Here is a 72,089-nt window from a genome sequence, read left to right as displayed (position 1 = left end):
TGTGCCAAACTCTCCTCTCTTCTCCCCGATCACCAGAGAAAATGGACCCTCAGTTTTTTAGTCTGGGGGGTCAAACACGCTTGTATCTGGTAATGGGAGTACTGGACCTCTTGGCGTCCTCAATACGGTCTCCAATCTGTAAAACTTAGGGCAACTGGGATGTACTGTTAAAATTGTTTATTTGCGCAAAGATAAAAATAGACTTACAGGATTCCAGACAAGACAAGCAGGCATGAAACAATCATAAGTCTTTTTTGGATTTACCACAAATCAGCGTGCGTTCCACAGATGGCGGAAGTGATGTCGTTGGTTACACAAACTGGAAGTTACATCAACGCCCTCCTCCAGGGCATCATCAAGGACAATTACAGTTTCTGAATGGTCTAATGGTCTAATTTATACATGAGAAGAGATTCCTCCCTCTCATGTTAGCCGATGAATTTACACCATTACAAATAGATATACTCGCTTGACCTAATCCTAAATGACATCACTTCCTAAAAGAATAACGCTTCTCCCATACAAAGTTACAATCAATATAAACTATAAAAAAAGGTTGAATTACCTATATTTACCAAATTTATGTTTGTAATGAAAAATAAAAACAAAATATACAAATGAAAATCAAGAAAGAAATATATAGAATGTTTTTTTAATATGATAAAATTTAAAATACAAATAAAATCAAAAAATTTAGATAAAAATAGAATTAAAAATAAAAATAAATATAAATATAAATACAAATAAAATGAAAACAAAATGAAAATGAAAATTGAAATCTCCTATGTAAATCTATACCAATGTATAAAAAAATATTAAAATTTGTTATTTAAACATATTCAATTGCTAGGTACCTATTTTACCAATTGGACAAAAAACAATTATCGAGTCCTACATTCAACCCTGACAGACTCATAGTCCCCAGCCGGTAAATCCATTGGGTTTCATTCTGGGATATAGTCTTTTTTAAATTGCTCCCTCTCCAATGTGCCTCCACTCTATCTTTACCGCAGAAAGTCAAACCACTAGGATCCTTATTGTGGAACAATCTAAAGTGGTTAGACAAACTGTGGTGCTTAAATCCTTTTTTGATGTTAGAAACATGTTCTCTTAACCTTACCCCTAGCTTCCGTCTGGTTCTGCCCACATATTGGAGCCCACAAGGACAGGCTAGGAGATAGATAACATGTGTGGTTTTACGAGTGATGAGCTTCGTGATTTCAAAGGATCTACCACAAGAGTGGGATTCAAAATGTGTTGTTTTCTTTTTCTATGTTTGGAGGTTCTACAGTTTACACATTTTCCAGAGCTGAAAAATCCCACCTGATCTAAAAAAGTAAATATTTTCTTTGTGAGGTTTATGGCATTGTGGGCTAACATATTCCACAACGTTGGAGATTTAATATAGGTGAATTGATGCTTTGTGGGCAATATCCTTTTTAGTTCTTCATCTTTTAATAATAAAGGCCAATGCTTTATAATTATTTTTTCAAACTGTTTATATTGACGAGTGAAACCTGTCATAAAGGCTACTCCATAAAGCATTTCCTTGGTTGCCTTCTTTTTAAATAAATGATCTCTAACCATATCTCGTGCCATATCTTTTGTTCTTTTAAAATTATAGCCCTTCTCTTGAAACATTTCCATAATAATTTTATGCCTGTGTATCATAATTCTCATTTTTCTTATATATGACCAGATCCAGGAAATTAACCGCTTCAAAACCATCAATTTTGAAAATAGTTTCACATATTGAACATAGCTTGAGTATTTATATGTTTTTTATTGTTTCTTTCTAATTAAAGTGCACTCTGCAGCTATGGAAGTATTCACTTTTGTTAATAATAGGAATCTTGATGCTTTAGATAAACAAATCAGAGCATGGTGGGATGTAGTCACACTCAGCAAATATGTGAAGGAGAGTATCATACCTAATAGGTTGAGATGGGATGTGGCCCCCAATGATGGTATGGTGGGTAACTGGAGGATGAATGGTTCTCGTTCTTTAACCACACTGAATTAAGATTGTTGGAATTGCTAATATCTAGGAAAGAGTTCTGAAACAGACCATCCACATACCATCACGCCAGAGGATTTGCATAGCCCTCCCCATTGGGAGCAGCACAGCTTCTCCTTTAGCAACTGATAAGAACAGATACTACACTTGATCTTAGCCAAAAGGCCGAGAAGCAATGGGTGCCACCGGGTTTTTTTTTTTTCCTTTTCTTTTTTTAGCCTGTGGCGTGTAAAACACACCCAAAATCTCCACCCGGTGCCAAAAAAAGTGCACACACACATAAAGAGTGAACACAAAAACATGCAACGGGTGCTACACGGTCCTCCCTAGGAAGGACCTTACCCTGATCCCCCGGGGCGTTATCCTCCAGATAACCTCCGGGGACAGAGGTACTTCATTTGGGTCCATCTGGCCAAAACCAGATGGACCCCCTTTGTCTGGAAGGTCTGCCGAAACAGACCCACCCAAGTACTCGGTGGGACTCCCCCGAAGGGAGACCCCATGAAAGAGGGTGAACCAAGCCAAAAGGCCTATGTCCACCCCCTCCCAAGACTTTCAGGGCAGGCCCGAGAACCCGCACCCTACTCATCACACATTGACAAAACGTGTACACACCAAACAAAAAAACACAAAAAAGTGACAAACACTGGGTTAAAATAAATAGGAAAGTGGGGAGAAGGAAGTGGGTGAAGTGAAAGAGTGACCATTGTGCAATACAATGGCAAGGCCCTTCGGACAGGAATAAAAATTTCCCCTGGTCCTAGCCAAAAGGCTCAGCCCTAGAGGTAGGTGTGAAAAAAGTGTGTTAGTGAAGTGACCATGGTGCCATAAATCAATGTGCCCCTCACTCACAGTGATTGTCTGGCACCCCTGAACTGCTACTTCAGGGACACATTCACCACAGGCTTTTCATCACAACCCTGACCAACAACCCAGATCAGCACAGCCCCCACTCCACACAGGAAGGCCTGAAGTTCTGGGAGCTTAGGCAGAGCCCTGGATGAAGACTCAACCGTCACTCCCATCCCTCCTACCTAATTACATTCAGGCGATACTAACCACTCCCCCCCTCTAAAGGAGGAGCTGGTGTTCTCTCCCGAATAACTGTCCGGAGCTAGGACTACACCAATCCAGGCCAGAAGGCCAGGGACCCGACCCTCTGGCCAGACCCAATGCAGCACACATCCTCACCAGGAGCACCCTTCCAGACGGCTCAGATGCAACCAGTGGTTGGCCCCCAGTAATCTGTCGGGCAGCTCGACATAATCCCTACTGAAACTGCCCTTCCAGGCACAATTGCGCCATTGGATTTGCCAGCCCTCCCCTATGGGAGCAGCACAGAGCCTCCTCTGGCAACTGATAAGAACACACTTGATCTTAGCCAAAAGGCAGAGAAGCGTAACATATCTAGCGGTAATGAAACTGAGGAGGCAGCAGAGGTAGTAAGGTGGGGGGAGAGAAAGTCAGCAAATTGCTTGTAGAATTCATTAGTATAACCATCTTCACCTGGAGACTTATTGTGGGGAAGGGTTTTAATCGCATTAAGAATTTGAGTGCCCATGAAGGGCTGGGATAACTGCTGTAATTGGGCAGAGGTGATAGATGGGAGGTCAACTGCAGACAGGAAATTTCGAATAAGTGGGTCTGTAGGTTGAGGGGTAGTGGGGTCGTTAGCTAAGTTGTATAAGGGTGAGTAGTAGTCGCTAAAGGCATTTGCGATATCTTATGGGTTGGTCAATAGTTGTTTGGAAGTGGGGTGGTGTAGGGAAAATATTTTACATTTAGCCCTTTAAGTTTTGCCTTGGAAGGCAAGCAAGGCATTGGCTTTATTACCCAAAGCATAAAAGTTGGCCTTGGTGAGTTTAAAGGTTGGTCTCAAATTTATAAAGCAGAAGAGATCGGAGTTTGTGTCTCCAGTCAAGAAGTTCATTAGCTAGCCTATAGGATGGGGATTGTTTATTTAGTTTTTCTAGTTGGTCAATTTGGGACATTACCTCTTCAATTTGCTGAGACCTCTGCTTTTTAGTTTTACTATGCAGTTTGATAAGGATCCCCCGCATATATGCTTTTTATGCAGACCAAAGAACAAACCGGTCTATTTCAGGTTGGTCATTGAGTTCAAAAAGTGAATGTTGTTCAGCAGTGATGTTTTGAATGTTACCAGGATCTGCTAGGATGGAAGCATTGAATCTCCAGAGGCGAGGCAGTCCCCTAGTGCGGTCTTCCATAGTAGTTGAAACAGGAGCGTGGTCGGACCACGTGATGATACCGATCGATTAGTCTGTCACATCTTGAAGTGTTTGTTTGTCCACAAGAAAGAAATCAATGGGAGAATAAGATAGTTGTGAGGTGGAAAAATAGGAGAAGTCTCTCTCCGATCCATGGTGGCATCTCCAGACCTCGAAAAGATCATTTGATTGAAGAAGTAGTGACCATGTCCGGGTTGCCAATTATGTTGAAGTCTCCTCCTATGATAACTCTTCCTTTTTTTGAGGCTGATACACAGACCAGGTTATACCACTCCACTGAGGGCAAAGTTTTTTCCTGTGGATCCATCCATCTGTACCACAGTCCCTGATGTCCCATTCCAGCTCCCATCTTGGCTTTATGGTGGTCCGGAGCAGCAGGATTTAACAGCCTACTCAGACCCTCTGTAACGGGGGGTCATGGGTTTCTGGTAAGCGGGCAGGCACTTTATTTATGGTGGTGGACCCAAGCACTTATGTTTCCATATAACAGGACCTTCACTGGATTTTTACATCATACTCTGGTGTTCTTATATGGACTATTACTCACAACCTTCTAAAATATTGTTGCACAACATATTGCAGCCTTTGTTCCTAGTATATTTTTTGCACATGCCCTTCTTTTTTGGATATATGATTATATACATATTTGAATTTTGTTTAAGGTGATGTCTGACCATCTTTAAATTTATATTCACTGTGTTTTGTCAAAAGCGCGAGTCACCAGTTTATTATTGTTCACGTTGTGTGTTTGTGTCACATATAGGATTTCGCAGCTTGTTTATTTTATAATTTACTTATAATTACCTTTTTGATGCGCAATTATTTTCACGTTTCTTTTTTCTTGTTAAGCCCGCACCACTCCACCACTCTGACTAAATGTGAGGCTTCCTGATATCTTATTGGGTCCGGAAACCTGATCCCTCCTTTTCCCTTAGAAAGTGATAGGATAGTTCTACATACTCTTGCTGGCTTCCCGGCCCAGATAAACGTCAAAAGCCTTCATCTAAGATCTCTTAGAAAACTTGGGGGAATCTTAATTGGCAGGGTCTGTATTAAATACAAAAGCCTTGGCATCACATTCATCTTTATAATATTTGTCCTCCCAAACCACGTAAAGATTTCTTTATCCCATCTCAGGAGATCAAGTTTAATCTGTCTCGCCATTGGTACATAGTTAAGCTCAAATAGTTTGTTGAAATTCTTTGATACTTTAGTCCCTAAGTAGCTTATATTGGATTTAGTCCATCTAAAATCGAATTGTGTAGTTATTTGATGTGATAGGGACGTACTTATTTCTATCCCCATCGCTTCCGATTTCCCATAGTTTACTTTGAAATTGGATATTTCCCCATATTCTCGTAGCTCCGACAATAGGAACGGAAGAGTTATAACTGGGGAGGATATAAAAAAATGAAATTGTCGGCATATGCCGCGAGTTTCTGTTCTTATCCCTTTATTGATATCCCCTTAATATTCAGATTCACCTGTGTTTTCCTTAAAAAAGGTTCTATTGTCAGAATAAAGATAATGGGCGAGAGTGGGCATCCCTGTCGTGTTCCGTTTTGAATGGAAAAAGGCTCTGAGACTCTATCTTCTATCTTTACCCTGGCACTTGGTGTTAAGTATAGATTGGAAAACCAGCTCAGCATCCCTTCTCCCAAACCTATGTGTTGTAAAGTAGCTTTTAAAAACATCCAGTCTACCCTATCAAAGGCTTTTTCTGCATCAGCGGAGACTAGCACCAGTGGTCTCCGCTGCTTTTGTGCAAGATAAATCGTGTTCATCACCCGGTTTGTGTTCTCTCTTCCCTCCCTCCCAGAGGTAAATCCTACCTGATCTGGATGTATTAAACCCGGAATATGGTCAACTAATCTCATAGCAAGGATCTTTGTGAACACTTTAAGATCTACATTCAGCAGGGAGATAGGGCGATAACTAGGGCATTGGGAGGGGTCCTTCCCTTCTTTTGGGATAACTGTTAAGTGTGCTAACAGCATTTCTGATGGTATTTCCTTCCCTTTGCGTAGTGAATTATAGGCTGATATGAATCTCGGAGGCAATTTCTCAACAAACAGTTTGTAATATGACAGGGTATACCCATATGGGCCTGGCGCCTTACCCAATTTCAAGAGATTTATTGCCCTCATGAATTCCTCTATTGTAATAGTTACATCTAGCTCTCTAGCTATCTCCTTGGTCTTCCTTGGCATTTCTGTTTCTTTAATATATTCCCTAGCCGCCTCCCATTTCTTTTAAACATAATACTCCTTGAAAGCCTGTGCGATTTTCTGTGGGGTGTTAACCATTTCATCTCTCTGCGTTTTAATTCGTGTATGTGATTTCGTGCCCTGGTTTCTCTAAGAGCATTTGCTAGCATTCTCCCTGGCTTATTCCCAAATTCGTAAAATGTCGAGTTAATTTGGCTTTTGCTTTGTCAATAAGCAAAAGATTAAGCTTTTCACGTAGGCCAGCTAATTCCTGTTCTATTTATTGTGCCTGGGATTTTTTGTGCGCCGTTTCCAATTCCCCAATATGTTTAAGCAGCGAGTCAATCGGTTCGCTAAGTTTCCGTTTCCTATGTGCCCCCATAGAGATGAAGATTCCTCTCATAATGCACTTATGTGTTTCCCATATACAGAAGGGCGTTGTTTCCCCTGTATCATTTATTGTAAAAAAAGAGTCCGGTTCCTGCCTGAATTTTCCTTCATATTCATTCTCTTTTAATAGAGTTCCATTAATCTTTCAGTGCCATTCTCTGGAGTCGGTCTCCCCTATTTCTACCGTGCTGCTTGTCGGAGCATGATCTGAAAGGGTAAATGATCCAATGGAGGCTTCTATGAGGAATGTAATTATATTTTGGGATACCAGAACATAGTCAATTCTGGTCTATGTCTTGTATTTTGCTGAGAAAAATGTGTAATCCCTCTCCTGTGCATGAACAGTCCTCCAACTATCTATCAATTGCAGATCCTGTAAGAGTTTCTTTGCTTTTCTTAATTTAACATATGACAGATGGGAGGAAACTTTTGAAGAGTCTCTTATCGGGTCTAAAGCCATGTTCAGATCGCCGCATTATCACCAGGACTTTCTCCCTATGTTGTTGCACAAATTGCAGATATAACTCCAAAAAGTTTACTTGATCTTCATTTCGTAAGTATATGTTCACCAGTGTAATTTTTTGATGGCCTAGGGTTCCTTTCACTATAAGGAGACGTCCTCCTTCATCAGTAATTACCCCAGATTCCTTCCAAGGCATCTATTTTGATACTATAATAGAGACCCCACAGGATTTAGAAGTCTGCGATGCACTGTGATACATTGTCCGGAATCCATGGTTTTTTAAAACTTGGAATTATGTCACTTTTAAAATGTGTCTCCTGTAAAAAAATAAGTTGAGATTTAAATCTTCCTAACTCAGCCATAAGTCTTATCCATTTCTTTGGGATATTAAGTCCCTTGACATTATATGATGTAAAAGTTATCCTAGTCATTTCTATGCTTGGCTAAGTTCAAAAGAGAAGGGAAGAAGAGAGAGGGAGAGGAAGGGAAAAAAAAATTCCCCCCAATAACAAAAACTCCTCGATTGGGTAGGTGACTGAGTACAACTCCGGACCAGTCCTCTATCCCCCTGAAAAACACCCCCCCAACAACGCCTCCGACTTTTCCTCTACCCGGTAGAGAGGAATTTATTATGGGGGGTGTTGTCAAGCAGGCAAGAGTCTATGCACTGGGTTCTTAAACAATGCCCTCCAAGTAACCCATTCTATGACCTATTACCAATTCTACACCTTTTCTTCCTTTTTCCTACACCATGGGAACATGGGAACCCATTCTCAGGCCCCCTTACTATGTCATATACATTGTACCCTCAGTCCAACTTTGTTAACATGTATCAACTATATGAAAAAAAAAAAGAAAAAGAAGGGAGGAAGAAAATTAAACCTAATCTCTTCCGGCCCATGCCCAATTGATATGGTTCACCTCTCTTCTCCCAGATTCTCACACCCAAAAATGTTTTATATAGTGCCCCCTTCCTCTCTTTATCCCAAACTTATTGAGGGCAGTCTCTGTTGATTTTCCTTCCCCCCTCTTTTCCTGCTCATTTTGGCTCTACTATTGTTGAGGTAAATAATACACACTTACACAGATCCTATTTAGAGAAAATATTAGAGAAAATATTTTTGTTCCCCCTCCCTTTTTCCCTCCCTCTCCCCTTCTCCATCTTCCGCTAAGAAGTAGTCTGAGTTCCCTCTCTCTTCCATTCTCTCCTCCCCTGCCTCCCCCTCTCTCATGGTTCTGGAAAGAGACGCAGCGAGAAGAGAATGGAGAGAAAAAAAAATAGTGAAAATTACACATATTATCTTATATATATCCTTTATGTGTCTCATGTGTCTTCTGTGTCATTCCCTGTCCCCCTCCCAAAAGAAGAAAAAGGGACACGTTAACACGTTAACACGTTACGTTAACACGTTACCATGACTCTCTTTACAGTGTCCCAAAAAAAGGGCAACAAGGATATATCAAACTTCCACCCTCCCCTCCCCCCCTACACCCACTACCTGAGTATACAATTTAGTAAAGTTAATATGATGTACATACCCCGCCCTCCCCTGCCCGTCCTTCTTAGAAGTGTATCAATAATATCACATCCTGTGTCCCATCCTGTGACTTGTCCCCCCCCCTCCCTGTTAACCTTCTCTTTTTGTTTTGCAATTTTACAATTATACATTGACATCCACTATTGTGTGCTATTGGTTTCAAATTAGTGCTATTGTTCACAAATATCCAAAAACTAACAAAAAAAAAAACAAAACAAAAAAAAGACAAAAAAAGAAAAACCACACATCAAATCACGCCGAAAAAAAAAATTTAAATAAGTGCAAAAAAAAAAAAAAAAAATTCACCCTATAACGAGGGGAGGTAAACCCATCTCTACTCCTATTGTTCCTTTTATCTAGGACCTCAAAACGTCCTGGGCAAAATAGAAAAGAAAGAAAAAAGGGAAGGTTGCCTCCAACTTTTGGGGGAATTCCATCCGTTTATTTGCCAGGTTGCTTAATTAGCTAATTCGCTCAGTCTGGGGTACCCCTCTACTCTGCTGTCTCCTTTGCTGAGAGGGCCTACTTTCCACTGCTGTTGGTAGGTCTACCCAGTTGGGCACTTCAAAAGCCTCTGATCCCTAAAACCGAAACAAGTCAGGCAGGCATATTTGTGATATATAAACACTAGGTACAACAATGTATCACAATTTTTTATTTATTTTTTCATTTATTTTTTCACAAAAATAGTGGTAAATCACGTGGATAAAGCTGTTGTATACATTGTATCACGATATATATTCATTGGTGGCGCGCTTGTAATTTTCCATTATTCTCTTGGGTTTTTTTTTTATTTTTGACTTACACGAGCAGCTGCACCTGTTTGGATCTTTATATGATTAGCGCAAAATATATTCTTTTGACACAGTTGTTCTGGAACATGTAAATTAAATGTATATTCCTCTTTTTTAATTATCAGAGAAATTGGGTATCCCTATCTGTACAACGCCCCTTTGGCCCGCGAATGGTCCAATAGTGGTCTCGACATCCTTCGCCTGTCTCTTGTCTGTCGGCATAAATCCGAGAAAACTTGTATTTCTTCCTTGTTAAATTCCACTGGCCCCTTTTGCCACACTGCTCTCATTATATCCTCTTTTGTTTTATAAAAATGCACTCTACATAGAACGTCTCTAGGAGTTGTCTGGGCAGGATTGCGAGCTATAGGGATCCTATGCACGCGGTCCAGTCCAATCTGAGTGTCAGGGGGATTATCCAGTATTTTATTAAAGATACCCAACACTATTTCTCTCAAATCTGAAGCTGCCACATTTTTTGATATCCCTTTCATGCTTATTGTTCCTTCTACTTCTATTTTCAGCCTCTTCCATGTGCAGTTGTAATTATACCATTCTCTGATGCTGCGCTTTAAATTTCTCCTCTAGCACCTCTATCTGTGTATTGGACTTGTCTTGGGATATCTCACAGATATGCAATTTATGCTCTATAGCCTCCATCTTTGACCTTACCTCCCCTATTTCTTCCTTCATAGGTCCCAGTAAGTTACCCATCAATACGTGTATGTCCTCCTTAGTGGGGAGTGCCCAGATCAGTTGTCTAATGTCCTGCTCTCCACCCGGTCCACCCGGTTTCCTCGTGTCTGTGCCCAATAAACTTGTAAGGCATACCTGAGGGTTAACAGCAGACATCTTCTGGGTCGGAGTGAATGGTGTAATAGATGGTAAGGCTGACGATCTGCTCTGAGCCACTAGGTTCCCTCCTGCAATTTCGATTGCTAGTATGGATAGCTCATTTGGATAGCTCAGTTTTCTGCCGAGTCTGCTCCAACCGTGCAGTGTGCGTCGGTATATAATGTGGGGCCGTAGCGGTATCCACCCCATTATCCATGCTAGAATCCGTGCACTGTCCGGTGTTCCTTTTCATCCGGTAGCGGGTAGTGTACGAGTGGGTAGGAGTATACAACACTCATAGCTTCTGCCCACGTCCCGACATGTGCTGCTTGGTATTCCCGGTCTGTCTGCTTCTGTGGAGAGCACTGTAAGATCACCAGGCACCGCTCACTGGCTTCTTACTCCGCCATGCTCCGACAACGCCCCCCCCCCCGGAAAACAGTGTCCACAGTCCCCTTTACATCAGAGTTCCCCCTTTAAAGCAGTCCCCATTACATTAAGGTAATGAGGGCTGCATTGTAAAGGGGCATGGTGATGTAACAGGGGGTTGCACTGTAAAGGGGCACTGTGATGTAACAGGGACTGCACAATATAAAGGGGACTGCACTGTAAAGGGGGTACTGTGATATAAAGGGCACTGCACTGTAAAGGGAATCTGTAATGATTGCCATGTCCCTTTACAGTGCAGTCCCCTTTATATCACAGTGTCCCTTGCAATCACAGCCCCCCTGTCACAGTGGCCCTTGCAGTCATGCCCCCCTCACCTCTTTCCTCTCTCACTGCCCCATCACAGTGCGCATTTCAATCTCTGCCTCCCCTGCATAGTCCCACCTGTGGCAGGGTAGAAGTATGTTTCAGCCATGTGTCTTCCCCTGGTCTCCCCCCTGCTGCCGATGTCAACTTGTCAGCAGATTAGGGGGCAGGAGGAGCTGCAGATCTGGACGGAGGGAGTGAGCTGCCAAAACTTATCATGGTAACAAGTGGGTGATTACCGACTTGTTAATATGAAAGACTCCCGCTTTCCAGAGCAGAACTCCAGACCCAGGAAAAGACACAGGGGCTCAATGACACAGTTGCACAGCAGGAGGTGAGTGGCAACTGTGGTCTGCGATAGTCCTGTCAGGATCGCGGTCACCACTCCCTACCCACTGCGTGGTCCAGCCATCAACAGGCCACGGATCGGTAGTGGTCCGCGGGCTGGGGTTTGGGGACCCCTGTATTAGAGAATACAATGCACTGTTTGGCTTGCAGAGGTATGAGGCAATGGGGTTGATTTATTAAAGGCAATTGGCTGTTTGTAGATACTTAAGGAGGACTAAAGGTCCACAAAGAAATCTTCAGAGGTGGATCAACCGGTCAATTATAAACAGCTTTAATAAAGTATATTGTGAAAAATAGAACATGAAAAACTGCAAAAACCTCCAACATAACAAAGAGTTAAAATGACAAAGTTGTCAAAAATAGGCAAAAAATCAGCTGCAGACACCCACACAAACCGTACATCCACCACACACTCATCCAATCCATTGGTTTAATCAAAGAGGCACTAGTGCAAGTGGCTGCAGATGGAGTATCATGTGGTTTTTGCCAGTGGCGGCTGGTGCTCCACCGGTTAGAGGGGCGGCAGATGGACCTGACCACCGATGCCCCCACGTCGCTCCAGCCTGCCACTGCGCACCATAACCCCCCGGTCACGGGCTCTCTTAGCCTGTGATGCTAACTCCGGATGGATGGTGCCTGCCGGCACTGGCTTCCCCCTCCGTGTCCTGGACTCCTTGTCTCCTCTCCACCTTGAAGCCTACCCTGGCAGGGGATAGGTACAGCGGCCACAGCACACAGGCATCCCTGGCTCCGTACTGAGCTCTGTCTGGAGGGAGATGACAGTCTATATAGTGCGGACCACCCCGTTCCTCTATGGCGACTGGTGGGTCAGTCAAGCGGGAAATGGGATTGGCCGGGAGAAGAATCAGTGTGACAATAGCGAATATTGTGTAGTGAAGTAGCGCTAATATAGCACGTCAACAATAAAAAAAAAGAATTACTCAGATGCTCATAGCAAATATAAACTCATATAAAAGTGTTTAAAGTCCTAAAAGGTGCATCCCATAATATATATCTGATCAATAATGCAATGAAATCCAGTAAAGTGTATCACATAAAACTAAACTAAAAGTTAATTTTTTTACCAGGAGTAATCAGCATCCAAAAAAATCAGGTGACTCAGAGAGATGATCAGTTCCAGAGTTAAAAATATAAATCAGAGTAGATAAGGGGGATAAGGACAGGTGAAGGAGTCCAAATTAAAGATGTAAGATAGTAAACATGTCTTTCTGCAATCCTCCCCCAGTAGTGCTAGCCTCTCACCTTATAGATAGACCCTAACGGGTCTAATGGGGCAACAGTGAACGAGCAGCCTGTTGAAGCTTTCCTCACAAGGTCCAAGGGATCGCTGTAACTTTTTCTCCGGTCTCTACGGTCACGGTCCTTTCCTTGAAAAAAGTTCTCTCAATCCGCAAGATAGAAGATAAATAAAAAGGCTCTCCATAGTGTAGTAGGTTTAAAGGTTCAAAAGTAATTTATTAAAAAAATCTAAAAAATCCTTAAAAATGGCAACAGCAGGCCAGGCAGCAAAAAAAAGTGTCAAACAAATGAAAAGACTTCTGGTCACGGCCGTAACCGGAAGTTATGTCACCAAGCTCCTCCCGACTAGTTGCGTCACAACACACGTGACTTCATCAAGGGTACAGGTGTTGGGTGATGGTGGTGATCTTAAATAGCAATACTAATCATGTAAATGGACAATATGTAGATGAGGCATAAGAGCAAAGGACTCTGAGTAAATCCGATTGGCAAAGCAAAAGACTCTCACTAATATAGTTACATACTCACAAGAAGTGGTATAAAAACAGATACTGGTAGAAGAAAAAAAAAGAGCGAAGAAGGAAGAGCGAAAGGGAAAAAAAAAAAAAAAAGGAAGAGCGAAAGAGGAAAAGCGAAAAAGGAAGAGTGAAAAAGGAAGAGCGAAAGGAATAAAAAAAGGAAGAGCGAAGAAGGAAGAGTGAGAAAGGAAGAGCGAAAAAGGATTGCATTTCAAATATCCATCGAGATTCACATTTTCTAAGAGAGGTAACTTTATTGCTTCCTCTCCAGTGGGGCTTAAATTTTTCAATACCCCAAGAAGAGAGGGAACTGGAATCCTTACCATGAACTTCTGAAAAATGTTGAGAAACACTATGTTTAGGGTAACCTGACTTAATATTTTGAACATGTTCCCTAAGTCTTTTCCAGGGGGGGTCTCTTGGTTCTGCCCACGTACTGGAGATTACATGAACATTCCAGTACATAGACTACACCCTCTGTTTTAAATGAGATGAAATATTTAATAGCATACTTCTTTCATGTTGTATTAGCACTGAACTCTTCCTTTTTCTTTGTCTAAGGGTCGTATGACGACAAGCATAGCAATTTTTACATGGGTAAAAACCCTTACCCTCAAAGAAGGTAAAGGTTTTGTTAGATGGGGGATCCAGAACATTTTTTTGCTAACAGGTCACGAAGTGTGGGAGCCCTTCTACAGACAAATCTGGGAAGTGTAGGTAATACTTGACTTAAATGGCGATCAGCTGTTAGAATCTTCCAGTGTTTTCTAATGATCGACTCAAATTTCTTCAATTGGCAATGTGTAATCGGGAATTAATGGGATTTCAGTATAGTTAGATTCTTCTTTTACTTTGTTTTTCAAAAGATTATGTCTTTCAATATTTTTCACTTCTTCAATTTTGTGTTGTAAAAAGGATTTTTCATACCCTTTATCTAAGAATCACTCTCCAATAAATTCTGCTTGTTGTTTATAATCAGATTCAGATGTACAATTCCTTTTTAGTCTGACCAGTTGTCCCTTTGGAATATTCAGCAACCAGGATGAATGATGACAACTGTCCATAGAGAGGTAGCTGTTCCGGTCGACTGTTTTGAAGAAAGTCTTGGTCTTAACACTTCTCTCTTCCTGCCAGATCTCTAGATCTAGGAAATTGATTCTTGATTCATTTATTTCCCAGGTAACTTGATGTTTTTCTCATTTCTTTCTAAACTTTGGCCAAATTGCATCAGACTCTCCCTATCTCCCTTCCAAATCATAAATATATCGTCGATATAACGTTGATATAAAATTAATTGATTGGGTCTGTTGTTATATATAAAATCATCTTCCCATTGTGCCATATGGAGATTAGCAACACTTGGGGCGTACTTAGCCCCCATTGCTACCCCTTGTATTTGTCTATAATAATTATGGTCATACCAAAAGTAATTGTGACTAAGGCTATATTCTAGACACTCCAACAGGTATTTTCTTTGTTTACACTTCAAATTGCTGTATTTCCTAAGGGCCCATCTAGCAGCTGATAATGCATCTTGATGGCTAATATTAGTGTACAGTGAAGTGACGTCAGCTGTAACTAAATAGATTGGCTCCCCATCAAGTGTAATTTCCTCAAGTATTTGGATCAGATGTTTCGTATATTTCAAATAGGCTTTTGTCTCCTTTACCACTGGTTGTAGAAAAAAATCTTGGTATTCTCCCAGTCCAGCTCCCACCGAATTAATCCCATTCACAATAGGTCTCCCTGGGGGATTCTCTTTATCTTTATGGACCTTTGGGAGTATTTATATGACTGGTATTCGATATGTATTATGTACTAGATATTGTGCTTCTTTTTCATTCAGAAATGTATTTTCTTTTCCCTTCTCTATTAGTTTGCATAAATCCTTTGATATGTGAGTATATCTTCAAGTTGTTTCTCCATTTCCTTCTTATATGATTCTTTAGAGAATATTACAATAACTCCCCCCTTATCCGCTGGTCTTATAACTATGTTCTTTTTCTCTTCAAGCCGCTTTATTCCTTGTCTTATTTCCATTGGGTCCCATGCTTTCTTTATCTGCATTCTATTTAAATCCTGTGTAACCATTTTTTAAAAAACATCAATATGTCCGTCACTTCCAGGTGGTGGACTGAAAAGTGATCTATTCCTTAAAGTGCTATGTGAATAGCAGTCAGGGTTGGTCATTCTTCCTGTTGTTTCTCCAGGTTTTGAGAGAATATACTTTTTGATATTGAGTTTCCTTGTAAACGTTTCAATGTCCACATATGTTGTAAATGTATTAAAATTCTTCTTTGGGGCAAATTTAAGTCCCCTATCTAAGGTATTAATTTCTTCTTGTGTTAACTCAGTACCACTAATATTGATGATTCCATTCCCTCTTACTCTCTTTTTCTTTTGCTTTTTGAGCCCTGCTCTGCATCCTCTCTTCTTTCTATATATCCCTTCCTTCTTGTTTCTGGCTGGGGGGATCTCCTAGTCTCCGGTCTTGGGGATCTCCTGCCTCCGTTTCCTCCATCTGGGTTTCTTGGGGGTCTCGGCTGACGTTCCTCTAAAAAATGTTCTGAGCTATAATCATGGTTATCTTGGCATCTCACATCCTGATCATGACGCATGTATAGAGCTCTATGGGGATCTATATCCCCTCTCAGAGCGTCATATCTGTTAGAGGTTGATATTGGACTTCTATTTTCATAGTCATGGGGGTTACCTCCCTCCCGCTTTTGGGGGTAACGTTGGGGATCCTGCAAATAAGGAGTTGGGCTTCTTCTCTCCCGATAGTGATTTCGGTCTGGAGTTCTTCTTTCCCGACATTGTTCATATTGAGATTGGTAAGGACCTTTATACAGTGTTTTTTTCCAGTTGTTTTTCCACTGAGGTTTTTTCCAGTGGTTATTTTGTCCTTGTCCATTCGGTGTTCTATAGGTCTGTGGGTTATTTCTAGGTGGATTCCGTGGGGTCCTTGGGTGATCTTCCCATTGATTGGGGTTCATAGTGTGTTCTACAGTAGTAATGAGAAGATCACCCAAGGACCCCACCTGGAAATAACCCACAGACATATAGAACACCGAATGGACAAGGACAACATTGAGTTTGATTTAAATTGCTTTATTTCTGATTATTGACAGCATGTATTATTATTTTTTTTCTCTCTCAATGGTCCTTTTTTGCTGTTCCTTTTTCGCTTTTTTTTTTTTTGCGCTCTTCCTTTTTCACTCTTCCTTTTTCGCTCTTCCTTTTTTTTTTCCTTTCGCTCTTCCTTTCTCACTCTTCCTTTTTCAATCTTCCTATTTCAGTTTTCCTTTTTTCTCTTTCGCTCTTCCTTTTTCACTCTTTTTTTTTCTTCTATCAGTATCTATTTTTATACCACTTCTTGTGAGTATGTAACTGTATTAGTGAGAGTCTTTTGCTTTGCCAATCGGATTTACCCAGAGTCCTTTGCTCTTATGCCTCATTTACATATTGTCCATTTACATGATTAGTATTACTATTTAAGATCCCCACCGTCACCCAGCACCTGTACCTTTGATGAAGTCACATGTGTTTTGACGCAACTAGTCGGGAGCAGCTTGGTGACATCACTTCCGGTTACGGCTGTGACCGGAAGTCTTTTCATTTGTTTGATACATTTTTTTTTTGCTGCCTGGCCTGCTGTTGCCATCTTTATTGTAAAGGATTTTTTAGATTTTTTTAATACATTACTTTTGAACCTTTAAACCTACTACACTATGGAGAGCTTTCTTTTTTACCTTCTATCTTGCGGATTGGGAGAAACTTTTTTCTAGGAAAGGACCGTGGAGACTGGAGAAAAAGTTACAGCGATCCCTTGGACCTTGTGAGGAAAGCTTCAACAACAGGCTGGTCGTTTACTGTTGCCCCACCTATGGGATTGGGAGAAAACTTTCTTCTAGGAAAAGACCGTGGAGACAGGACAAAGCTGCAGTGATCCTTTGAAAGCTGTGAGGAAAGCTTCAACAACAGGCTGGTCGTTCACTGTTGCCCTATTAGACCCGTTGGGGTCTATCTGTAAGGTGAGAGGCTAGCACTACTGGGAGAGGATTGCAGAAAGACATGTTTACCATCTTACATCTTTAATTTGGACTCTTTCACCTGTCCTTATCCCTCTTATCTACTCTGATTTATATTTTCAACTTTGGAACTGATCATATCTCTGAGTCACCTGATTTTTTTGGATGCTGATTACTCCTGGGAAACAATTTACTTTAAGTTTAGTTTTATGTGATACACTTTACTGGATTTCATTGCATTATTGCTCAGATATATATTATGGGATGCAACTTTTAGGACTTTGAACACTTTTATATGAGTTTATATTTGCCACGAGCATCTGACAAATTCTTTTTTTTTTTTTTTTTTTGACGTGCTATATTAGCGCTACTTCACTACATGATATACATCTTTAGAGTGTTGGTTACACTATAGAAGTGTAGCTGCTTTTTTCATTTAACACTTTATATGTATGCACTTTATTAATTAGCACCTTATTTGTATTGATACACTGTTGGTAGTGCATTAGTACTTTGCCATATCAATAGCGAATATTCATTCGCTATTGTCACACAACTGGGTGGGCTCATGGCCCAGTGCTCTGTGCCCCAAGCCCACCCTTTTTTGAAGCCTATTAGGTCAGTCTATGACTTCAAAGGTAGTACAGGGCCAGACGAGATATGGAGTATACAAGGCCTCCAGCCTCACACAGCCAGGCTAGCCTGTGGGCTACCATTCAGTACATCGGTGCACAGACCCTATTCAGCCCTTACCTGTACCTACAGCTGTACTATGCAAATGCATCACTGGCCAACTGGGGGTAAAAACCCAATCATCTGCAGCCACTTGCACTAGTGCTTCTTTGATTAAACCATCGGATTGGATGAGTGTGTGGGGATGTATGGTTTGTGTGCAGGCTGGTGCAAAGATTTTTGACACCCTAGGTGAAACCTCATTTTGCCACCCCCATTGGCTCTGCCCCTGACTCCACCCCCTTTGCCTTTGCAGTAGAGAGCAGAGACGATGCTTCTTGTATCCCTCCTGTCACAGGCGGAGTACATTTGTTATCACTCCGCCTATGACAGGAGTCAGCGCTATACAGGAAGCATTGGCTCTGCTTCCTCTAGCGCTGGCTCCGTTCTTTACACTGATACTCAGGGATGGCAAGTTGGGAACCCACAATCTGGGCTTGCCGACCCGCCATCCCAGAGCAGGAGGTGGCGGGCCACATCAAAGGGACCAGCGGTTGGGCACCCCTGCTGTAAGGGATGCATTGTGTGTTTCTGTGTGGAGAACTCCACTTCTCCACCAGGAAGGTCGTCCTGTGTGTGGAGGAGGAGAAGGAAGCCTTCATAGGAGAAAACTAGGCCCTGGCAGAATAACATCACCCATCCATATGGAGCAATGTATGGACAGACATCCTATACCGGTGCAGGAGGGGGAGAGGAGAGGAAATAAAAGAGGGGGGAGGAGGAGGAGGAGGATGAGAGGGAGAAGGGGGAGGAGGAGGAGGAGGGGGAGGGGGGAGAGGAGGAGGGGGAGGAGAGGAGGGGGAGGAGAGGAGGGGGAGAGGAGGGGGGAGAGGAGGGGGGAGGAGAGGAGGGGGGAGAGGAGAAGAGGGGGGAGGAGAGGAGAATGGGGGGAGAGGAGGAGGGAGGAGAGGAGAGGAGGGGGAGAGGAGAGGAGGGGGGAGGGGGAGAAGATTTCTTTGTGGAACTTTAGTCCTCCTTAAATATATGCTTATATATTGAGAGGATCACTCTACCATCCACTCTCTGTATTCATTGTATGGGGGTCTTCCTGCAAGGGTGGTGCTGTTCGGTGGCCGCTGTGCAGAGAGGATGGAGGACAAGATGGAACTTGGGAAAAAGTTCCCAACATACAGATAGGTGGATCCTATACAAGATATAGATTGATGCATTTATTGGCTATACATTCTATACCAGGATGACTTTCCGTCTGCAATGATTGACAGATTTGAGGAGGATCCAGCCTAGAAAGTGACACAGAGTGCAGAGGTTAGTAATAAGTAAAGTTGAGTTCAGGGGTCAGTAGTATGTGATGCAGAGTTCAGAAGTCAGTAGTAAGTAATGCTGAGTTCAGGGGTCAGTAGTAAGTGATGCAGCAATCAGTAGTAAGTGATGCTGAGTTCAGGGGTTAGTAGTAAGTGATGCTGAGTTTGGAGTTCAGTAATAACACAGAGGTCAGTAGTAAGTGACAATAAGTTCAGGGGGCAGTAGTAAGTGATACTGAGTTTGGAGGTCAGTAATGACACGGGTCAGTAGTAAGTGACACTGAGTTTACGGGTCAGTAGTAAGTGATGCTGAGTTCAGAGGTCAGTACTAAGTGATGCAGAGGTCAGGGTTCAGCAGTAAATGATGCATAGCTCAGAGGTCAGTAGTGCCTTAAAGGTCAATAGCAAGTGGTGCAGAATTCAGGGGTCAACAGTAAATCATAATAAGTGAAGGAGAGGTCAGACATCAGAAATAAACAAGTCACTTAGTACTGACCCCTGAACAGGTGCCCCAACATCTAATGTTTTTGGCTCTGGCCTGTGCAATGTACCTCTAGAAATACTATACTGTACATTCCCTATTCAACAGTGTCTCATTCTATACTATGTTAGTCCAGACTCTATTTAACCATACCTCTTTAAGCCACACCTAGTATTCAGAGCACCTAGAAATGGCCCACTTTTTGCTGCGGTGGGTGGCCCAACTTCTAATCTTGCACAGAGGCCCACTGCTTTCAGAAAATGCCCCTTACAATGGACAGGTAGTCCCCTATTGGTAATCTTGGGAAGACACGTGCCAATTTCTGGCTAGCCTTAAAGTAGCACTTCAGAAATGAATCATTTGTCAAAGCATTAGAACTTCTGCAAGCTTTTAACTACTGCCCCTTTTTTCCTACTGCTTCCTATCTGGAGAAACAAGAAGAGGTAAGGAAATCTCCCTAGCATAGGCAGCACCAATAACAAAGATCATGAAGGTCCATTCATATCTTCTCATTGTGGTAACGTGGTAATATGCACATTATATCACATTTTACTGCAATGCACAAGCAGTGCTGTGTTACAGGGCAATTCATTTTGAATGCCACCCCAATTCACTACTAAAGGATCAAGCAACGCACCTGCACTGTAGAGCGCAACACATGTGCCATGCACTGCATTTAATAAAACAGTCAGGTCCATTTTCACTGCAGCAAGGTGTGCTGCCAGCTTAGTCAAGTGGGTCTAAATGCATAATAACTTAAAGCGGGGTTCCACCCAAATTTTGAACATTATCTCTATGCATTCTCTTCCTTGCCTAGATGCTGACATGCTGTGTAAAAAAATTTAAATCGCCGTAATTACCTTTTTTTTTCTAATCTTCTTAGCACTTCCTGGTTTTCCTCCCATGGGAGTAGGCGTGTTTCTAGCCTCTCCCAGACCTCCCACAGTCCCTGGGAGCTAGTCTCAGGCTTCCCAGCTTGCATTGTGCAACAGCGTCATCACAACATCTCGGTGAATGCTGGGAGCACAGCATTCACCGCATCCAGGAAATACATGCTTGTGGGCTTCAAATGCCCACAATGAAGATGGAAACCGCCTTCAGTGAATTTTATAAGTTATTCTTTACAACAAAATCGGACACAGGCAGACTTATTACACAGAACATGTGAGTAGATAATCATGAGAAGAAAAGTTTGTGAATGAACTCCAAAAAAAAAAAACGATAGATAGGTGGACCCCCGCTTTAATGCGTTAACTTGCATGCATTATTCCAATGCATATGGCTTGATTCACCTCTATTACTAAGTCCAGTCTGGGTAAAATGCATCAGTGGGGCATGACCAATATTCGGGGATTGTAGCTGAAGCCTCTGTTAGCTTACCTGTGAATGTAGTTGATCTATGTGGTGTGCTCCCCCTAATTTTGCTATTGTGCTTGATTCACAATGCTTTAACATATGGATAAGAGTCTTTCCTTTAGCCATATAGCCGGAAGCAACAGCTTGGGCCAATAACCTCATACAACTTGGATGATTGTACCTTCTGCATTCTCTGTAGTTACATGCTTGAATGAATCTCCCAAGCAGCTGAATTTGCGCTATTTTACAAAGCATAATAAGCATTGTTTACAACAATATATAATAGGCAAATTGGATAAATATGAATACGTCTTTTCAGAAGCCTATGTACTTTACACCTGTGCTTTCATAAATGGGGTTTACCAGATTACAGTGTTAAATTAAGCTCTGTGAAGCAATTCACTTTCTACATAATACATTTCAATGGAGAAAAAAACATGACCCTTTTTTTTTGTAACTTACCAGAAACCAGTCTGTAGACTCCTATTTCACTCTATCTATAGGTATAGAAATTGATTGAATGATGAATTGAAAGGGTGTACCAGTTATGAGAACAAGCTATTTTGCCAGTAAAAAAAATGCCATGGCATTCTGAAAAGCTTTGATGCAAAGACAAATAGGTTTATTATTCCCTACATAACATTGTTGGACATATGCAATATATAAGCATTTTTTTTATAAAGACAGAGATGTGTAAATTGCAGCAACTCACAGCACTCAAGCAGATTTTTTTTCAGCATTTTGAATATGAACCTATTAAACTGATAACAGGTAAAATGGTATTGATTGATTGATTCAACTTACATACCCTGTCACTTTGTTTTTCACATTGCCTTGAGAAAGTGGACCTGGCATTGGATATATTTTGGCATGTTAGGTGCATGTTTGCTAAGTATTATATAAGGCTGGATTCACATTGCTGTGCGGAGCGGCTCCCAGTAGGGGTCCAGTGCGTCCCTGTTTTCCCTGATTCAGGGATGAATCAGGCCCAAATTTTTAGCTGGATTCGGACCTGAAATGGACCAGAAGACGCAAAGGACTCTTCTGCAAACCGCTCCGCAGCCGCCCCGGAGCTGTGTGAACCGGCTCCATTGAGAGCCGGTCACAGTCTTCTTACATGCAAATTGGATGCGGAAAAACCCACATCCAATTCACACTAATGTGAACCCAGCCTAAGTGTTTATATAACTATTCAGAGAGATTACATTACTTCCTTGTCTGTAGCTTTTGAACTGATTTTAATGTGAAAAGGTAGAGTTCTTCCAAAAAATGATACTCTTGCTGTATATTGTGACATGTCATGAATGTAATCCAGACCTGTAAAGTTACAAGAAAGTCCACCTTCAGTAAGATTTTAGTTTTAGTGTGGCTCTTTTGACCATTTTGCAGCCTTCTTCACTTGGTTCAGTGTGCAAGTTGCTAAAGTACAATGGTTTCCTTTTTGGCATCTACATACTACATTTGTAGCCAGGTGCTGGACTACAGAAACCTGACATTTCCCCCTTTCCAATCAGTTTACTTTCACTTTCTGCTGTTATGCTAAATGTTGTGTTGCAGTATCCCCTCCAGTCATCAGAGGGAGAACTATAGTCAGAAAAGCCTTTAGATTCCTATGCAGAATGCTGAGGATCATGGGATTTGAAGTCTAGGAAGTAAACTATATTGTGAAGCTTATGGACCTTTTGCACTATCATTCTAAAGAGACAGGGGGGAAGAAGGAGGTGTGGAGATGCTATTCTGAGACTGTTCAGCTAGACTCTCTCTTGGTGCTGAGGGTACTGATAATAGCACATCTGCTGGATACTAACCAGACTGCTGAGAAGCCAGACCAGCAGAGACACCTGAGGCAGCACAGCACATCCCACAGCAATTGCATCTGCACTGTTGTCACAGGTAGACCAAAGCATCCTCTCACACTCTACTTCCCACTGCTTAATCTTCAGAGGCATTCTGTGGAGAGCCTGAGGGGGACCCCTTTCTACAGGGAGAGTTCACAGCCGCACCATAGGGATTGGTGAGATGGCACTGCACATTGTTCACACTGTTAGCAGGGACTGAGTTACTGGAAGCAGGACATTAAGTATACAACACCTAAGCTGCACTTTTTCTGCACCTATACTGCATGCCGGTTTATTAAAGCTGTCATTACATGCACCAACACTTCTTACCATGCCCAACAACTGGTAGAAGTACAGCATGAAATGGACTGCCTCCCCCATAAGTCCCCTTTGTTCCAGAGGCATACCATTAGGGGTCACAGGGATCACAATTGTGACCCAGCTCCATGTTCCAAGAGCCCATGTGTGGCCTCCCTGTTTTACATCTGGACAGGAGGGCAGCATATACACAAACCAATCCCCTTCATTTTCTTCCTGCGGCCAGCTGAAAGGCTTAGTTCTCCTTCTCTCCCTCCCACCTGCATTCAGTGGCTGTAGAAGGAAAATTGAGGAAATTGATTCATGTAAATGCCGCCCCTCCTGTCTGGGTTACTCATCTCTGATGGCCAGGCTCCCTGTGTGCTCACCTGGTACCCCCCGTATCTCTGCTGGCTTCCCCCCTTTCCTCTCCTGCTGGCTGCTTTGTGGGATGTGTCAGAATGGATAGCAGGGGAATATGCCATTTACTGGCCCCTTCCTTTTCTGAAAGAACACAGTGAGTGATTGTACCATTCATAATTGAAACATAGTAAACTGTGGTGGAAACACCTTCAAATCACTTTACAGCCCATTGGATGGACGTAGAACATGGCTACAAGGTGGGGCAGCGGCAGGTAGCACTTCTTAAGGCGGACACTGGTACACTGAGTGGGTCCCCCTATGCCGGCTTGCCAGCTGCTTCTGCTTCATACAGCCCTGCTTGCCTGTGTGCACATCTTGGTCTCTTCCATCCATGCTGATATAGAGCTGCTTAATTGTAAGTGTACTATATATTTTGTACCAATAAATACTATCCATTTTTAATAGGATCCTGCCACCCTGTTTTTTTGTTTTAATAAATGGCCTGGAGTAAAGAGCCCCGGGATCAGTGGGAAGGGCTCCAAGATTAGAGGGAAGGGCCCCGGGACGGATGAACAAGGTCTCGGGAGGAGGTCAGTGGGGCCCTTCATGGTTTCTTGCACTGGGGTCCTGAAGATTCTAGGTACACCTCTGCTTTGTACCCTTTTCTGCTTTCTTTTCTTTTTCTATGGACAACGCACATCCAGTCCGTCTAGGCCGAGCATAGTTGCCATTAAGGCACTTGGGCAGTATAGGCACAATAAGACCAAAGATACATGATAAAAACAATAAATGAGAGTGTTAATATATAACCCATAGAATTTCATAGGTATACACATGCATGTATATTGTTGGCATATCGCAGCAATGACTACAATGATAGAAATTACCTTCAAACTACCTGGGTGTGGTAGGAAAAGACCCTGGGGTGGTGGCATCTCAATCCTATAACCACAAAACAAGATGTAACATAAATTGTAAAAAAAATTTAAGTACAAACACAGCTTAAAACTAGCTTGACGCGTTTCGTAGTTTGGTATTGCCACTCTTCAGGAGAAGACACATGTAAATCTAAAACAAGGTACAAAATTGTCCATAAGCAATTAGCATATAGCAGAGGGAACGATGCACATATTAGGATGGAACCAATCCCAAAGTAATACTTACAAACAGGTCTGCTGTGTATAGGAGGTACGGCGTGGCTATTTCAACCACCCACCGGCAGTGTCAGCGCAGAAACTGAGGGAGCATGTGCCATGACCACAACCCACCACAGAGCCCCCCCCACAGTGGATAGACATACATATTCGCTACATCCGAGGGGGTGGAGATACCTGTATATACATAATGACGTCTGTTGAGGGCTACTCTAAAAGATAACAATTATGGCAAATGTATAAAACTCCATGGTACACGGAGTATCTCATATTCACAATAAGAACACGGGATTTGAGATGTATTGATAAATATGACAGAACCCTTATAGCAGAGGAATGTGGAAACCCAAGATAGATCATTTTATCTCATAACAGAGCATAGGTACCAAGATCCGTTGGAGTACACTATATGTAAGAAAATGCGAACAAGACATGAGGCTGTTATGCTTTGTGTCTATCTATTAAAGTTCTTGCGGTAAAACCAGGGAAACAGACTTCTGTAGTGTATCAATGCTTTACTAAACAGGAAAAACTGCATATACAACTGTAGGATGCACAATACAACACAACTCATAGCTAACAAAAATATGCTTACAAATATAAGCATGTACACTATGTACACATTAAGTAAACTAAACAGTTACTCAACTTAGGGTTTAAGATGTAATGTCCTTCATGGTTTCTTGCTCAGTCCAACTTAAAATGTCTCCAAAGTTATATGGCTTCCGGCAGCCATGTGTTACTCCATCGTCCTTCCAAAATACATCTCTTGTCTGAACACATGCTTATTTCAAAAGCTCCCCAAGCCCCTCCCACCAACTTCCTGCATACACCAATTTCCTCTGCTCAGCTCCAAAACCTATCCAGCTGGTTTATTTACATATCAATGGAGGGGGAAGATCCTCTGTAAACATATGCTCCTACTAAACCTAACGCTATATTATTGTTATCAAGACAAAACAAAAGGCCATAGCAACACAGAGGCCAACAAGGGACAGTCCTATATGGGCACAGCCAAGGCACACCGCCCCAACGTCACGCTGCTTGCATGTGGGAAAGGAGGCACCACCACCTGAGCATCTGAGAAGCCCGGCAGTTGGTGCCAAAACCAACCCCTTGTGCTGCACGCAGATGGAAAGAGACCGCCCATGCAATGGCGCCCTGGATAGGACGTGGCACTTGTGGAGGAATGGGCATGACGTTAATGTGCAGAGCATGGCACCCACCCAGCCCACGTCTGAGAGGTAGGGTTAGACACTCTGCCATATTTGTTCATGTCTTTCTTTGTGTCAGTTAAGAGATTTTCCTTTACATCCTTTGCAGCAAGTTGTACAGGAAGGGAGGGGAAATCTGATCAGACAGCAATAAAAGCCTAACAGAGACTGTGCCCCTTCACCATTCTTTCATAAAGCTACCTAAAATGTATCCCCTTAAATGGGACATAATATCTTACAGTTATTCTAAAAAAAGGATTGCAATAAAAATGTAGTCTGCTAAGAGTAACACAACCATGCTAAATTATAAATTTAATCCTTACTAATTAGCGAGCAATGATCTTTTCAATGTCTGTGACTTATAGCAAATTACTTATTTAATTGTCAATGGAGGTACATCAGGAAAAAATTGATACATTGTTTAAAAACTCACTTTCTATACTGTTTAATGAAACCAATGCTAATATAGGGATGTAAAACTATTCTGAAGTCTTTTGTATATACTTAAGTTCATAGTACACATTTCCCTTTTGTATGAGTTAAATGAATGACATCCAAATAAGCAAACAGTGGGAAGGGCTGGCATGTGTATACATTACAGTGAAAAACAGGTACGTAGAGACAGGTGGGAATATTTGATTTAAAGGAAATAGTGCACAGCAACCTGTTTGTAACCAGATCTACAGTCCATGCTAGACTGTCAGTAGCTGCCAGAAATGTGGAATCTCTGTCAGTTTTTATTACTCTTTTTGGGGTGTATCATAATTATCAAATATCTAAAAGTCATATGGGCAGCAAGAAACCTTCCTCCTGGACCCATCCCTTTACCCTTTATTGGAAATTTGTGGGCACTGAATTTCCAGCTCCTACCAGAGACACTTAGACAGGTATGTGCCAGTATTGAATGAATCTATTAAGTAGTAAACAAAAGATTTCATCTTATACGTGAGTTTAAAGAAATAGTACAGATGCATGTGTTGGAGGTAAACGTTTTTTGAAAAAAGTTTTTTATTAAGAATAAATACCATTTTTTTTTCACATTGCACTATGCTTAATATATATAAATATGACATTTGGTTCTATCGGAAAGCAAGTGTAGATCCATTGGTAAGGTATGATATTCTTATTTAATCAAGTTCTCCATCTATATTTCTGTAAAAATAAATAGCATTTTTTGTTCATATTGCACTGTGTTTAATACATATAAATATGACATATGGTTTTATATCAAAGCAAGTGTAGATCCATTGGAAAGGTACACTATGATATTCCTAATTAATCAACTTCTCCATCTGTATTTCTATAAAAATAAATAAATTGCAATATGCAATAAATTGCATATTGCACTGTGTTTAATGCATATAAATATGAAATTTGTTTCTACCTGCAAGCAAGTGTAGATCAATTGGTAAAGTACACTATGATATTTTTAATTAATCAAGTTCTCCATCTGTATTTTTGTAAAAATAAATTGCATTTTTTTCATATTGCACTGTGTTTAAGCATACATATAAATATGACACGTGGTTCTATAAGAAAGCAAGTGTAGATCCATTGGAAAGGTACACTATGATATTTCTAATTATTCAACTTCTCCATTTGTATTTCTATCAAAATAAATAGCATTTTTTTTTCATATTGCACTGTGTTTAATGCATAAAAATATTATATTTGGTTCTATCTGAAAGCAAGTGTAGATCCATTGGTAAAGTACACTATGATATTCTTAATAAATCAAGTTCTCCGTTTGTATTTCTGTAACAGTCCATGTTTTAACTACTTTTGACTTTGAGACTTGGTTTTACTCAGCTGATTTCGCTTTGCTATAAAATGTAGGGATGGCACATGTTATGCACATGCGAAACACTCTATGAACATGTGGAACACTCTAAAGAACATCCTATGAAGTATGTTGCTTTTTTGGGGTGGTATGAAACACAATGTAGTCCTTCACCCCTGGTCTTATAGCAGCTCCAGATCCCTGCAGGACAATTCCTTATCCCATGTAGAGCTATGACTTGCACTAGCTTTTCACCTAAACAATCTGTTGTCTCTTCTGGTGCTTCTAGTGGATTGTCAATAGCAACATATAAAATATGTAGCTCAGTTGAAAGTTCAAGCTTTCAGCGTGTTTCAGCCATGCTTGAGATGCAATTCCTCAATGAGGTCCTGATAAATTACCTTAGATTGTAAGCTCCTTGAGGGTAGGGACTGATGTGAATGTAAAATGTATATGTAAAGCGCTGCGTAAATTGACGGCGCTATATAAGTACCTGAAATAAATAAAATAAAATAAATAAATTGTTAGTTCCAGGAAGATATAAAACCCCACTGCAGCCCAACCAAAATGGAGAGATCAATTTTCTATACAGGCATAGCAGTTAGAATGATTCACAAGATGAGGCTTACCTGAAGAGTGGCTTCAGGGTTGCCAACCTCCCACAGCATTTTTTATTGACAAAACATGGCAAATTTACTGGCGGAGCACATTTTTTACTGGCAACCTGAGAAATTACAGAACTCCTATTGAAACCTAACACAGTGAATATTTGAACAGTATAAACATGATATGGAAACACTGACATTACCTATAACAAAGTAATTTGCTTGATTTACATTTAAAAAGTCAACACACAGCATGAAATTATCAGCCCCTGATATTTACTGGCACTTGTAAAAAAATCACAGCTTTTTACAAGCTGTCAGTAAATTTACTGGCGGTTGGCAACCCCGAGTGGCTTTAAAATTTATCATTCATCTTTTTCACCAAGTTGTCTGGTTAGCTAAATCCATATATTTATCAGAATTGTTATCATTTGAAAAGCCTTAAATCTAAGCATGTTAAAATGGAGGCCATTGTGTTTTTGGGTTCATGTGCTTCCCTATTGTGAGAGTATTGTTAAATGGTTGCATTTCACTATAGTAGTATAGAACATTCGATTCTAACAAGGATGATTTTGACCAGTTCTTACTACACACGTTTTCAACAGAGATTAGACTAGACATAGATCATCAGTCCTTTAGGTACAAAAGTAGGAGTTTTGTACTCTGTAAAATCAGTTTTTGCAAGTTTATTAAGCAAAACCAGATTCAAAGGCAATTGGATTCTACTGCCATCTGCAGGGGGATTAGGAAACTGGCAAACTTCAAAAAAGCAGTTGCCAGCCTGGTGTAACCCCTCACACTCCTATCATTCTTCAGTTTGGTAGAAAAGATATACTAGGAGTAAGCTCACAAACACCAAGGGATGGGACCTGTGCCCCTTAAAAAACTCCAAAAAATGATTTTACAACAAATATAACAATCCTATTTTCCTTCTACTTCATTAAGGGACACAGGATTCAGCCATTTGGAACATCCAAAAGCAGTCCAGCTGACGGGTTGGCAACAGTAATAAGCTGGTGACTGCATGTAGCTCAAAAAGCTACTCGAAGGGCCTTACATATCTCCCAACTTTGGAACTTGAGAATGGGGGACACTTTAGTGAGGCGCCAAAAAATGAGCATGCTTGTAGTAAACTGAATATTAGGCATGGCTTGTCAACTGTAAAAACTGTCCCCTTTTCCAACTACATCCATCCCCCTATGTACACATTGTCCCCCTTTTCCACTTTCCTCCATATGCACACTCTCCTCCTTATCCCTTCCACAAACACTATTCTTCCCTACACACTGCTCCCCCTCTGTACACATTTCCCTCCTTTTCCTTTGCACACACTGTCTGCCTCTGTAAAAATTCCTGGACACATTGCCCCCTTGGTACACTTTGCCCCCTTTCTGAAAAAACTGCCCCCATATACATAGCCCCCATGCATACTTTGGGGCATGTCTCCTAAGTTTAGGCTTTCACAAAGAGGGACAGCCCTGAAAGTGGATAATGTGGCACACGCAGCTGCAAAAGTGGGCGTGGCTACATAGCACTAAATGTTGTCCGTGGTTTTAGGGGACATAAACATGGTATATATGCACACATGTGCTGCATTATTTGTACTCACAAAATACCATGTACTATGTCACAAGCTAGATTTTTACAGACACACGAAAACCTCAGGACAAAATATCAATATTTTAAAACTCTTCCATTACACATGCTTTCTATCTGAGCCTAACTTCAAGAACTTCATTCTATCACCTAAAGGTACTTAGCAACCAGCAACTGTTGAAACAACAAACACATTGGTCAGGAGTATGCAACATTCAGCACAGTTAACAGAGTACATCTGTTAGGATGTTAGCATCAGTGGTCTAAAAAAGGCCCCCCTTAACATATTCAGACCCAAGACTATCCCCCCTAACATATTCAGACCAGCCCTCCTAACATTCAGACTCCAGATCAGCCCCCCTCCCTAACATATTCAGACTGTAGATCAGCCCTTCCCCTAACATTCAGACCCCAGATCAGCCCCCCTCCCTAACATATTCAGACCCCAGATCAGTCCCCTTAAAATATTCAGACCCTAGATTAGCCCCCTTCACATATTCAACTTTAAATTTGTCTTAGTCACTGAAAAATGGTAAATCGAGAAACTGGCTCTTCTTTATGGGGAACATCAGGAATGACAAAAAGAGAGTCAGTCTTTCTAATACAAGCAAAAGCTAAGAAGTAAACCCAAATAGTACAAAATGCATCCAGACAGTAATGCCCCGTAAACACGATCGGACATTGATCGGACATTCCGACAACAAAATCCATGGATTTTTTTCCGACGGATGTTGGCTCGAACTTGTCTTGCATACACATGGTCACACAAAGTTGTCAGAAAATCCGATCGTTCTGAACGCGGTGACGTAAAACATGTAAGTCGGGACTATAAACGGGGCAGTGGCCAATAGCTTTCGTCTCTTAATTTATTCCGAGCATGCGTGGCACTTTGTGCGTCGGATTTGTGTACACGTGATCGGAATTTAACCGATCGGATTTTGTTGTCGGAAAATTTTATAGCCTGCTCTCAAACTTTGTTTGTCGGAAATTCCGACAGAAAAAGTCCGATGGAGCCCACACACGATCGGAATTTTCAACAACACAATCCGATCGCACCTTTTCCGTCTGAAAATCCGACCGTGTGTACAGGGCATAACATTTTCTTCTGATGTACTGGAGCTAATCAGAGAGATGAAAAGGTGAAAAGCCAAAACCACCTTTGGAAGGAAGGAGGCTGTAGGCCTCAAAACCACCTTGTCCTTGTGTAAGATCAGCAGCAGGTCTTTAAAGCACAAGCCTGACAACTATGACAAGCACCTTGGAGATGAGATGGCAGCAAGGAATGCAACCTTGTGATTGAGAGTGTGAAGGGGAATATACCTGATTAATTCAAAACTAGGTTTGTGAGGTGCCACTAAGGCCAAATTTAAATCCGCCAAAGTGACAGGTTGTTGCTCATGAGGAACTACACTAGTGACACCCTGGTCTTTGTACTAGAGGGGCTGGAGGTTATTTATTGTTTGACTACTTTGAGGATTGGTTTATGATTTAGTGATGGTATCTTTATAGCACTGAGGCAGCGCTACACTACTATTTCATTTGCAATTTGGTAGAGTGTGGGGTTGGTTTACTTAAACAGGAGAATGACAAATTTGGTGCAGCTCTGCATAGAAACCAATCAGCTTCCAGGTTGTTTTGCCAAAGCTTAATTGAACAAGCTGAAGTTAGAAGCTGATTGGTTAAATGCACAGCTGTACCAGATTTTGCACTCTGTAAACTGTAAATTAACCTCATTGAGGTGTTAGCAGCAGCCATTTTTTGGAATATCCAAACGTGGCAGCAGATGAGAATGTAGCTTTTATTAGTGGTCTTTGAAATAATTTTGAATAATAGAAAGTGACTTGTAAAAATAGATAATCTTTTCTCAGAAGAAAAAAATGTCCTTTCTAGAACACTAGCAAAAAACTGAGGCATGATGAGAGTGGGAGTGGTTTTGCCAACCTGACAACTGTCTTTTTGCTTGCCAATCTTCCTATGGACAGCAGTATAACCTAATTGTCCCTTAATGAACAGGAAAGAAATTTCCCATATCTCTGTATTCTTACCATGTCTCCATATTCTTACATTCAATCTCTGACTCAATCATTTTTGTAAATTTAATGTACAGAGATTTTCATAAATTTCTGCTCTACTGTGTGATATAATTATAATATACAACAGAATTTTGTAGCATGCAATTGTTCATGATAAAGATGTACTGAGATGAATATTGTAAGAGGATGAGAATGTATTTTAAATATGCAATTTGTGCTGAGAGGACACAGAAAACTTATTTCACTTCAACAAAATTATTGATCCACCTTTGTGCTGAATTTGATGTCCAGAAAATTCTTTGTGCCATTTAAAGTGTATGTAAACCCTAACAGTGAAGTCCTCTTGCTTGCTCATTTTGGTCTGTTTAATATACAATTGAAAGCATTTTATTAGTTCTGTTTGATAGATGTAAACAACAGGTAAGTGTTGGCGCAATGAACTGGAAAGAAAAGGAGCAATAAAAAATACTCTAACCCACAAACTGATGTATGGAAGAAAATGTCAAAACAAAATCAGTATACAAACGTCTAAACGTTAAAATGTCACGAGACATAAAATACCTATGAAAATAGGTGCATGAAAGAACCAAAGAAAGTGGGCAAATAATTTATATGTTTAAAATCAAGTGTATTGGAAATGTCCAAAAGTCCAACCCGGGACAATGGGTCCACATATAGGGCAGCCTTCAGTGGGAACTGAAACCGGGTTCCTAGGTCCTGAAGAGAAACACAAAGAAAGAAAGGCGCCTCTAGGTGTAGACGTAAGAAAACATTTTATTCAAAATCTTGTGTTAATAGCACTCACATTTGGGAGATTGTCAGAAGGCATGTAAAATATCCATCAGAAGAGTATCATCAGATCGTGTGGAAGGGCACCGCTAAGATGTTATGCCGGCCGCGGTAAAGACAGGGGACCAGAACGAGGCTTGAAGCGCAGATGAATAGCAGGCGAGGAGACGTCATTCCTCCTCGCCTGCTATTCATCTGCGCTCCAAGCCTCGTTCTGGTCCCCTGTCATCACTGCAGCCAGCTTAACATCTCAGCGGTGCCCTTCCACATGCAGGCAGAACACTCAGCAGACAGGCAGGAGTTCTTGTGACCGATCTGACGATACTCTTCTGATGGATATTTTACATGCCTTCTGACGATCTCCCAAATGTGAGTGCTATTGACACAAGATTTTGAATAAAATGTTTTCTTACGTCAACACCTAGAGGCGCCTTTTTTTCTTTGTGTTTCTCTTCAGGATAGATGTAAACAAAACTGTTGATCCTGTCAGAAATTCAGCTGCCCCTTCTAGTCTTATCTTGGACTCAGGGGCGGCCTGTCCAGTAAGGGCGCACGGGTGCCGCCTCCCCTTTCTATGCAGCCGCCCCTCCTATCCATGCATCCGGCCCCTTGCTGGACGCCAGGCACATGAATTACAGTGGTGGGGGTTTTTTTTGAAGCACTGATCAGAGCCAGATGCTTTAATAGGCTTCAAATTAGGGTGGACTCTGGGCGCAGAGAATGCGCTCACAGCCCACCCAGGTGTGTTAGAATAGCAAATGAATATTCAACGTAATCACGGCTCTGGCCACTTACACCCCCGGAGCCAGCGAACCCGGAAGAAATGACAAGGGAGAATGTCAGCTCCCTCAGCGGTGACCGGGCGCGCTGCAGGGGCCTTGTTCTAAGGTAAGTTTTTCATAATGTGCTAGTATGCAATGTAACATTAGGGTTTTTTTTTGCTTTGTTTTTTTCAGTGGTTTACTACCGCTTTAAGCTGGCCATATCGAAATTAAGCATATTCAGCAGGAACTGGGCAAATTTCAATCAATCTATGGCTGTTCCCATTAATGAGAAGTCAATTTATCAATCTGCATCTCAGGGAATAACTTGTTGGAAAATTTAGCTTCAATCAGCGCATGCAGTCAATCGGCTGCAGTGCTGATTAGTCTATTCTGAGGGCAGGGGAGTCCTGCTGTCGCAATACAATGACACAACGGGGAGCATTCCTTCATCCATCAAAAATCACAATATTTCTTCTGCACTAAGGTGGGGCACCAGTCCTTTTGGATAGATATTCTCTATACTCCAGGCATCCTCAGCAGTTAGCACATGAACCAAGTCTTGGTCCTCTGAAAACCACTTGGCCTTGCTGCCTTCTTCAGACCGGGAAATCTGTGAACTCTAAGCACAAAAGGACAATGAAAAATGCACCAGCCTTGTGTATTGACCGAGACAAAATCTAGTAGAAATGTAAAAGTAATATACTCACACAGTCTGCGGAATATAGAGCCTATAGCAAAACTCCAACCGAACAACCAGAATTGACGGCACCCCTCTGAAACACTGAAGAAGAGGGGACACTCTCGAAACATGTTAGCATCTGCAGAACTCTGGGATATCTGCTTGAGCTCTAAAGAAGAGGGGACACCCTTGAAATGCGTTAGTGTCTGCAGAGCTCTGAGATACCTACTTGGTTTTACAGGAGGGGTTCTGGTTGTTCTGTTGAAGATTTTCTATAGGCTCTATGTTCAGCTGAGTTTGTGATAATATTACTTTTACATTTATAATAAATGTGTCTTGGTTTTTACACAAGCCTGGTGTGTCTTCCCTTTTTGTTCTTAGGATTTTTGCATCCACCTTGAGTCAGGGGCGGATCCAGAGTCCAGTCTGGGGAGGGGCACTGGCAGAAAAAAAGGTGTTGCTTACAGGGCCAGATTAAGAGCAACATGGGCCTGGTGCTAAGTAAGGGTTTTGGTGGGCCTTTTTATGGAAATAAATAAAATGAAAACACAAACAATTTTTTGTTAAATTTAAATTAAAGAGAGGGGTGTGAGACAGTGGTTGAGAGAGGGCGAGATGGGGGGGGGGGTTGAAATAGAGGGGATGAGAGGGAGGGGGAAAGAGAGAAAGGGGGTGAATAAGAGAGAGAGAGAGGGGGTGAGAAAAAGGGGAATAGAGAGGGGGTGAAAGAGAGAGAGGGTGGTAGGGGGTGAAGGGGGTGAGAGAGAGAACAGGGCGAAAGAGAGGGGATGAGAGAGAGGGGGGTGAAAGAGAGAGGGGGGTGGGAGAGAGTGGGTGAGTCTGTGGGAGGCACAGCATAGTAAATAACACGGGGGGGGGGGGAATAGCACAGTACATTACATGGTTGGCACAACACATTACATGGTGGATACATGGATACAGCACATTTAATGGTGGGCAAAGCACAGTACATTACATGGTGGGCACAGCACATTACACGGTTGGCACTGCCCAATACAGCACATTACAAGGTAGGCAAAGTTCATTATATGGTGGGCACAGCACATGACATGGTTGGTACTACACAACACAGCACATGCATGGTGGGCACAACACAGCACATGCACACGGTGGGCACAGGACCTTATATGATGGGCACAGCACATGACATGGTGGGCACTGCACATTACAAGTGGGCACTGCACATTATATGGTGGGCACAGCATATTATATGGTGGGTATTGCACATAGCATGGTGGGCACTGCACAGCACATGAGAAGGTGGGCACTGCATGACACCACATGACATGGTGGGCACTGCACGACACAGCACATTACATTGTGAGCACAGCACATTAAATGGTGGACATCGCAAATGACATGGTGAGCCCTGCATAGTACATTCCATTGTGGGTACTGCGCGGCACATGCCATGGTGGACAATGTACAGCACATTACATGGTGAGTACAGAACATTAGATGGTAGGCACTGCATGGTGCAGCACATGACATGGTGGGCACAACACAGCACATGACATGGTGGGCACTGCACATGACATGGTGGGCACTGCATGGCACAGCACATTACATGGTGGGTACAGCGCATTACATGGTGGGCACTGCATGGCACAGCACATGACGTGGTGGGCACAGCGCATTACATGGTGGGCACTGAATGGCACAGCACATTACATGGTGGGCACAAAACATTACATGGTGGGCACTGCATGGCATAGCACATTTCATGGTGGGCAATGCAACTTCACATTACATGTTAGGAACCACACATGACATGGTGGGCACTGCTGAACAGCACAGCACATTACACAGTGGGCACAACACACTACATGCTGGGCACAACACATGGCAGGGTGGGCACAGCACATGACATGACATGGTGGGAACTGCACATGACATGGTGGGCACTGCATGGCACAGCGCATTACATGTTGGGCACTGCACATTACATGGTGGGATCACTGCATGGCACAGCACATGACATGGTGGACACTGCAAATTACATAGCGGGCATTGCAAGGCACAGCACATGACATGGTGGGCACTGCACATGACATGGCGGGCACTGAATGGCACATCACATGACATGGTGGGCACTGCACATTACATGGTGGACACTGCAAGGCACAGCACATGATATGGTGGGCACTTCACATTACATGGTGGGCACTGCAAGGCACAGCACGACATAGGGGGCACTGCACATCACATGAAGGGCAATGCAATGCACAGCACATGACATGGTCGGCACTGCACATTACATGGGGGCACTGTAATGCACATGACATGACAATGTGGGCACAGCACATTACATGGGGGGCACTGCAATGCACAGCACATGACATAGTGGGCACAGCACATTACATGGGGGCACTGCAATGAACATGGCATGACATGGTGGGCACAGCACATTACATGGGGGCACTGCAATGAACATGGCATGACATGGTGGGCACAGCACATTACATGGGGGCACTGCAATGCACAGCACAACATAGTGGGCACTGCAATGCACAGCACATGACATGGTGGGCACTGGGCACAAGAGAGCATATTACATGGGGGGAAGTTGGCAGTCTGTCCCCTAGCACAATAATTACACAACACCTCCCTAACAAATGTACTAACCTTATCATAACAGCATGTAAGATATCCTTCCTCCCGGGCTCCTGCTGGTTAGTAGGGATGAGCCGAACACCCCCCGGTTCGGTTCGCACCAGAACCCGCGAACGGACCGAAAGTTCGCACGAACGTTAGAACCCCATTGACGTCTATGGGACTCGAACGTTCGAAATCAAAAGTGCTCATTTTAAAGGCTAATTTGCATGGTATTGTCCTAAAAAGGGTTTGGGGACCCGGGTCCTACCCCAGGGGACATGTATCAATGCAAAAAAAACTTTTAAAAACGGCCGTTTTTTCGGGAGCAGTGATTTTAATGATGCTTAAAGTAAAAAAAAAAAAGTGAAATATTCCTTTAAATATCGTACCTGGGGGGTGTCTATAGTATGCCTGTAAAGTGACGCGTGTTTCCCATGTTTAGAACAGTCCCTGCACCAAATGTCATTTTTAAAGGAAAAAATCTCATTTAAAACTGCTTGCGGGTTTAATGTCATGTCGGGTCATGGCAATATGGATGAAAATCAGTGAGACAAACGGCATGGGTACCCCCCAGTCCATTACCAGGCCCTTTGGGTCTTGTATGGATATTAAGGGGAACCCCGCACCCAAATTAAAATAAGGAAAGGTGTGGGGCCACCAGGCCCTATATACTCTGAACAGCAGTATACAGGCGGTGCAAACAAGACAGGGACTGTAGGTTTGTTGTTAAGTAGAATCTGTTTGTAATTTTGAACATTTTTAACGTGTTTAGCTCCAGCCAAAAAATCTTTTCTAAGCTTTTTGGAAAACATAGGGAAGGGTTATCACCCCTGTGACATTTGTTTTGCTGTCTTTCCTCCTCTTCAGAAGATTTCACCTCACTTTTTTGTCCCAATGAAAAATGTTTTTTGAAAATTTGGGTTTTTTTGTGGAACAAGGATTGGAAAGCATCAGTGGAAAGGAGAAATTGTTTTCCCATATTAACTCTTACAGGAGAGAATTTCCCTTCCTAGGGGTAGATTTCATCTCACTTCCTGTTGTCTCCTTCCGTTTGCAAGTAGGAGTCGTTTGTAAGTTAGATGTTTGAAAGTAGGGTCCTGCCCTATATACTCAGCAGAAATTTGGGCCTTAGGTGTTGCTGTGGCCACAACACTGTAAGCCCTCACAGGGCCCTGCTGTGAAATATTAGATCAAGAATTGTAATTACATGCCCCTGTTGAACAGGAGCTGAAAAATTAGGCCTTAGGCACTGGTGCTGGTGCCACAACACTGCAACCCCTCACAGACACTCTAGTTGGAACGCAGGAACGAGCCCTGCTGCAAATTATTGCTTCAAAAATTGTAATTACACGCCCCTGTTAGACAGGGGCAGAAAAATTGGGCCTTAGGCACTGGTGCTGGTGCCACAACACTGCAACCCCTCACAGACACTCTAGTTGGAACGCAGGAACGAGCCCTGCTGCAAAGTATTGCATCAAAAATTGTAATTACACGCCCCTGTTAGACAGGGGCAGAAAAATTGGGCCCTAGGCACTGGTGCTGGTGCCACAACACTGCAACCCCTCACAGACACTCTAGTTGGAATGCAGGAACGAGCCCTGCTGCAAAGTATTACATCAAAAATTGTAATTACACGCCCCTGTTAAACAGGGGCTGAAAAATTGTGCCTTAGGCACTGGTGGTGGCGCCCAGAACCAAAAATGTTCTTACAAGCTATCAGCGTGATGATTGAGGAGGAAGAGGATAATTACTCAGGGATAGTCACTCAGCATCAGCATAGGCAGTCTTTGAAGGGATCTGAGATTTCAAAAAAAATTATTCGGTTACATCAGCATCAGGTGCTTGGTAGCTGGTGGTGATCCAAGACTCATTCATTTTTATGAAGGTCAGCCGATCGACCGAGTCGGTGGACAGACGCACCCTGTGATCGGTTACCACGCCTCCAGCAGCACTGAATGTGCGTTCCGAAAGAACGCTGGATGCAGGACAGGCCAGTAGCTCAATTGCATACTGTGCAAGCTCTGGCCAGTGATCCATCCTCAAGACCCAGTAACCCAGAGGATTTTCGGTGGGAAAGGTGTCCAAGTCTGATCTTGCCCCTAGGTATTCCTGCACCATGTAAAACAGACGCTGGCGATGGTTGCTGGAACCGATCATACCTTGGGGCTGCGGACCAAAAAATTGTCTGAACGCATCGGTCAGACGGCCACCTTCTCCACCGCTCCTTCTTTGACTGACCGAAGCCTCAGCAACACGTTGTCCAGAAACAGGAGTTTGTAACCTCCCAGTCTCTGGGAACGCGTTGCACAGACCTTTCTGCAAGGCCTCCCGAAGATGTTTCATCCTCTGCTCCCTCTGCGATGGCAAGATAAGGTCCGCAACCTTACCCTTGTAACGTGGATCAAGGAGGGTTGCCAGCCAGTATTGGTCCTTCTCCTTGATACCACGAATACGAGGATCCTTACGCAGGCTTTGCAGGATCAGGGAGGCCATGCAGCGTAGGTTTGCTGAGGCATTCGGTCCGGAGTCCTCTGGGTCACTAAGAACGACATGGTCCGCAGCCACCTCCTCCCAGCCACGTACAAGTCCATGTGTTTCTTGGGACTGATCCCTTAAAGACTGCTGCTGATGCTGAGTGCCAGGCTCCACCTCCATACTGACACAATCTTCCTCCTCCTCCTCTTCCTCCTCGTCCTCTTCCTGTGTGATCGGCGGGCACGCAGGAACACTGTCTGGATAAAGGGGGCCTTGAGAGCTAAGGAAGTCCTCCTCTTCCTGCCTCTGTTCTGCCTCAAGTGCCCTGTCCATTATTCCACGCAGCGTGTGCTCCAACAGGTGGACAAGGGGGACAGTGTCACTGATGCATGCACTGTCACTGCTCACCATCCTCGTGGCCTCCTCGCATGGTGACAGGACAGTGCATGCATCCCTGATCATGGCCCACTGGCGTGGGGAAAAAAAACCAAGCTCCCCTGACCCTGTCCTGGTGCCATAGTCGCACAGGTACTCATTGATGGCCCTCTGCTGCGTGTGCAGCCGCTGCAGCATGGCCAACGTTGAGTTCCACCTGGTGGGCATGTCACAGATTAGGCGGTTCTTGGGCAGGTTAAACTCCTTTTGGAGGTCCGTCAGCCGAGCACTGGCATTATATGACCGGCGGAAATGCACACAGACTTTCCTGGCCTGCCTCAGGACATCCTGTAAGCCCGGGTACCTGCCCAAGAACCGCTGCACCACCAAGTTAAGGACGTGAGCCAAACAGGGCACATGGGTCATTTGTCCCTGTCGGAGGGCAGAGAGGAGGTTGGTGCCATTGTCGCAAACCACCATTCCTGCCTTAAGTTGGCGTGGCGTCAACCACCTCTGAACCTGCCCCTGCAGAGCTGACAGAACCTCTGCCCCAGTGTGGCTCCTGTCCCCCAAGCACACCAGCTCAAGCACCGCATGGCATCTTTTGGCCTGCGTACTTGCGTAGCCCCTTGAACGCCTACGGAGCACCGCTGGTTCCGAGGAAGAGGCCATGGAGGAAGAAGAAGAGGAGGGGGTGGAGGAGAGAGGTGTGTCACAATCAGCATTTTGGAGGCGTGGTGGCGGAACAACCTCCAACACTACTGCACCTTGTCCTGCATCCTTCCCAGCTGCCAGCAGAGTCACCCAATGCGCCGTGAAACTTAGGTAACGTCCCTGTCCATGCCTGCTGGACCATGAGTCAGCGGTAATATGCACCTTACCGCTGACCGCCCTGTCCAGCGAGGCATGGACATTGCCTTCCACATGCCGGTAGAGAGCCGGAATCGCCTTCCGTGAGAAAAAGTGGCGTTTGGGTACCTGCCACTGAGGAACCGCACATTCCACAAACTCACGGAAGGGGGCAGAGTCTACCAACTGAAAAGGCAGCAGTTGAAGTGCTAGCAATTTTGCCAAGCTAGCATTCAACCGCTGGGCATGTGGATGGCTGGGAGCAAACTTCTTTCGGCGGTGCAGCAGCTGGGGCAGGGAAATTTGCCTGGTACAATCTGACGTCGGTGTACCAAAAGCAGATTGCCCACAAGTACTTGGCTGTGACACACCTAATTCTACACCTTCATTCCTCTCACTGCAGGTCTCAGAGAGGACTGAAGGTCTAGTGGGGTTGGAAATCTCAGCTGATGAGGAGCAAGGAGAGATCCTCTTTGTTCTTTGGTGTGGGTCTTTTAGATACGCTTGCCAACGAACTGCATGGCAGGTCAACATATGTCTGGTCAAGCATGTGGTACCCAAGCGGGAGATATTTTGGCCACGCGAGATACGCTTGAGACATATGTTGCAAATAGCAGCGGTGCGATCTGATGCACTCGTCTCAAAAAAGGCCCACACCAAAGAACTTTTTGAATAACGCGCAGAGACTGCAGCGCCCTGCACATGTGGAGCTTTGGGGTGTGATGCAGTCAATGTGCTGCCCTTAGGCTGGCCCCTGGAGGGCATCCTGCCTCGTTGGTGATGTGCTGCCGCCTCCTCCTCCTCCTCCTCCTCTCTCCTATCAGGCACCCACGTTGAGTCAGTGACCTCATCATCCCCTCCCTCCTCATCACTGGAGCAAACCTGGCAGTATGCTGCAGCAGGGGGAGCATGACTGCCAGATTGCTGTCCTTCTTGGGCACCCCCTCTGTCCGCGCTCATGTTACTGCCTTCATCGAGCTCAGTATCGTCATCAGAGCCTTCCAAACGCTGGGCATCCTCCTGGAGCATGTACCCAACACTGTGGTCAAACAGTTCGAGGGAATCCTCATGAGGACATGGTGGAGCTAGGGAAGGAGTCACTGATGACATTGAGCTGAGGGAAGAGGCCGCTGCTTTGCCAGACAAAGCACCCTGGGCATGGGTGAGAGAGGATGAGGAGGATGAGGACGGCTTGGTCATCCACTCGACCAAGTCTTCCGCATGTTGCGGCTCAACATGGCCAGCTGCCGAAAAAAAGGCCAAGCGTGTCCCATGGCCACGTGCTGATGAGGATGCACCGTCTCCACGACCAGCACTAGACACAGAGCCTGCTTGCCCTCTCTTATTGGCTTGTGACTGTCTGCCTCTCCTTCTTGGCCTTCCAGACATACTAATGGCCTGTAGCTGCACTAAGCTGGGATAGAACACCTGTAATTTTCTTCAAGTAGCTTTATATACTGTAACCAGACAAGCCTGCCTGTCAGTAGGAAGATAACAGGAACGGATCTAGCTGAACACTGTGAGCAGGACGCACTGTACTAAATGTAAATAGTCTAGCTGCCTGACCGTGGTACTAATAGGATCAAATAGAACACCTGTAATTTTCTTCAGGTAGCTTTATATACTGTAACCAGACAAGCCTGCCTGTCAGTAGGAAGATAACAGGAACGGATCTAGCTGTACACTGTGAGCAGGACGCACTGTACTAAATGTAAATAGTCTAGCTGCCTGACCGTGGTACTAATAGGATCAAATAGAACACCTGTAATTTTCTTCAGGTAGCTTTATATACTGTAACCAGACAAGCCTGCCTGTCAGTAGGAAGATAACAGGAACGGATCTAGCTGAACACTGTGAGCAGGACGCACTGTACTAAATGTAAATAGTCTAGCTGCCTGACCGTGGTACTAATAGGATCAAATAGAACACCTGTAATTTTCTTCAGGTAGCTTTATATACTGTAACCAGACAAGCCTGCCGGTCAGTAGGAATTTAACAGGAACGGATCTAGCTGAACACTGTGAGCAGGACGCACTGCACTAAATGTAAATAGCAGGAACGGATCTAGCTGAACACTGTGAGCAGGACGCACTGCACTAAATGTAAATAGCAGGAACGGATCTAGCTGAACACTGTGAGCAGGACGCACTGCACTAAATGTAAATAGCAGGAACGGATCTAGCTGAACACTGTGAGCAGGACGCACTGCACTAAATGTAAATTGCAGGAACGGATCTAGCTGAACACTGTGAGCAGGACGCACTGCACTAAATGTAAATAGTCTAGAAGATAACAGGAACGGATCTAGCTGAACACTGTGAGCAGGACGCACTGCACTAAATGTAAATAGCAGGAACGGATCTAGCTGAACACTGTGAGCAGGACGCACTGCACTAAATGTAAATAGCAGGAACGGATCTAGCTGAACACTGTGAGCAGGACGCACTGCACTAAATGTAAATAGCAGGAACGGATCTAGCTGAACACTGTGAGCAGGACGCACTGCACTAAATGTAAATTGCAGGAACGGATCTAGCTGAACACTGTGAGCAGGACGCACTGCACTAAATGTAAATAGTCTAGAAGATAACAGGAACGGATCTAGCTGAACACTGTGAGCAGGACGCACTGCACTAAATGTAAATAGCAGGAACGGATCTAGCTGAACACTGTGAGCAGGACGCACTGCATTAAATGTAAATAGTCTAGATAGAAGATAACAGGAACGGATCTAGCTAAACTGAATACAGTGTATATATATATATGCAACACCTGGGATGCATATATATACACAATACACTGTAAGTGCAGCTAACTGACTGACTGTTCTGCCTAATCTATCTAACTCAAATCAAATGACACTGTCTCTCTCTCTCTCTATCTCTCAGCACACCGGAACACACACTACACAGGGCCGCCGTGCAGGCGGCCTTATATAGTGTGGGGTGTGTACTAAATCCCCTGAGCCATAATTGGCCAAAGCCACCCTGGCTTTGGCCAATTACAGCTCTCTCTACTGACGGCGCTGTGATTGGCCAAGCATGCGGGTCATAGTGCATGCTTGGCCAATCATCAGCCAGCAATGCACTGCGATGCCGCAGTGAATTATGGGCCGTGACGCGCCACACGAATTTAGCGCGAACGGCCCATAACGTTCGCAATTCGGCGAACGATCGAACAGCCGATGTTCGAGTCGAACATGGGTTCGACTCGAACACGAAGCTCATCCCTACTGGTTAGGAGAACATCAGCACCCCTCCCCCAGACAGCTCCCAGACACAGAGGATCTGTATCAGTGTAACAGATGCTGTGATAGGAGTCAGGCATTGGTAGGCATGCTGTTTGCATATGTTAAGGGAAAAGTGACATGCATAGTGCATACAATCCTCTCACCTCTCTACAGCCAAGGAAGTTCCCCTCACTCACGCCATGCTGGAGCTGTCCCTGGAGAAGATAGAGGGAGGAGGTGGGTGGAGCCATCATTCACACACTAGGCGTGGAGGAGGAAGAAGTTAAATCCTCCTCCGCTCACTCCACTCTGAAAGCTGGGACCTCCCTCTCCTCCTCCTTGGCTCTGACATGACATCACTGGTTGCTACACGCCAGGCGGGCAGGCGTTAGCAACCAGTGAGAGTCCAGGCCAGAAGCGTGGCTGTTCAACAACACCGGCGCTGCTGCTGATTCTAAACAGTGAGAGAGACACTTGGCAGTCAGTAATATTTCTCGGGGGGAGCAATTGCCCCGTTGCCCCCCCCCTGGATCCGCCCCTGCCTTGAGTCTGTGGATGGGGAGTCAGTTCAGTTTTTTATTGTTCAGACCTCTGGCTGGACGAAAAAAGACTGAGCCATGCATGGCCAGCTTTAGTCCACCAAATTCTTAGGTGTCATTCTAAAACAGAGCTTAAAGACAAACTCCGGGAAGATTAAAAAATCCACCCTTGCAGTTTGCCCCAACACACACACAAACACACACACCACACTGCAAGGGTTTAATGAGGGGAGAGAGGAAGAAGCTCTATCGCTAACCTTACACACCTTGGCATGCTCCTGCTCTGTCCAAAGCATTGATCATTGTGTCATCATATATTATACTGCATTATTGTATACAACAAATATTATACAACAATATTGTACATTAGGGAGGCTGGAGTGCAACTTGAGCCAGGTTCAGCTTACAGAGCAGGCTGCAGGGGGTTGGTCACAGAGCTTGAAAGGTCCTGCTGGAGCAAGGAGTGGGGTAAGTATTTACTTCCTTTTCCTCTGCCCCTAGACTAAATGAGCATTTAACCCTTGCAGTTTGAAGGGACCTCACTGCAAGGGTAGATTTTACATTTTCTGGAGTTGGGCTTTAAGAGCTGAGTCCATTCCTGGCAGATCAACATTCTGTATTTGCAAGTTCCTAAAAGGGATATAACATGGGAAATGTGCATGCTCCAGGATATACTGCATACCTTTTTTTTTCCTTGTGATACGCTTTAATGTGTCCAGGTATTTCTTTGTAATCACAAATATTGCACAACCATCATCTGTTTATCATACTATTAGTTAAAGGTGCCCCTATAAACGGTCCCCGATCATTCCATTAGAACTGGTCACAACCTTAAAAGATCCTGTATTTGTTGCAGCTTTGCAGAGTTTAACATTTGATTCAGGATTATTTATGTTCTTTGAATAGAGGGGAGAAAAAGTTGAAATTTGTCCACAATTTTCCATCAAGTCTGGTCATAGCTCTGAAGGTCAAGTTATTAGTATGATGTGATGTTTTCATATCATAATACACATAAAGTCTTAAACACTACTGAAAGTCACATGTCATTTATTTATATTTAAGTTTAATTACATATGTATTACTATAATAGCACAACTATTACTATTACAACACTTCGTGTTGGCTGCAGCACGTCAAGCACTACCACACTGAGCACGGTTGCCCCACAGGGATGTGTGCTCAGCCCGCTACTCTTCACACTGCTGACCCACGACTGTACTGCCAAGTTCAGCTCCAACCGTATCATCAAGTTTGCGGAAGACACAACTGTGGTAGGTCTCATCAGCAACAATGATGAAACGCTCTACAGAGAGGAAGTGGAACAACTGGTTAAATGGTGTAGTACAAACAACCTGTTCCTTAATGTAAACAAAACAAAGGAGGTTGTGATGGATTTCAGGAGAAAATATTGTTGATCACCACCCACTGACCATCGACAGCTTGACTGTGGAGAGAATAAGCAGTATTAAATTCCTGGGAGAGCACATCTCAGAGGATCTTACCTGGACAACCAACATCACGTCACTAACCAAGAAGGCACAACAACGCCTATATTTTCTCCGCCACCTTAAAAAAGCCAGTCTCCTCCACCCATCCTTACTACATTCTATAGGGAACCATTAAAAGCATGCTGACCAGCTCCATCATTGTCTGGTATGGGAACTGCAGTTCTGCTGACCGCAAGACCCTGCAGAGGCTAGTGAAGACGGCTGAAAAGATTATTGGTGTCTCTCTCCCCTCCATCCTGGACATTTTCCATACACGGTGCTCCAGCAAAGCTACCAGTATCGTGAGGGATCCTACCCATCCCTCCCACAGTCTCTTTCAGCTCTTGCCATCAGGTAGAAGGTACCAGAGTATCATAACCAGGACTGTCAGACTGCTCAACAGTTTTTTCCCCCAGGCTGTGAGAGCCCTCAACTCCAATCCTCTTTGAAACCTTTTCTACAACCTATAAATTGTGACCAGGAACGTCTCATGTCCCCTCCTTTTTAATCTTAAATATGCACTAGACACTTTTATAAACACTTGCTGCTACAAAGACTTTTGGAAACATATAGTATATGTACAGTTACGTAGTTCCCAGATGTGTATAGGTTTTTTTATTGGTGTTTTTATTCATTGTATATTTATTTATAATTATGTTTAATTTGTATGTAGCACCGTGGTCCTGTGAGATACGACATTTCGTTCTACTGTATGTACTTACGTGTAGCAGAATGACAATAACGCTTGACTTGACTTGACTTGACTAATAGCTATGTCTTCTCCTGTGTCCTTATTTATACATGCCAACATATAGTCCTTGGTCAAAGTACTCTCCATGGGGTTCTCCATAGTACTCGCCATAGGGTACTCTATTATTTACCTGTTCAGCTTATATATGAAAATTTTAATAAATTGTAAATAGTTTTTTTATGTGTTTTTGGTGAGGGCAAGATGAAAGTTGTCATGAGATCATATGGGTTGTATAGGTTTCTGAAAAGTTAAATAATGAAACATGTTATTCTCATTCACAGCTTGCTAAACGCCATGGAAACATCTATACAGTGTGGCTTGGTGAAACTCCACTAGTTGTGCTGAGTGGCTGCAAAGCTGTAAAAGATGGCATTGTGTCCCATTCTGAGGAGCTGTCAGGACGCCCTGTGGCTGGATTTTTAGGGGCCCTTCTTGGGGGTAAAGGTAAAAAAAAATTTCCCAGTATACATACATAGTCTGCAGTATATTGAAGGTTTTAAACCATGGCAATGAGTGTTCTTTTTGATGAAAAAACATAAATACAATGAAGAGTATAAAAATATACTTTATTGAATGTAAATGGAAAGGCAAATGAAAGGAAGGAAAGAGGCCATCAGCGTATATTGATGCATACAGTTGCAAGGTATAATATTCATACATTAAACATTGTGGCGTGCTACTATACAGCCTTCACGAGATACAAGCAAGAAACTTGGAGGATCTGGTGCATCATGGGACATGTAACACTATTTATAATTACAGAACTACAGACCTAAAGTTCCTCAAGTACAGACTATCCTCTGTGCAAAACCTCTTGTCTACTTCTCATATTAAAAACTTTATTTTGCCTAAAGGATAAAGGGTTGCACGTATTATCAATGGAAATGAAGCTTGCTAAAATCCTGCAACTATCCTGTCTATGAAGCTCTCTTCATATATAACTAGAGTATCACTTTTCACCTCAGGTTATCAATTAATTCCCCCTTTCTTAATAGGTATAGTCACCTCTAATGGACACACATGGAAACAACATAGACGTTTTGGGCTAATGACCCTGAGAAACTTAGGACTTGGAAAATGTGGCCTGGAGTCACGTATACAAGAAGAAGCTTTCTGTCTGATGGAGTCATTTAAAGCCAAGAATGGTTAGTCCAATAGGGTTGGTCTAGAATAGCCTATAGTTTTTACTGTTCATATATTACCTGTAGGTAATACTGTACGCTAATGCTATAATACATGCATGACATTATTTTAAAAAGACTGCTATTGGTTATTGCATTTTAGTGCTGAGAAGTAACTGTAAAAATTTTCATCTGATTTAGGAGAACCATTTGATCCTTCAATGATGATCATTTATTCTGTGGCAAATGTTATTTCTGCTGTGGTGTTTGGACACCGTTTTTCTATTGATGATGTAATTTTCCAGAAATTGGTGAAATGCAGTCATGATCTTCTTGAAAGCATTGGTTCAGCATGGGCAAGGGTAAGTATAGATAAAGTTGGGTCTTGATTTTATTCTGGGTATGAATTAGTTGATTGATGTGCATATTCTAATAATAATAATAATAATAATAATAATAATACTTACTTTTTACCCAGCTATATGATTCTTTTCCATGGCTGATGAAACATCTACCTGGCCCTCATCAGAAAGCCTTTGCAATTATGGAATACTTACATCAGTTTACCAACAATGAAATCAGAATGCATAAAGAAAACGGATCATTAGAGGAACCTCAAGATGTCATCGACTATTACCTGGCCCATATTTTAAAAGTAGAAAATTAGCCACTGTTATTTATTTATTTACTTAGACAGTGAAAGATATTTATTTAGATGTGCAAAATATTATCACAATGCATGCTTGAAATATTTCAGTAAGATGCCCAATAAATATACTAATGATTACTTGGGTAGGGAATTATTTGAAGGGAAATTTAGGCATGTTGCAGCTGTCAGGACCACAACATGACCCAGAGGAGGGCAGTATGTACATGACTACTTCAGTTATGTAAGGATTTACTGTACAATATATGCTTTATAAAGTACATCTTGTCGTGTTGTGAGAATGTATGTGTCTTGAAGAATTGTGGTGTTTTCACACTGGTACCTGTAAATTACTCTTGCGGTGTCCATGAAAAGAAACCTATACTACTAGTAAAATGGAAGCTGCCATTGCTGACCTCCTTCCAGGAACACTAATTGCCTGGCTGTCTGTAGCTTTGGTACTTTCAGAGTTAATGACCTGCAACAAACATGGAGATTAGACAGCCATAGTGAAGTCAGAACTCTTGACCTGAATACTTATTCCAGGTCATTGCCTCAGAATGTACTGAAGTACTGATATTGTGGATGACTTACTAAAGACATAGAGAATGTGCACTTAGCAATGTAAATGTTCACTTTGCAGAGTGAATGTTAACTAACACTAGGAAATAGGTTGAGGATGTGTTCACTTCAATCAACTAAAAATATGTTAGGAAAAAACCCTGTTTGTTATTTCCCTTGCACATATAACTTTCAAAGTGAACATTGACTTTGCTAAGTGAACATCCTCACAGTAGTGACCAGGACGGGAAGGCATAGACAGCAATACAAACTTTTTAACTGTAGTTGAACTTTAAATTGCATGTTTGCCTTACATGTCTATTTTTATAAAACATGTATTGCTTTGATCTATAAAACAATTTAAGGTCAAGTTCATGACTGTTTAGCACAATATATTTTCTGTGATGTTCTTTCTGAGTGCCTTTATATACATTTTAAAGGGTAAGATTTTTTTTTATGAAATCTCACCTGTATCTTCCTAGACAGCAGGGGAAAAAAAATCCACCTTTGATGAGAACAGTCTGATTATACTGGCCACTGATCTCTTTATGGCGGGGATTGAAACCACAGCCACCACCTTGCAGTGGGCTTTATTATACATGGTGGCTTATCCTGATGTACAAAGTGAGTAAAAAAAAAAAGAATACAGTTTTGCAAAAGTCACATATTTTGCTTAATAAAAAAAAAAAATACAATTTCAGGATGCTTGACTACCAGACATGTTTTTTGCAGTCAAACACATTCAAGTGTCTCTGTTTATGTTCACTTTTTAGTTTTTGCCTCATCAAAGGCAATGTATCTTGTTTGGTATACATCTTTTTTATCATGATCAGAGTTAAAAAATACTTTATTCATAAATAGCAAATGTATTTATTTATTTTAGTAAATGTATTTATATAGCGCCAACAATTTATGCAGTTCTTTATATATGCTATATTGTAAATTCACATCAGTCCCTGCCCCCCCCCAAAGAGCTTACAGATTTAATGGGGCTGTACAGACTTTCAATCAGACAGAGGGAATATGAAGGTAAATAGTCTCCGCTGTGTTCGGTCTTTGGACAACCCATAATGCTCTGTGATACCATTGTGTTATTATTGTTTATTACATTTTTTTCAATATTGTCCTTAATATGCATACTCAATAATCTAATAACATTGCTGGTTCATCCAGATGCAGTGCATACCCATAATAAACATGACAGATATTTGGTAAAGCCTCTGTAGCCTGCCCTTTTCTGTAGCCATCTAGGACAGGCATAGAGGAACAGGAACATTTCCAGGGACATTGGGAGCTGAGGATGGGGGCTAGAAATATTTGCATGGGAACTGCTAAGTCTATTTGTGGGAAACATGTAAATCTCAACTAAAAATTAAAAGACAAAAAAGTATACCTGCACCTCAATTTATAGTCCCCAGCCGTGAACCTATAGACTGTTCCAGTTTACCATTACCTATTCTCAAACCTACTTCATGGTCCCCAGCCGTGAACCCATAGACTGTTTCAGTCTAGATACACTTATTCTACAAAACTCATGGCTCCCAGCAGTGAGTGAAAGACTGTGTTGCTGCTGTTTAGAGAGAGAGAGAGAACTGTCCTCTGCAGAAGTGTTCTCAAGCGCTTTCGGAGTATCTCACACCACCCCTAATCCCCTCCCAAGTTTCTACAAGCAATAAAATAGAAAAAGACAAACTCCTAGACTGTTCAATGAGCCACAGTGAATGAACTGTTGCTATGTGCCTGACTGCATTAGCACTGGCTTGGGAAAGACCCTGCCAAGTCTACACCTAATAGGCACCACTTTGGGTTACATCTATTGAGACCAAAATGGTAAGGATACTCTTTTCTAACCAAAAGCTTGATTCTGTTTGATGGGCTGTGGACACAAAAAAATCCCCTTATGTAAAATATTTTTACAATTGAGGTGAACTACATTATGTTTAATATGCCTACTGTATGCTGATTATATTATTGTGTAAGTAAAACAATTCTTGTCACAGAGATGGTGCACAAGGAGCTGGATGCTGTTCTTAATGGATCTGTAATTTACTATGAAGACAGAAAGCGGCTTCATTACACCAATGCGGTCATTCATGAGATTCAACGTTATGGGAATATAATAGCCGTGGGAATTGCAAGAACCTGCATAAGAAATGTGAATGTCTGTGGTTACTCTTTGCCCAAGGTGAGAGCTTGGTAAATTTGAATTAGTATTCTGTGTTATCTCATCACATTACTAAGGCAGTTTTTTAGTATACAAATCTTTTATACCATAATACATTTTGGAGCAATGATTGTATTTTTTTATTTTTTATAATTTCATCCTTCAAGAATACAATGGTTCTGCCCAACCTGGATACTGTGCTGTATGATTCTGAATACTGGGATACTCCTCATCGTTTCAACCCTCATCACTTTCTGGACAAAGATGGGAAGTTTTCAATAAATGAGGCATTTTTGCCCTTTTCTGCAGGTAGGAGCCCACACATTTTTAAGCAGAAGTGTAGTGTCCTATATTCTTTTTTCAGGCTAAATACATTTTATGCACAAGTAGGGAAAACACCTTTTGACCATGCCAGAATTCCAATGTCCTTGTAACTCTCTGTGCACAGAACTGATTTCTCAAACAATGGTATTGACATTCCCAGATATCTTCTGTAAACTACGGAACACTTCCCAACAGTGTATTGGAGAAGTAGACAGGAAGTGTGCTATGGTTAGAATTATCTAGTGAACATAAAGGAGAAAAGGCCTTAAAAAAAACAAATGCAGTCATAATGTCTAAAGAAAGCTGCTTTATAATAAAAAAAAATTCTGGGTGTTTACATACACTTTAAGCCCCAACTAACTGATCAGAAGGCATGCTTTACCATTGCAGGTTAGCAAATAAAGGCACTTGATTGATTGCGTTGGGCAAGCATTTTATTTCATTTAATCTTGCTGTTACAAAATAGCCCTTCTTTTAAGTGTTACAGATTGTGAATTGCTAGTTTATGTTCTGTAATCCCATATAGTGTCCAAATGCCAAAGTGTGCAATACTCTCATTCCATCAGTTTTCCACTGCTTTTTAAGGGGCAGATCGCTAAAAAATGTTAAGTCTTTTATTCTACACTTTTTCTAGAAAGGGTCTCCTCTGATATACGGACATGTATAAGGTGTCTTTATATTATTTTGCTACAGCACCAAAGTCTTGTAGTAGAAAAGCTGCCCTTCTTGCCATAATTCAAATAATGGGTGACATTTAAAGTATATCTAAAGCCAAAAGCTTTTTTTTTTTTAGATAAAGTTGGGATGGTCAAAACCTCAGGTTTATTTTTCTTTTTTCTTTTGCCATCTATGTCAAATTGAGGATACTTTTCTACACTATCTGTCCTGTAGATACAACAGGAAGAAGAGGATACCTCTTTAAAGTTAGAGAAATGCCCTATTAGATTCACATTAGACATAACAATCTGACCATATAATCTTTGTCAAACAATTTACCCAATGCTATGTAATATGAGGACCTACCTAATCTATACAATTGTTCTACATTGAATCAGGCAAGCTCTCACACTACAAAGTTTTTGTAGATCTTAAACAGATTGTACAATCAGACAGAAACATGTGTAGTGAATTTTAGTTGTAACTCGAAAAAGTATCCTAACTGGAAGATTTCCACTCTACAGTATATGTGAATTTAAAGAGTGATAAGTCTGAATTGACCAAATGCTTCCAATAATCTAGGGTGGGGGCCATACGTGACTACTATTTCAGTACAATGGCTTTGCTGGCATAAAATAATAGGAATCCCAATGGCAGGGTTTTTTTTTCTCAGAGAATGGGTGCAGGAACTCCTCCCTTCTGAGTCATCCTTTGTCTCTGCCCCCTACCCACCTCTGAGCACCGTCCCATGGTTCCACCCCCTACCCACCTCCCTGTACCGCCCCTTTTAGAGAATACAGAACCAAGTATAATTTTCTGCTACTAAGTAATTTGTATGGAATTTGATAGACCCCACCCCAGCAACAATAGACGCCACCCCAGCAACAATAGACCCTACCCCAGCAACAATGGATCCCTCACACAAAAAAAGATCCCCCAGCAACGATGGACCCCCTAGCAACAATGGATCCCCCATGAAACAATAGATCCCCAGCAACAAAGTACCACCCCAGCAACTGTAGATACCCAGCAGCAACAACAGATCTCCCAGCAGCCAGCATCAATAGACCCTCCAGCAGCCAGCAGTAATAGACCTCTCCCTCAATGGTACATCCCTCCTAGCAACAATTGACCCCCTGACAACATAAGACAATAGACCCCACAGCAACAATAGACCCCACACAAAAATAGATCCCTACCAGTGACAATAGATCCCCCAGCAGACAGCATCACTAGACCCTCTAGCACACCCCAGCACTACTTGCCATAAAATACATCCAGTGCTGGAGGTGCCGGCACTGCGTTCCCCCCACGTTCCCGCTGAAAAAAAGCCCTGCCCAATGGTACTGTAAGGGCCCTAGTTGGGGCTTGAGGATTAACTAGGCCCAACAGGCATATGTCAGTGCTCAGTGAGACTGAAATGGTAGTAAACTGGAAAAAATAAATGTGAGAGTTCAATCCAAAACTTTTGAATCGAGGGACAGTTCCAAAATACCTGGATAAAATCAGCTGGGTCAACTGTGCATCTCCAACATTCTGCTGAAACAGAGGGATGAATCCTAAGTAACCGTTGGGGAGTAGGATATATTCTGTGTAGAATTTTAAATTGGATCAGTCGATCTCTATTGTAAACTAACTGCAACATGGGGTGGTCCCAGGTATCCTTTCTGTCCAGCCCTGGGGCCTCTGCTCTTCAGACAGTGCAGAGAGTCTCAAGACCTTTATGTACAAAGGACAACACGGCCTTATAGATCATAGATAGAGGTTTAGTTAGATTGTTGTCTCACAATAGAGTTTCCAACTCGGAGGAGGTGAGTGACAAGGTCACTCACCGCCAAACTGAGTTTGATACACATGATGAAGCTGAAGGTACCAGAACCGAGTGAGAGAGGGCATATTGTTGTTTTAGAGCGTCAAAAGTTAGCAGACCACCGCTGTCACAGATCTGGCCAAGGTACTTGATCCCCTTTGATACCCAGATAACTGAGTCGGGTATAATTAAGCAAATAGTTTTAATCCAGCCAAAACCCAACTCCAACAATGAGAAAAAAAAAATCACCCTTGCAGTGGAGCCCCGTCACACTGCAAGGGTTACATGCTCATTTTTTCTAGGAGCAGAGGATTAAAGTGAGAATAAAGCCTCCAGTTTTTTAAAATTACCTGCTCTGTGCAATGGTTTTGCACAGAGCAGCCCAGTTCCTCCTCTTCTCTGGTCCTCCACTGGCACTCCTGGCTCTGCCCCCGTCCACCCATAGAATGCTTTAAAGTAAAAAAACGTTAGGTTCTAGAACCACTTTAAAGAGTAAATACTTACTTTACTCCTCACTCCAGCAGGTTCCCTCTAGTTCTGTGACCATCCCCCAGTAGCATGCTCTGTAAGCTGCGACTGGCCACTTCAGCTTCTTCATACATGCCAAAGCAGGGCAGTTTCTTTAATGTTGACAGCCTAAGACCCCATGCACACTAGGCATTTAGCCTCGATGAATGTGGATCTGGTGTTTAGCCACTGGCAGAGGGCACAGGTGTGCCATCCAACTCCACTGTCAACAGCCTGTCAGACTCTATGAGAGGATGACAGCTGCTCCAGCTGGACATGGCTGGGTGGCACACTCAGTGGTACTTCCATTTAGTGTAGTATTTTCCAAGAGATGAATCCCCAGAACACACACTACTTGCATTTTGGGCACTCATCCTTGGCCACATACTGCACTAAACGTAAGTACAGCTACGAGCACCTGCCAGCCCTTTCCAGCCGCAGCAGCTATCATCCTCTCATAGAGTTCGACAGGCTATTGCCATCGGGGCTGGATGGCACACCTTCATCCTTCACCAGCGGCTAAAGACCAGAGCCACATGCACCGGGGCTAAATGCCCAGTGTGCATGGTGTCTTAGGCTGTCAACAATAGAGAAATTGCCCTGCTTTAGGCTTGTGTTGATGGCATTGGTTAAACATTAGTTTAAGTCACTTCTGATATCATTTAGAATTTATGGACAGGTGCATTTGACCTGCAGTAGACCTTCTTCTGATCTGCATTTGACCTGCTTCAAGCAGGCTTTGCATCCCCTTAGACTTGTATAGCAATGCACAACCCGTGACACACACAGACAGGCCCCTACCCTGTCCATCACTCTGCTCTTGTACAGCTCTGCAAGAGACATGAGTATATTAGGAAAAAAAATTCACATCAGGCTTCCCTGCACAGCCTTGCATTACCTAACTCCTCTCTGACACAAGACATACCACAGGAATGTTCTAATATCTCAAACCTGCCAGAACCTAAAATTCTAGGTATCCAACAGATTTAGACTGATACTTGCACCAGTGCAGAATTGAAGTGTAAATTAGCTAGTAATCTACACTACTAAACTGTAGAATTCTGGTAAGTCCTTTTTTCCTCATTTACAGGTGCCCGGGTATGTCTCGGGGAGCAGCTTGCCCGGTATGAGCTCTTTATCATTTTTACCACTCTTATGCGATCTTTCAGCTTTCATCTTCCAAAAGGAGTAACAGAGGTGAACACCAATTATGTCTTTAAGTTGACCCTACAGCCTCATCCATACAAGATTTGTGCTATACCTCGATAGGTTTTGGAAATATAGGTGCAATGTTAGCCATAGAAGACTATGTGATTGCTAAAGGGCCCAGCAGACCAGGAGATTGCTAGCATCAGGTCTGCATATTAATCTACCAAGGCAGCAAAAATGTCTGTAAAATAAAACTGTATAACAATACTGCAATTTATATAGGTTAGGTGTCTTTTTCAGTTTACAGTGACAGCAATGGTATGCTGCAATGTTAGTTAGTTAGTTAGTTAGTTAGTTAGTTAGAATAGTAAGAATTTCAGTAGTGGAGTTGCATCAGAGAAAGTTAAGTTTTTAATTTCCTATAGAGTGAGGTTGATTTACTAAAGACAAATCAACTGCTCGCTTTGCAAGGGAAGTAATCAGAGTTTAGTGAATGAGGTGAAGATCTACTGACTTCCATTATCCAATCAGGTGCAAGCAAAAATGCTTCAAGACATGCTCAAAAGCTATTGTGTGTATCCCACGCTGGTCTTCAATGACTGCTGCCAGGTTTCAGCTCCCAAGTTGAGTGCATCTAGCTCAGTGATTGATCATACAGTATAGAAGCAGGAATGCACACTGTCTATGTCAGCAATGTAATGCTAGTCCAAAGATTGACTTCAGCTCAATCTCCTCCCATATGCCATGCCCCTCTGATGCATTTCACCCTAATCCTAATAGGGCTTAATTATAGACAATTTAGCTCTATTAGGGTGAAACGCATCAGGTGGTGCTTGGCATTTGGGGGGAGATTGAGCTGAAGCCAAACTTTGGACTAGCGTTACATGGTTAACTTACACAGTGTGCAATCTGGCTTCTATACTGGACAAGAAAATAGGCTGTTTTATTTTTCTTGCATGTGATTGGGTTTTCTTTGCAATGTAAAATTTCACCACATTCAGTTAACTCCCTTGCAAAGTGAACAATCTATTTGCCCTTAGTAAATCAATCCCACTGCTGCAGGTGATAAGTAGAGTTTAGTAAACAGCCCATCTGCTTTGCTCAGTCCTTAGTAAACCTTTCTTCCAACTATTGTTATATGGCGGCAGGTCGGCACGTTCTTGCAAATCGCCATAGGTGTACATCGGCTCTTTTAAGAGCCGTAGCAGGCACACGCTGTACACCCGCTGTACAATGTAGGACCCGATGCGCGTGGCCGACGGCCGAGATGTCCGCTGGCCACCTGCGATCGTGGGAACGAGAGCCAGAATGGTGATCTGTCAATGTAAACAGACAGATCCCCGTTCTGAAAGGGGAGGAGAGACAGATCTGCTGTTCCTAGTAATTAGGAACAACAATCTCTCTCCTCCTCCAGTTAGCCCAGCCCCCATACAGTTAGAAACACCTCCCAGGGAACACACTTAACCCCTTGATCGCTACCTAGTATTAACCCCTTCCCTGCCAGTGACATTTACACAGTAATCAGCGGCTATTTTTGCTCTGTTCACGGATCTGTCTGCGGCAATGTTGCAGTCCCGCTAAAAATCACAGATCACTGCCATTACTAGTAAAAAAAGAATAATAATAATAAAAATTCCATAAATCTATCCCTTATTTTGTAGATACTATAACTGTTGCGCAAACCAATCAATATATGCTTATTGCGATTTTTTTTTTACCAAAAATATGTAGAATATATATATTGGCCTAAACTGATGAAGAAATATGTCTTTTTTTATTTTTTGGGGATATTTATTATAGCAAAAAGTAAACAATATTGTTTTTTTCTCAATATTGTTGCTTTTTTTTTTTTTTAGCTCAGAAAATAAAAACCACAGAGGTGATCAAATACCACCAAAAGAAAGCTCTATTTGTGGGGAAAAAAGGAAGTCAATTTTGTTTGGGTACAGTGTCGCACAACTGCGCAATTGTCAGTTAAAGCGACACAGTGCCGTATCGCAAAAAATGGCTTAGTCATTAAGGGGGGAAATCTTCTGGTCTGTAAGTAGTTAATACATGTATTACATTATTGTTGTAAAGAGCTACAATTGACCTGTGATGATTGTTTGTCAGTCCAATCAAGTTACTGAAATAACTTTCTAGTACTCACCACACCTACTGTATATTCAAATTTGATAAAGATTTCAAGTAAACAAAAAGCAACTACATGAAATTGTCCAAAAGTTTCTAAACAGGCTGTCATATTAGTAACAAGCATTCATCGCAATTTTACAATAATTTGCTGCAATGGACATCATTTTATTCCAATGTTTGAACACGGTCAGCTTTATATTCTAATCCTTTATGATTTCATTATTAAACATTGACATTTTTACTGAAAATGCTTGAAATTGTCATGTGTTTGCCTTATAGACAAATGTGTTTCATTCAAAACTGCTATGTGTAATAACAGCCATGTTTCCAATGCTATTCTTAGTAAGAATCAAAAGGAAAGTGTGTATTGTCATTGAGCACATCTTTTGTGTTATTATTGCAGTGTAAAGTATGTTTATGTGACTTTTTGGATGCAGTCTTCACATTTCTGTTATCAATTTAAAGTGGATGTGAACTCTAACAAAGAACTTCACTTATTTGCTCCTTTTCAGTCTGTTAAATATACTTATTGAGTGCAGAATGATTAGCCGTAGGGGTTAATTGACTAAAGGCAAATCCACTCTGCACTAGACGTGCACTGCAAGTGCACTCGCTGTAAATCTGAGGTGAAGATCTGAAATCAGGGGAAGCTCTGCTGATTTTATTATGCAATCATGTACAAGCAAAAATGCTGTTTTTTTTATTTTCCTTGCATGTCCCCCTCAGATCTACAGTGACTGCACTTCCAAGTGCACTTGCAGTGCACTTGTAGTGCAAAGTGGATCTGCCTTTAGTAAATAAACCCCTTTGTGTTGTAGAGATCTGAGAGTGGTAGTGATTGAGTAGTTTAGAAAAAAAACATTGGGCAGGGCTGACACCACTCAGTCTGCAAAAATGCTGTGTGCTTTAAGCCCACAACAGGATTTGCGAACTGAGTGCATTTCTAGCTATTTTTCTGTACTTTCAGGGTTTTTAAAGTAATAAACATGGGTAAATGTGCATGTATTACAGAGATATACTGCATGTTTTTTTTTTTTTGCCTTTTTATAAGTTAGCCACTAGAGGAAATGCTATATTTCATATCACCTCCCTGCTTATCAACATACAATATCAGCCTCCCTAATTAATCCCTTACACCACTAGGGCTGTCTTTAACGTGGGGCAAAAGCGGTAGCTGCCCAGGGCCCAGTCATTGTTGAGGGGCCCAAAGCAGCTGCCCCTTAAGCCCCTTGTCATGGGGAACCCCCGGGCCGGTGGCAGCGTGAACAGGGAGAAGCGAGAGCCTGGGAGGGAGAAGAGCTCCCTGACCACTGGAGAGGTGAGGAGCAGTAGGTACAGCATACCCGACATGGCTGCACCACCCAGAGCCTGGATTCCTCCAACCTTCTCTCCACTCCCAGCTCCGACAGTGGCCCGGAGGGCAGGCTGATCTGGGGGCCCACAAGGATCGGCGGGAGGCGCAGGCATACAGGGACTGCTACTCGGGACAGCCCGCGGTCTATCGAATTTAAATGGATCCGCTGGAAGAAGCAGAGCACCTCACTCAGAAGGAGAATGGGCCCTGCCCACTGCTGGCCAGCATGAACGTCCTATGGAAGGTACTGGGCAATGGGCATCACATACCTACCCACAGACAGGGACTGGGACAGGGGGTGCACAGAAGGGACTGCAGACAGGGCTAGGCGTCTCCCTCTCATCCTTCCCTCTCACCACCTCTCTCTTACCCCCCTTTCTCTCTCACCCCCATTCTCTCTCTTAACCCCTTCTCTCACCCCTCTTGTTCTCTTACCCCCTCTCTCTTACCCCTTCTCTCTCTCACCCCTCTCTCTCACCCCCCATTCTCTCTCTTAATCCCCTTCTCACCCATCTGCCCTCTATCTCTGACCCTCTCTCTCTTTCTTTCACTCACCCACCCTCTCTCTTTCACCCACCCACCCTCTCACCCCCTTGCTCTCTCCCCCTCTCTTTCTCTTACACCCACTCTCTCTCTTTAACCCCCCTCTCTCTTTCTCACCCCCTTTCACTCTTTCTCCCACCCTCTCTCTCACTCACCTCTCTCTCTTTTCCCCCTCACATGCAGACAGGGGGAACTGAGTGGACACTGACTGACAGATGCCAGCAAGTGCGTGTCACTGATCCCATCTCCATCCAGCACTGCTACTAATCCCACTACCCCCAAGCACTGCCACTGATCCCATCCCTCCCCTCCCCCCCAAACCCTGCTACTGATCCCAATCCCCCCCCTTGTCACTGCCACTAATCCCATCTCTTCACCAGAACTGCCACTCATCCCATCCCATCCCATCCCCATCAGCACTATCTTCACTCATCCCACCCCCCAGCACTGCCATTGATCCCATCTCCCAGCACTGCCACTGATCCCACCCCCCCAAGCACTGCCACTGATCCCCCCCCTCAAGCACTGCTACTGATCCCGACCCCCCAAGCACTGCCACTGATCCCATCTCTCCACCAGCACTGCCACTCATCCCATCCCACCAGCACTGTCTTCACTTATTCCCCCTCCCCCAGCACTGCCATTATTCCCATCCCCCCAGTACTGCCACTCATCCCATCAACCCCCCCCCCGCACTGCCAATTATCATACCCCCCCAGCATTGCCACTTATCCCATCCCCCCAGCACTGCCATTAATACCATTACACCCACCCAACCCCAAAACCACTGCCACTGATCACACCTCCCTAGCCCCAGCAACTAATGGTTGAGTGGTAATGATGTGCAGTAACCTCTAGCAACCAATTAGCAAGCAGAAATTATGTGCTGCAACCTCTAGCAACTAATCAGTGAGTGGTAATGTTATGCTTTAACCTCTGGCTCAGAAATTAATATTAAAGGCAGCCCTGCACCACTGCCCATCCTAGCCAAAGATTCATGGCTAGAGATATACACTTTCTTTCACCCTCTTAAAAATACTTTAAGCGTTACTAAACCCACTGCATTCACTATATCTGGTCTCCCACAGTACACTGAAAATGGAAATGCAATTATTTTAGTAAATATAAACTGTTAAATACCCTTTCTCATCAGCAGTATATAGCAGTCTTGTGACTTCTGTCAGTGTCTGGTTAAAGCTTGTAGGAGTTTTCATTCTACTGTGGCTGTCCTATGAGGCTGCAGGACCCCTTACCCTCTGGGCAGTGCTGATTGGCCCTGTGCCGATCACATACGACCTCCCCAACCTCTCCAGCAATACACACCAAACAAGCATGTGCAGAGTGACTCCAAAGGCTCCGTACTATCAGTAGATGGATTGGGGACTGTGGAAGAAGGGGAGGATCAGAGAAGATAGGATCAAACTGCCTTTTTACACAATGAGAAGGATTAACCCCTCAGGTACCACAGTGAGTATAACAAGCATGCTTTACTGCATATACAGACTGATTTTTCTGTTGTAGGGTTTAATAACACTTTAAGTTCGCTAGTACAAAATGCACTCCTCTAAAAAACACTTATATTGCATCAATCAACTGTAACTATAGTTATGTCTATATGTACCTGTTATTAAGAATACTAAGATACCTTCTACTCTTCCATGGTTCAATTCTCAGCAGAAGATTTTACAAAAGACAAAAGTCACAAATGGTGCTAGTTGACAGAACCCTGAAACCAGAAGTGACATTGAGCTTTGATAAAAGTGTAAAGCTTGGACCTTGACAACACATATTGCTGGTCTGAGGATCAAGTGCTATTACTATTGCTTTCTGGAAACAGTTTCTTACAGGTATTTATCTCTTGTCATGATGGTACACAGTGTATTGCTGGCATTCAAATTTTTAAATAGAACATGCTCTGTTCTGGGGCAACAGGGTACTATACTGGGGTTGGGAGAGTACAGTACGGGGGGGTGGGGTCAGGAGGGCACAATGCTTGGGTCAGGAGAGCACAGTACAGGGAGGGTCAGGGGGGGCAATACTGGGGGGAGGCAGGAGGGCACAATACAGGGGGGCAGGGGTGCATAGTACATTGGGGAAGCAAGAGAGCAAAGTAAAGAGGGTCAGAAGACCCCAGTACAGGAGAGCAGGAGGGCACAGTACACGAGGGAGGCAAGAGAGTACAATACAGGGGGACATGAGAGCCCAGTACAGGGATGCAAGAGGGCACAGTACAGGAGGGCAGAATGGCACACAACAAATGGGACAGGAAGGCACAGTACAGAGGGGAGGCAGGAGGGCACAGAACAGGGGGGAGGCAGGAGGGCACAGTACAGTGGTGTTTATATGGGTGTTTATTTGGTATGATCTATATATGTTTGATGGTCTACATGTGAGAATTGTGCAATAAGGTTGTACTGAATGTTATATTTAAATTAATTTGGTATTGGGGGAGTTTGGGCTTCTGTGTGTAACCCGACTTCATTTGACATTACTTCTACGTCATTATGTAGACATTGCGTCTACATGGCGGCAGCAAACTCAGCCGAAAGTTCGCCCCCCTCCTCCTTCCCCATTCACAAATTCACAAAGAACAGCGCGCTTCGCCCATGTGCGATAGGGAACCGGCTGTGACTTCATTGCTAGTTTTCCTTACCCCAGATAGCGGCGGCAGCACCCAAAAACCAATTGAAAAATCGGCTTGGGTGAGGACACTGCAGGATTTGTGAATAGGTAAGTGTGCTCATTTTAAAGTCAGCAGCTACACTTTTTCTGAAGGAGCCTGAAGCTCCCCTTTAAAGTTTTTAGTATACAGAGAGTACTATCTGTCCTCCTCTTTATACTTTACATATGCCATTATTCACCGTGAGGAAAGAGCCAAGTGTGAGTGGGGAAGAGTTGTATTATATACCATAAGTTTACCTGAGACACCAGCTTTACCTCAGTCTAGGGATGGACTGAACACCCCCTGGTTTGGTTCGCACTAGAACACGCAAACATGCAAAATGTTCTGACGAACATGCGAACCCTATTAAAGTGCTCATTTTAAAGGCTTATATGCAAGTTATTGACATAAAAAGTTTATGGGGATTGCCCTAGGGGACATGTATCAATGCAAAAAAAAGTTTTTATAAAACTACCGTATTTTCAGGAGCATTGATTTTAATAATGCTTAAAGTGAAACAATAAAAATGAAAGATTCCTTTAAATATCATGCCTGAGGGTCCCCTTAGTCTGCCTGTAAAGTGGCGCATCTGTGAGATGTATGGAACAGTGCTGCAGCAAAATTAAATTTCTAAAGGAAAAAATGTCTCTTAAACTTGCTTGCGGCTGTAATATATTGCCGACTGCCAGCAACATAGATAGAAAATCAAGGGAAAAAACAATGTGTGCCCCTCCCCCAGTCCATACCAGAACCTTCAGGTCTAGTATAGATATTAAGGGGAACTCAAAATGTAAAAGAAAAATTGGCGTGGTGGTCCCCCCCAAAATCCATACCAGACCCTTATCTGAGCATGCAGCCTGGAGGTCCCTCCCTCCTGAACCATACCAGGTTACATGCCCTCAACATGGGGAGGGAGCTTTGGGGCCCCCCCAATGCACATGGGGACAAGAGCCTCTTCCCGACAACCCTGGTCATTGGTTGTTTGGGGTCTGCAGGCAGGGGGCTTATCGGAATTTGGAACCCCCCTTTAACAAGGGGACCCCCAGATCCTGCCCCCCCCATGTGAATGGGTATTGGGTACATTGTAACCCTACCAATTCAACAAAAAAAGTGTCAAAAAGTAAAAACCACAATGGACAGTTTTTGACAATTCCTTTATTTTAAAAGAGAAAAAAAAAAGTGTCCCACAATGTACATTGATCGTCAATGATGCTGCCCAACAGACCCGAAAAATAGAAAAAAGAAACAGAAAAAACTCTGCCTCATGGGAGGCCACTGCTGTCTTTAGCAAAATGATACTAAGAAAACCACCCCCAAAGATTGAATCAACTCATGTAAATCAGGGAATTGTATATGATCCATACGGTTCGTCAATCTGACGGGCTCCTTCCCAAGTAGCAGTAACAGTATACCTAAGAAGAAATGAGAGCGGCCAGATGGGTCCCTGGAATGCCAACAGAAGGAGAAGCTACCACGTATTTGGATCAAAATAGTACAAAAAAACTTTATTGAAATTCCGTATAAAAACAATTGTAAGGGATCCCACGTCTGCGGGTCTGATCCACACAGGTGGGATCCGTTCCTCCACAATATCAAGAGACCATGAAAAATAAAAAAACAAAAAACAACGTTGTATTAAAAGTAGACAGTGATGGGTCAACCCACCTTACCCCAAATACCCCCTCCAACCCCCAAATACCCCAGGGAAGCCAAGCAGTGATATGCTGGTAAGTGGACTGGTTAATGTAAACTGCTGACTCAGATCCCACCCGCTGGAACAACTGCCGTCAGGTGCAGAGATATGGGTTGATAGTGCCCGATAGCGCCTGTAGCTGGACTTGTGTGTATAATGCACGTGCATTAGTATACAGCCACTGAATGGGCAATTAAGAGTCCTAGTGGTGCGGCAGTGGATCATCAATATGAATGCTTAGTATGTCCATGATAAGAATAGCTCTTTATGTCAAATGGATGACAGGATACATGTGGTGTAGATCCCTGGCCAGAGTTAGGGCCGGTGCATTTAGTCCTGACCTCTGTTACATCACTGGGTTGATCGGCCCTTGCCCATGTGAAAGCTGTTGCCGGGAGGCGCAACTTTTTAATTTTTTTCCTACTTTTTGGGTCCGTCAGGTGGCATGATTAAAGATGGATGGACATCGTGGAACACTCTTTTTATTTAAATAAAGGAAGTGTCAAAACAGTCTGTTGTGGTTTTTACTTTTTGACACTTTTTTTGGTGAATGGGTACCCCCTACCCATTCACATGGGGGGGCGGGATTTGGGGGCCCCCTTCCAGATTCCAATAAGCCCCCTGCCCGCAGACCCTGACAACCAATGGCTAGGGTTGTCGGGAAGAGGCTCTTGTCCCCATCAACATGGGGACAAGGTGCTTTGGGGGGGACCCTCCCCATGTTGAGGGCAAGCGGCCTGGTATGGTGCAGGAAGGGGGCGCTCGCTCCTCCCCCCTTTCCTGGCCTGCCAGGCTGCTTGCTCGGATAAGGGTCTGGTATGGATTTTGGGGGGGACTCCACGCCAATTTATTTTTTTAATTTTGGCGTGGTGTTCCCCTTAAAATCTATGCCAGACCCAAAGGGCCTGGTATGGATTTTGGGGGGACCCCACACTGTTTTGTATGGGTCTGTTATAGATTTTGGGGGGACTCCACGCCAATTTATTTTTTTTAATTTTGGCGTAGAGTTTCCCTAAAATCTATGGCAGACCCAAAGGGCCTGGTATAGATTTTGAGGGGAACCCCACGCTGTTTTTTTCTTAATTCTGTCATAGGGTTCCCCTTAACCACTTCAATACACTGTATTATATACTCTGCACTGCACTATATACATGGCACTGATTCTATATACATACACTACACTGCCTGCACTGTATAAATTCTACACTGACTGCACTGTGTGATATACATATCTGCTGAGCAGAAGGTCCGGCTGTACTGTCTTAATGCAGACACCTTCTGCCTCCCCCAGCAGCACGGACAGCTTCTCATCCTCTTTCCCCTTCCATCTGCACTGCAGGGGGATGGGTTCTAGCACATGCGCCCCTTCCATCCGCTGTCTGGGCCCCCCTGTGATCTTCCCTCCTCTCCTCTCCCGCTGGTAGCTGCTATGGGTACACAGGGGGATGGTTCAGGATAGAGAGCAGGGGAAGGGACTGGTAAATACAGTTACTGGCCAGTTCCTTTCTTGAATGAACACAGTGAGCGATCGGTACCAATCACTCCTGTGTCCGTTCATCACTGAAGCATAGTAAACTGTGTTTATTATGCTTCAGTTTGTGAATGAGCAGGAAGCCTTGGAGTGCTTCCTATTCATTCACCTGTGCAGTTGAGCCTACAGAGAAAGGGACTGATAAATATATATATATATCCTCAGTCACTTTCGGCCAGGGGAAAGGGCCCTGTAGGGTAGGCTGTATGGGGCCCCATGATTTCTAACAGCAGCCCTGAGTAAACTGCCTGCATGCCACTAACTAACCTGCCTAATCTAGCTCAAGTTCTCTCAATCTCCACATTATCACACTGTATACGGCTGCCGTGTAAGCTGTCTTATACTGTATAGTGTGGAGTGTGTGATTGCACCCTGCCTTTGGCCAATCATGGCTCTCACAGCAGATTGCGCTGTGATTGGCCAAAGCATGCAGGTCAGATGCATGCTTTGGCCAATCAGCAGCTGTCAATGCACTGCGATCTTGTAGCACATTATGGGGCACTCCACGGTGCTCAAATTTGCCGCGAATACCCCATATGTTCAGTTCGTCTGCGAACAAACGAACACCCGATGTTCGAGTCGAACATCGGGACCATCCTTACCTCTGTCTAATAGTAGGGTCAAAAGAGAAGGTGAGTGGTCATTATTGGGCATGTGGTGATTGCATGCTTAAACTTAGTCTAATAGTGAGGTTATGAGAGAAGGTGAGTGGCCACTCTTGAGAACAATAATGATTGCATGCTGTGTTGGGAGTGGGGCTAGTGTTGCCACCTCATCCCTTTAAAACTGAACACATATTAATTACACAGGTTCTGGGGCTAATGTAATGCAGATAAGGCACTGAGTTTAATTACCACCTTAATCAGCCACAGAACCTGTGTAATTGATATGTATTCAGTATTAAAGGGATGAGGTGGCAACCCTAAGTGGGTCACAAGAGCTTGCCGTCTTCATATATTGGACGGCTGGCAGGGTATCCAGGCTTGTGGCTCTTTTATGGTATTTATATTCCTCTATGTGAGCGGTTTGATATCTTTCCTCAGCTTTGTTTTTGGAGTGTACAGAGAGCACTATTTGTCTCCCTTTCTCATTTTATATACCATCATTGTGTGCGAGGAGAGTATCAAAGGATATTCAATGTTTATCTTTTGTGCTACGTGAAACATTGGGAATCTTTTATACCAGCACGAGTCACAATAAATTGCTCTTGTACCTCAATATAACAGTGATGTCACACAAGGAGGTGAACGGCCAATTTGTGATATGAACACATCTGGGTGATTTTTAGGAAGGGGATCCCACCATAATTTGCCAAAAAGGACTATTTATGGACTTTTATTGAATTTTGTTTGTTGCGCTGCACCATTATTATTCTTTCACTTTGGTTTATGTATGTGAAATCACAGTGAGGTGTTCAAGCTTGCAGCATATTTTAAGTAGTATATCTAATCATTTTTCACATTTTTTTCTGGTCACAAGTGTAATCGCGCCGATAGCTAACAGTTTTCATTTTTATATTCGGCATATGAAATTTACATACCATTTTCTCTACATTTACTTGCAAAGCAAACTGTCCAGCCAAAATGACAACGCGACAATGCCAGGACTTTGGATAAACTGTAACACTGCCAGAGAGTTCTTGCAAAGGTCACATTTTAATTAAATGGTTTAAAAGATAACACTCACTCACTGCCCTCTCCATTATATTTATAACCCAACTACATATCTCAGATTACGGGGCAACCTGGGACAGGAGCTACGACCATGCAGCACTTTACTTCAGAGGCTATCATGGAAAAGCTGTCTACTAGCAGGCCTACAGAAACAGTAATAAAAAGCTGCATCTAACCCTTCTCCAATTTTGGCTGAAGTAGGACTTTATGTTTCAAATATATTAAGGCCCACTTACATATATTCAATCCATTGTGGTGTATTTAATGTAGACCCAATAATACATCTTAGCATTAGGGCAGTCCATTTGTTTAAATAAGTTGCCAATGCACCAGAAGTGGCTGAAAAGTCGACATTTTGACCATTTTCTGTAATGCGGTTCACCACAATGCAAGACAGTTGTGTTCCTTTGTGCATTAGGGTACAATTTAAACTAAATGTATGGTGTGTTAACGTGCACATTACTGCAACCCATAGGTCTAGGATACGTGAAAATTGCAGAGCCATGGATAGAAACAAGCTAAACATAATGGAAAATCTCATAATATTAATAATATTATTATTGAGTATTTTTTCATACCTTTTAAAGGGTTTCACTTTCACAACTAGCAATCCTATGCCTAAAAAAAAAAAAAGGAAGCCCCCTGCACAGAATAAGTAGCAACTAATAGATTACAAACAAATGCAACTTTCAGCCTACCAGTGAAAAAAAGTCACAAGCTGGGGCTAATGTTCCCATCATCAATGTGAAATTTCACAGATTAGCACCTGCACCCTTGCAAAGCTGGAACCTGTGTGACAGTGGCCTTTCTTATGGAAAGTTTGCAGGAAGGACCCATGAGGTTTCACAGCATTATGGGGTTGCACCTTGACACTAAAGGAAGGGGGATGTACCAGTGGGTCCTGGGAAGTGATCTTTCCTTTGAAAGCACTGTGTACTCTGTTCCTTACCTCTCTGTAGGCTATATTATAGTTTAAAAGGAAAACAAAGATTGTTCCAAAGAAAACACATCTAGAGGACAACAATGCTCTATACAGTATTCGTGTGCACAGTGCTCACTCTGCATTCTGTTTACCGAACACTACATTTATTGTGTGCATGTTAACAAATTCTATGGATTTTGGTGTTGTCTACATTTAAAACCATTTTTAGGGACTATTTACATTTTTTCGTAAATATGCGCATGCCTTTAAAATGAATGGACTGCCAATGCATGTGATTTTTTTTTTTTTTTTTGCAAAACAATGAGGTTCATTTACTAAAAATGGAGAGGGCAAAATCTGGTGCAGTTCTGCATAGAAACCAATCAGGTTCCAGGTTTTATTGTCAAAGCTTAATTGAACAAGCTGAAGTTAGAAGCTGATTGGCTACCATGCACAGCTGTACCAGATTTTGCACTCTCCAGTTTTAATAAATCAACCGCAATGTGTGTTGTCTTATGCAGGCCATACACGGTCGAATTTCGAACGAATTTTCTTTTCAAAATCAGAATGTTCGTTTTTTTTGTGACCCGATGATGCCATCATTGATTTTCGAAATTCGGCCGACCAAGCCTTCAATTTCACTGCATGTTGCTACAGAAAAGAATTTTCTTGGCCGGGAATCTTCTTTTCTCTCCGTAAATTTTCTTTTCTTATTACATTTCTCGCACGATTCTCCCATCATTGATTAGAAAATCGTTCGTTTTTCTAAAAATTTCCAACATGTCCGATTCCTCAAATTTGATTGCCGCACGAAAATCGGCCGTTGTTGCAGCCCACTAATGGTGCGAAATTCATACGAAAATTCTTTCATACGATTTTCGAAAGAAAATTCTTACGAAATTCGAACCGTGTATGGCCGGCATTAGTGTATTGGGGTGCCATTCCAAATGAATAGCACCATAATACACTAATGCATCTTACGGTAATGCAGGGCAGAAGTCTAAGGCTGCTTTCACACTGAAAGCGACAGGCGTTAGTGCTAAAGCGCAGCTCGTTTAAGCAGTGCTCTAGCGCTGTTGCCACTAGTGGTGCACTTTTTACCCCAAAAAAGGTTAAAAAGTCCAGTTTTGCAGCGCTTTCAAAGAGCTTTTCAGCTTTTGTCACTGGTGCTAAAAGAAGTGTCAAAAGTCTCCGATGTGTCCGTCGCAATGTTGCAGGCCACATAAAAATCGCAGATCACCTCCATTACTAGTCAAAAAAAAAAAATAATAATAAAAATGCCATAAATCTATCCCCTATTTTGTAGACGCTATAACTTTTGCGCAAACCAATCAAAATACGCTTATTGCGATTTTTTTTTTTTTACCAAAAATATGTAGAAGAATATATATCGGCCTAAACTGCAGAGGTGATCAAATACCACCAAAAGAAAGCTCTATTGGTGGGAAAAAAGGGCATACATTTTGTTTGGGTACAGCGTCAAAGCGATGCAGTACTGTATCGCAGAAAATGGCCTAAAGTGCTGAAGTGGTTAATCACATTCTGTAATGGTACAATTATTTGTAACCACCTCAGCCCCGGAAGGTTTTACCCCCTTCCTGACCAGAGCACTTTTTACAATTTGGCACTGTGTCGATTTAACTGCTAATTGCGCGGTCATGCAATGCTTTACTCAAACGAAATTTGCGTCCTTTTTTTCCCCACAAATAGAGCTTTCTTTTGATGGTATTTGATCAAATATTCGTTTTTTATTTTTTGCGCAATAAACAGAAAAAGATCGAAAATTTAAAAAAAAAAAATGATATTTTCTACTTTTTGTTATAAAAAAATTCCAATAAACTCAATTTTAGTCATACATTTAGGCCAAAATGTATTCAGCCACATGTCTTTGGTAAAAAAAAGTCAATAAGCGTATATTTATTGGTTTGCGCAAAAGTTATAGCGTCTACAAACTAGGGTACATTTTCTGGAATTTACACAGCTTTTAGTTTATGACTGCCTATTTCATTTCTTGAGGTGCTAAAATGGCAGGGCAGTACACCCCCCCCCCCAAATGACCCCATTTTGGAAAGTAGACACCCCAAGGAAATTGCTGAGAGGCATGTTGAGCCCACTGCATATTTAATCTTTTTGTCCCAAGTGATTGAATAATGACAAAAAAAAAAATATTTTACAAAAAGTTGTCACTAAATGATATATTGTTCAAACATGCAATGGGCATATGTGGAATTATACCCCAAAATACATTCTGCTGCTTCTCCTGAGTACAGGGATACCACATGTGTGGGACTTTTTGGGAGCCTAGCCGCGTACGGGGCCCCGAAAACCAATCACCGCCTTCAGGATTTCTAAGGGTTTAAATTTTTGATTTCACTCCTCACTACCTATCACAGTTTTGAAGGCCATAAAATGCTAAGATGGCACAACCCCCCCCCCCCAATGACCCCATTTTGGAAAGTAGACACCCCAAGCTATTTGCTGAGAGGCATGGTGAGTATTTTGCAGCTCTCATTTGTTTTTGAAAATTAAGAAAGAAAAGAAAAATGTATTTTTTTTTCTTTTTTCAATTTTCAAAACTTTGTGACAAAAAGCGAGGTCTGCAAAATACTCACCATACCTCTCAGCAAAGAGCTTGGGGTGTCTACTTTCCAAAATGGGGTCATTTGGGGGGGGGGGTTGTGCCATCTGGGCATTCCATGGCCTCCGAAACTGTGATAGGCAGTGAGGAGTGAAATCAAAAATTTACACCCTTAGAAACCCTGAAGACGGTGCTTGGTTTTCGGGGTCCCGTACGCGGCTAGGCTCCCAAAAAAGTCTCACACATGTGGTATCCCCGTACTCAGGAGAAGCAACAGAATGTATTTTGGGGTATAATTTCACATATGCCCATGGCATGTTTGAGCAATATATCATTTAGTGACAACTTTATGCAAAAAAAAAAATGTGTCTTTTTCCCGCAACTTGTGTCACAATATAAAATATTCAATGGACTCAACATGCCTCTCAGCAAATAGCTTGGGGTGTCTACTTTCCAAAATGGGGTCATTTGGGGAGGAGGGGTTTGAACTGTCCTGGCATTTTATGCACAACATTTAGAAGCTTATGTCACACATCACCCACTCTTCTAACCACTTGAAGACAAAGCCCTTTCTGACACTTTTTGTTTACATGAAAAAATATTTTTTTTTTTGCAACAAAATTACTTTGAACCCCCAAACATTATATATTTTTTAAAGCAAAGGCCCTACAGATTAAAATGGTGGGTGTTTCATTTTTTTTTCACACAGTATTTGCGCAGCAATTTTTCAAATGCATTTTTTTGGGAAAAAACACACTTTTTTTAAATTTTAATGTACTAAAACACACTATATTGCCCAAATGTTTGATGAAATAAAAAAGATGATCTTAGGCCGAGTACATGGATACCAAACACGGCATGCTTTAAAATTGCCCACAAACATGCAGTGGCGACAAACTACATACATTTTTAAAAGCCTTTAAAAGCCTTTACAGGTTACCACTTTAGATTTACAGAGGAGGTCTACTGCTAAAATTACTGCCCTCGATCTGACCTTCGCGGTGATACCTCACATGCATGGTGCAATTGCTGTTTACATTTGGCGCCAGACCGACGCTTGCGTTCGCCTTTGCAGGAGAGCAGGGGGGACAGGGGTGCTTTTTTTTTTTTCTTTACTTTTTTTTTGCTTTTTTATCTTATTTTTAAACTGTTTAAAATGCTTTCCCAATTTCCCAATGGTGCTGTTTACATCCGGCAAAATCTAAGTCATGAAATGCTCATAGCTTCTGGTTTCTTAGGCCATAGAGATGATTGGAGCCATTCTGGTCTCTGATCAGCTCTATGGTCAGCTGGCCGAATCACCAGCTGCATTCTTAGGTTGCCTGTTGGGACAGCAGAGCCAGAGAAAAACATGGAAGACGGTGGGGGGGAGGGGACATTAACTCCCACTGCTTG

The 72,089-nt window shown here is 42.8% G+C and overlaps 1 protein-coding gene and 1 pseudogene across 1 annotated transcript; one reads left to right on the top strand and one right to left on the bottom strand.

The window, feature by feature from the left end:
* Positions 1-2,088: 2,088 nt before the first annotated feature.
* LOC141124325 (U2 spliceosomal RNA) lies at positions 2,089-2,194 on the bottom strand (annotated as a pseudogene).
* A 24,621-nt stretch (positions 2,195-26,815) lies between these two features.
* Positions 26,816-55,725, top strand: LOC141144462 (cytochrome P450 2J6-like). Its single transcript, XM_073630216.1, has 9 exons — positions 26,816-26,986; positions 46,948-47,110; positions 47,662-47,811; positions 47,989-48,149; positions 48,266-48,442; positions 49,477-49,618; positions 50,995-51,179; positions 51,326-51,467; positions 55,547-55,725. Exons 1-9 carry the CDS (start codon positions 26,816-26,818, stop codon positions 55,723-55,725), a joined length of 1,470 nt encoding a protein of 489 aa, XP_073486317.1.
* Positions 55,726-72,089: the final 16,364 nt, after the last annotated feature.

The sequence above is a fragment of the Aquarana catesbeiana genome, linkage group LG01 (genome assembly GCF_042186555.1).
Source record: "Aquarana catesbeiana isolate 2022-GZ linkage group LG01, ASM4218655v1, whole genome shotgun sequence".
Lineage (NCBI taxonomy): Eukaryota > Metazoa > Chordata > Amphibia > Anura > Ranidae > Aquarana > Aquarana catesbeiana.
Note: the sequence above shows the minus strand (reverse complement) of the source record. Positions and strands in the feature narration are given on the sequence as shown.

Excerpts from the sequence above, each read along its gene's own strand:
- LOC141144462 (XM_073630216.1), top strand. The coding sequence starts at position 26,816 with ATGTGGAATCTCTGTCAGTTTTTATTACTCTTTTTGGGGTGTATCATA. Across the intron at positions 48,443-49,476 it reads ACCTGGCCCATATTTTAAAA|ACAGCAGGGGAAAAAAAATC; the intron begins GTAGAAAATTAG and ends GTATCTTCCTAG. Across the intron at positions 51,468-55,546 it reads ATTTTTGCCCTTTTCTGCAG|GTGCCCGGGTATGTCTCGGG; the intron begins GTAGGAGCCCAC and ends CCTCATTTACAG.